The following is a 71174-nucleotide window of genomic DNA, read 5'->3' as shown; positions in this document are numbered from 1 at the left end:
TCAGCAGGCTGGATAACTGAGTGAATCCCTTTCCACACTGAGAGCAGGTGAATGGCATCTCTCCGGTGTGAACTCGGTTCAGCACACTGGCTAAATCACTGGCTTTTAAAGCAGACCAAGGCAGGCCAGCAGCACAGTTCAATTCCCGTACCAACCTCCTGAACAGGCGCCGGAATGTGGCGAGTAGGGGCTTTTCACAGTAACTACAGTGACAATAGGTGATTTTCATTTCAGTGTAGATGATGTTCTAAACCTCTGTGTGCAGAGAGCAGCTGAATGGTCTCTCCCCAGTGTGAACTCGCTGGTATCTCAGCAGTTGGGATGAATGACTGAATCCCTTACCACACAGAGGGCAGGTCAATGGCTTCTCACCTGTGTGAACCCACTGATGTCTCAGCAGGATGGATGGCTAAGTGAATCCCCTCCCACACACACTGCAGGTGAACGGCCTCTCCCCGGAGTGAACTCTCTGGTGTGTCAGCAGGTTGGTTAATTGAGAGAATCTCTTCCCTCACAGAGCAGGTGAACGGTCTCTCCCCAGAGTGAACTCGCTGGTGTGTCAGCAGTTGGGGTGAATGACTGAATCCCTAACCACACTCAGAACAGATAGAACATAGATACAGGCAATTTAGCATGGCCAATCCACCTAACCCACACATCTTTGGACTGTGGGAGGAAACCGGAGCACCCGAAGGAAACCCACGCACACACGGGGAGGACGTGCAGACTCCGCACAGACAGTGACCCAAGCCGGAATCGAACCTGGGACCCTGGAGCTGTGAAGCATTTATGCTAACCACCATGCTACCGTGCTGCCCAAATGAATGTTCTCTCCCCAGTGTGAACACGTCGATGTGTTTCCAGCACCGATGGGGAGCAGAATCCCTTCCCACAGTCCCCACATTTCCACGGTTTCTTCATGGTGGCTCTCCAGGTTCGATGATCAGCTGAGTTATCCACACTGAACGTGAGTACGGTTTCTCCCCCTGTGAATGGTGATGTGTTTTCAGGCTGTGTAACTGGTTAAAGCTCTTTCCACAGTCAGTGAACTGGAACACTCTCACTCAGATGCCTGGGTCTTGGTAGATTTTTCAGCTCAGACTGATGTTTAAAGCCTTTTGAAGAAGACAGAACAGTAAAATTATTTTTCCTTCTTGATTGAAAGGCCGATGATAATCATGTCCTGATGAATCAAGTGACTGTCAGATCTTCATCTGAGATTTAATTTGAGATTTCTGTCTGCAAATCCTCACTTTCTGATGTCCTGTAAAATGAGTTTACAAAAGTCATCACTGTCAGCACAGTATAGAAATTAAGAACAGACAATTCTAGTTTCTCTGGAATATTCAGTCCTCTTTCATTCCTCAAAAACTGCAAATCTCCATCCCACACACTCACCCTCCATTCTCACACTGCTGTATCTAATATTCACCCTCACAATTCTCCTGAAAGTCTTTCTGCAGCTATGATAGCATAGTGGTTAGCACAGTTGCTTCACAGCTCCAGGGTCCCAGGTTTGATTCCTGGCTTGGGTCACTGTCTATGCGGAGTCTGCACATTCTTCCCGTGTCTGCGTAGGTTTCCTCCAGGTGCTCCGGTTTCCTACCACAGTCCAAAGAAGTGCAGGTTAGGTGGATTGGCCATGTTAAATTGGCCTTAGTGTTCAAAAAGGTTGGGTGGGGTTACTGGGTTACAGGGAGGGTGGAGGTGCGGGCTTGGGTAGGGTGCTCTTTCCAAGGACTGGTGCAGACTCATGGGCTGAATGCCTCCTTCTGCACTGTAAATTCTATGATTCTATGATATGTCATATTACTGGACTAAAATTTTGGGTAATGTACAGAACTGTATGATTTTATTAGATATTTAGAGATGTTTGTGTGGTGGTGGTGGGGGGGGGGGGTGTGTGGCGGTGGTGGGGGAGGTGGAGGGGGGGGGGGGGGGGAGGGGGGTTCAAGACTGCATGGGGTTGCTTCAAGGAAGAACTTTATTTTGGAGGAAGAGCTCTCGAACCTCCTGCCTCTGAAGTTGGTGGTAGCAGAGATGATTAAGAATTTTAAAATGAAATTAAATGGGTACATGAAGGAAATAAACTTTCAGGGGAACAGGGACTGGTTGTTTAGCTGTACAGAGTCGGAATGGACAAGCTATTAAATTGATTTGTTCTGTGCCATAATGGCTCTATGTCTGGAAATATGTACATAGCTTTAGTATTATATTACAAGACTAGAAATATTAGTTAATATACCTTATTACAGAACCAAAAATAATACATCTAATCTGTACCATATAACAACACTGGGCATATCTCGCCCATATTAACTTACTGTCCCCTTAAATGTCAGCCATCTCCAGGGGAATCCAGCCCCTTATCTGTGAACATTAGGAAAGAGACCATCCTTTTAGCCAGACAAATAAATGTGGGGCTGATTTAGCACAGGGCTGGCTTTGAAAGCAGACTGAGGCAGGCCAGCTGCACGGTTCAATTCCTGTACCAGCCTCCCCGAACAGGTGCTGGAATGTGGCGACATTACAGTAACTTCATTTGAAGCCTACTTGTGACAATAAGCGATTTCCATTTCATTTTTTCATGTGTCAAGCTGAGGGACCAAAGGATTCAATGTCTTTAAGAGAGAGAGAGAGACCTGGGCCAAGCTTTCCAGAGTCTGCACCCTCCTTGGATTCACTTCCATTCCCTTCAGTTGAGGTCAGAATGAGACAATAAATGGAAAGGGAAGAAAAGAAAGTGTTTTACTCACAGAGGTTGAAAACAGGAGGAAGGTTTAGTCTGTGTGAAGCTCAATTATCACTCACACAAAGCCCGCGCTCTGATTGGCTGGAGAACCAGAGTACCTCCCGTTCTCAAACTTTTTTTATTGGTCAACATCTCAGCAGGGAGGTCAGGGGCGGGCTCTTTCCCGCATGTGCTCATCTCCCCCCCCCCTCCCCACCCATGGACATGCGCAGTCCCGGGCCGCCCGCCCGCGCGGCGGATAGAGCGGTTTCCCAGCGGGGGGAGCCTGGGAGCTACGGACGCCATTACTCATCCGGGGACCAGTCACGAAACCATGGGATTGGGATGAAAAGTTGGGTGGGGAGCGCACTCACCCCACCCTGACACAAAGTACATGTCGGCAGTCACTGGATTTGATTGTGACCCCCCCCCCTTAGCAATTTTTTTTTAAACTTCAGGTGGAAGCATTTAGGCACTGGGTGACATTGGGGAGAGCAGTAGGTGAGAGTGAAACTGACCCCAGAGTCAGCACCTTCAGGGAAGGAGAATTGGGGGAAAAGCAGGAGGAATGCAAGAGGGAGGATTGCGAGTGCGAGTGCACACCAATGCGAAGGCAAATGTACACCGAACGTGAGGGCACACTGAGCACGAAGCCATACCGGGCACGAGCGCACATCGAGCGCAAAGCCATACTGAGGGCGAGTACACACTGATTGTGGCAGACCAACATCATGCCGAGTGCGAGGGACACCGAATGTGAGGGCCCTGTTCACTATGTATTTGTTTATTCTGTAATTGGTTTCCCCATGTCACTGTGATGCTCCAGTTATCCATTTGTACAACTACACTGTCGTGTATTGTAGTGTATTGAAGCCTGTAGAATGGCACGGTGCTGTCTCTTGGTGATTTACGGTTATTGTGGTATGCGGACTGTTCATGGACCAAGTTTCGTCTGTTTCTTTGCAATGGTGAAATGACAGTGATTTTGCGGTATTTTACCTATTTACTGTTTTATGTTGGTGTTTTGTATTTTGTTTTTATGTATACGGAAGAATTATTGAACAATTCAAGATGTAAAACTTGTCTGCAGGTTGTGTTTCTCTGAGTTTCTGTTGCTTTGGCTGTAACTCTGTTTCCAGACCTGGTGTTTTGTATGGTGACTGCCTTTTTCTAACTTTGCAGCCAGAACTTATCCACGGTTGTACATTCCTGCTACCGGTTTGATGAAGGGCAGCAGTAGCCTGCTGGAAGGGGTGGATTTTGGTTGGCATGCTGCCGGGCTGAAGGTGGAGGAGAGCTCAATCTTGCAGTCTTTGAACTAGACGTGGTCGGGAGACCAGGTTTTGGTACTGTGGGAGAGGCAAGGCAGGGGCCCAATTGACTGTGTAATTCAGAGGTCTTATCAGGGTATCTCATAACCTACTGGTGATTCCTGTGTTTGTTTGTTTTTTATATTTTATTACAAACATGGATCAACGCAGGTTACAGCAAATAAACACCCCGGGAAACATACTTCCCAGCAATCAACTATACAATGTGTACAGATTTCCCCCCATTTTCACCCCCCCCCCCCCCCCACCCCACGACAAACAGCCCCTCACACATAGTCACAAACATCCCCCACCTTTCCTCAAAGCCCGCTGAAGAGCCCCTTAACTCATACTTTATATTTTCTAACCACAGGAAGTCATACGGGTCACACAACCAAGCCGCCATCCCCAATGGCCATGCCGACCACCACTTCAGCAAAATTTGCTGCCGTGCAATCAGAGAGGAACGCCACAACATCGACTTTCCACATCTGCATGAAACCCAAAATATTGCCACCAAAGGGTCCCGGTCCACCTCCTCCTCCACAATCTTGGCTAAGACCGCGAACTCTCCTGCCCAGAATCTTCCCAATTTTTTGCAATACAAAACATGTACACCTAATTCGCTGGCCCCCACCCACACCTCTCACACTGATCTGCTACCCCCTGGAAGAAGCCACTCATTCTCGCCTGAGTCATATGCACCCTGTGCACCACCTTAAACTGTTCAGGCACAACCTTGCACAAGAGGGGGTCCCGTTTATCCTACGCAGTGCCTCATTCCATTCTCCCCAATTGATCTCCCCTCCCAACTCTGCTTCCCATTTCTCCTTGATCTTCACCACCCACTCGCCTCTCTGCTCCCCCAGCCACTTGTATATATCCCAAATTCTTCCCTCCCTTCCGCATCCTGAAGCAACAGCCGCACCAGCAGGGTGACCTGTGTTTGTGGCTGCTCCTTGTTTGGGGGCAATGCAGGGTGCTGATGTTTTTCTTTTGAACTGATGTTAGTCTCTGTGTACTGGTGAGGAATTGTATGTTTGCTATCGTCTTATTGTTTTTTTCCCCAGCAGCTGTGTGCTTACCAAATGTGGCCCCTGAAACAGGGGAGTTTGTGTGTGTTCAGCAAACGCGATAGTTTCACTTAGGTAAAAAAATCAACCAAAATTGGGAACTATTCAAATTTTGATCAAAACGTAATTGCGAAAAACAATGTATTTAACAATTGAAATGAGTTCTTATTAATTACTGATAATGTCCGCCGGATGTTGCGTTGTAAGTTTCACAGGAGCCACAGTGAGAAGGTTGGTGGGTTTGTAAATTGGAAGTGACACATGAGCAGCTTGTTGGGCTGTTTCGTCTCACTGTCGATTTCATGTTCCAGCAAACGGCAATCGGTGTTGTGATTGGCTGAAGATGTCACTTATGTTCATTCTAAACATGGAAGTTTGTATATTTCTAATGAAAACTCGGACATGAATATAAAAGGTGAATGATATAGTGTCAGGCGGTATAACTTTTGTGTGTCAGTTTCCCTGGTGGTCTAGTGGTTAGGATTCGGCGCTTTCACCGCCGTGGCCCGGGTTCGATTCCCGGTCAGGGAATGATAAATTATTGTTGTCCACAAAACTGTTCAACGAAGCTGTATCGCAGTTTCACAGAAAGGAGCTCTGCTAGAATGAGTTAATTGACAGTTGTAGTTTCGCGTGAGAGCTGGCAAAGTTACAAATGCACAGTTCAACAATAAACACAGAGGCAGGAAGAAATGGGCCGTGATTACCTGCAAACGAAGAGAGATTATGAAGCAGCAGAAATCTGGCCGGTGTTGAGCCAGCTTTTATTGCTCACACAAACAAAATTATCTCCCAGACTGGTTCCAAATCTTGGGTGTGATGACAAGAAAACTTCTAACTGAAATTATTCAGTCCATTGAGGTCGCAGGAGCTGAATAAAACAGAAGAAGCTCAAAGGCAGTGCCACTCTCTGAGGAATTGTGGAAATGTTGCTGGGAGGTTAAGTGAGCTGAATATAAGCTACCTGCATGTTTCTGAGCCTGTGCTCGGTGTATTGGGAGGTTTTCTCCTGGTTGGAGTGTCCCCGGGATGGGCAGTAACCAGCAGATTGAAGCTGCAGTCTCCACGTTCTGCTGGCAGCGAGTGAATGGAGAGTTTGGGTAAAATCCAGCTGCTTACCCCTCTCTCACCCACTGTGGAGCCGGGCAAGAATTAATCTCATTCAAACCTCCTGGAAGTGTAAATTTCACAAGGCTGTGAGATGACGTATTGTGCTAATGTTTAACAACAAATTGGAACGAGGAAGCTTTGCCTCATAGTTACAGATGAGTACGTTTTAATGTTCTGCACAGTATGAAACAGGGGAGTTTGTGTGTGTTCAGCAAACGCGATAGTTTCACTTAGGTAAAAAATCAACCAAAATTGGGAACTATTCAAATTTTGATCAAAAAGTAATTGCGAAAAACAATGTATTTAACAAATGAAATGAGTTCTTACTAATTACTGATAATGTCCGCCGGATGTTGCGTTGTAAGTTTCACAGGAGCCACAGTGAGAAGGTTGGTGGGTTTTGTAAATTGGAAGTGACACATGAGCAGCTTGTTGGGCTGTTTCGTCTCACTGTCGATTTCATGTTGCAGCAAACAGCAATCGATGTTGTGATTGGCTGAAGTTGTCACTTATGTTCATTCTAAACATGGAAGTTTGTATATTTCTAATGAAAACTCGGACATGAATATAAAAGGTGAATGATATAGTGTCAGGCGGTATAACTTTTGTGTGTCAGTTTCCCTGGTGGTCTAGTGGTTAGGATTCGGCGCTTTTACCGCCGTGGCCCGGGTTCGATTCCCGGTCAGGGAATGATAAATTATTGTTTTTTTAAAAATAATTTTTATTGAAAGAGTTTTTCCATACAGACATTTACCCCTACTAATTTTTAAATTATTTACAACACAATCCCTCTAGGCAAATATCCCTCCCTCGCCCGCCCTCTCGCGTGCACCATTCCTCCCCCCACCCCCCCCCCCCAAGCAACAACTTAACAAACAAGGCAGCCTACAGTTTCAGACATGAGCAGCGAGCAGACTTGCCCGCGTTACAGTCGTGCATGTCCCCCCACGACCATTGTTCCCCCCCCCCTCCCCTCCCCCCCCCCCTCCCCTCCCCCCCCCTCCCCTCTCCCCCCCCTCCCCCCCCCCCCTCCCCGGGTTGCTGCTGCCACGACCCCGAACGCCTATCTCTGATCTAAAAAGTCAAGGAAAGGTTGCCACCGCCTGGAGAATCCCTGTACCGACCCTCTCAGGGCAAATTTGATCCTTTCTGGCTGAATATAGCTAGCCATATCGTTAATCCAAGTTTCAACGCTTGGAGGCCTCGCGTCCTTCCATTGAATTAATATCCTTCGTCAAGCCACTAGGGACGCAAAGGCCAGTATTCCGGCCTCCCTAGCCTCCTGTACCCCCGGTTCTACCCCGACCCCAAAGATCGCAAGCCCCCATCCTGGTTTGACCCTGGACCCCACCACCTTCGACACCGTCCTTGCCACCCCCTTCCAGAACCCTTCCAGCACCGGACATGCCCAGAACATATGCACATGGTTCGCTGGGCTTCCCAGACATCTGACACACCTGTCCTCACCCCCAAAGAACCGGCTCATCCTTGTCCCCGTCATGTGAGCTCTATGCAGCACCTTAAATTGAATGAGGCTCAGCCTCGCACACGAGGAGGAAGAATTGACCTTCTCCAGTGCATCCGCCCACGTCCCGTCTTCTATCTGCTCTCCCAGCTCCCCTTCCCACTTGGCTTTCAGCTCCTCCCCTGATGCTTCTTCCGCCTCCTGCATTATCTTGTAGATGTCCGATATCCTCCCCCCTCCGACCCAGACCCCCGAGAGCACCCTATCACTCGCCCCCTTACTGGGGAGCAGGGGGAACCCCTCCACCTGCCGCCTAGCAAATGCCTTCACTTGTAAATATCTGAACATGTTTCCCGGGGGAGCTCAAACTTCTCCTCCAGCCCTCCCAGGCTCGCAAACCTCCCCTCTATAAACAGGTCCTTCAGCTGCCGTATGCCCACCCTGTACCAGCTCTGAAATCCCCCGTCGATGTTCCCCGGGATGAATCTATGGTTCCCTCTTATTGGCGCCACCAACAGACCTCCCATTTCCCCCCTGTGTTGCCTCCACTGCCCCCATATCTTGAGGGTGGCCGCCACCACCGGGCTCGTGGTGTACCTCGTGGGGGGGAGCGGCCATGGTGCCGTTACTAGGGCCCCCAGGCTTGTGTTGCCACAGGACGCCCTCTCCATTCGTTTCCAAGCTGCCCCCTCCCCTTCCATCATCCACTTGCGCACCATCGACACATTTGCCGCCCAGTAATACCCCGAGAGATTGGGTAGTGCCAGCCCTCCAGTGCCCCTACTCCGCTCCAAAAAGACCCTCCTCACCCTTGGGGTGCCGTGCGCCCACACGTAGCTCATGATGCTACTCGTCACCTTTTTGAAGAAGGCCCTAGGGAGGAAGATGGGCAAGCACTGAAATAAAAACAAGAACCTTGGGAGGACCGTCATTTTGATTGACTGCACCCTCCCCGCCAGCGACAGCGGTACCATGTCCCACCTCTTAAATTCCTCCTCCATCTGTTCCACCAGCCTGGAAAAGTTCAACTTGTGGAGGGTCCCCCAGTTCCTTGCCACCTGCACCCCTAAGTACCTAAAGCTCTTTCCTGCTCGCTTGAAGGGGAGTCTCCCAATTCCCTCTCCCTGGTCCCCCGGGTGTATCACAAAAACCTCGCTTTTGCCCAAATTTAGTTTGTACCCCGAAAAGTCCCCAAACTCTGCTAATAGTTCCATTATCTCCGGCATTCCCCCTTCTGGGTCTGCCACGTACAGCAGTAGATCATCCGCATACAGCGATACCCGATAGAACATAGAACAGTACAGCACAGAACAGGCCCTTCGGCCCTCGATGTTGTGCCGAGCAATGATCACCCTACTTAAACCCACGTAACCCGTATACCCGTAACCCAACAATCCCCCCATTAACCTTACACTACGGGCAATTTAGCATGGCCAATCCACCTAACCTGCACATCTTTGGACTGTGGGAGGAAACCAGAGCAAACCCACGCACACACGGGGAGGACGTGCAGACTCCACACAGACAGTGACCCAGCCGGGAATCGAACCTGGGACCACTGGAGCTGTGAAGCATTGATGCTAACCACCATGCTACCGATGTTCCTCCCCTCCCCTAGTCAGTCCTCTCCACCCCCCTGAACCCCTCAGTGCCATCGCCAACAGTTCAATCGCCAGTGCGAAAAGTAAGGGGGATAGGGGACATCCCTGCCTGGTCCCTCGGTGGAGCCCGAAATACTCCGACCTCCTCCCGTTTGTCACTACACTCGCCGTCGGGGCCGAGTAGAGCAACTTCACCCACTTAATAAACCCTTCCCCAAACCCAAACCGTTCCAACGTCTCCCACAGGTACTCCCACTCCACCCTATCGAATGCCTTCTCCGCGTCCAGCGCTACCACTATCTCAGCCTCCCCCTCCACTGCCGGCATCATAATTACATTCAGCAATCTCCGCACGTTCGTGTTGAGCTGCCGCCCCTTCACGAACCCCGTCTGGTCCTCATGGATTACCCCTGGCACACAATCCTCTATTCTAGCTGCCAGGATCTTTGCCAGCAACTTGGCATCCACGTTCAGAAGCGAGATAGGCCTGTAGGACCCGCACTGCACGGGGTCTTTATCCCGCTTCAATATCAGGGAGATCAGAGCCTGCGACATTGTCGGGGGCAGAACCCCCCCCTCTCGCGCCTCATTAAAGGCTCGTACCAGTACCGGTCCCACCAAGTCCACATTTTTCTTATAGAATTCCACCGGGAACCCATCTGGCCCCGGCGCCTTCCCCGCCTGCATCTGACCTATTCCCTTGACTAGCTCCTCTAGCCCTATTGGCGCCCCCAGCCCTTCTACCAGCCCCTCCTGGACCCTTGGGAACCACAATTTGTTTAGGAAGTCCTCCATTCCCCCTCTCCTCGTCGGCGGCTCAGACCGATACAACTCCTTGTAAAAATCCCTGAAGACCCCGTTCACTTCTTGCCCCTTCTGCACTACCTTCCCGCCCCTCTCCTTCACTCCCCCAATCTCCCTAGCCGCATCTCGTTTGCGAAGCTGGTGTGCCAGCATCCTGCTCGCCTTTTCCCCATACGCATAGACCGCGCCCTGCGCCCTTCTCCACTGCGTCTCTGCCTTCCTGGTGGTCAGCAGGTCGAACTTGGCCTGCAGGCTGCGCCGTTCTCCCAGCAGCCCCTCCTCTGGTGCCTCCGCATATCTCCTATCCACTTCCAATAGCTCTCCCACCAGCCTCTCCCCCTCCTGCCTCTCCTTTCTTTCTCTGTGTGCCCTTATGGAGATCAGCTCTCCCCTGATCACTGCCTTCAGGGCCTCCCAGACCATCCCCACCTGCACCTCACCCGTGTCATTCAAGTCCAGATAGCTCTCAATGCTCTTCCGGACCCTTTTACACACCTCGTCGTCCGCTAACAGCCCCACATCCAGCCGCCACAGCGGGCGCTGGTCCCGCGCCTCCCCCATTTCCACATCCACCCAATGTGGTGCATGATCAGAGATCGCAATGGCCGAGTACTCAGCTTCCCGTACCCTCGGGATCAGCCCCCTGCTCAACACGAAGAAATCGATTCTGGAGTACACTCTATGGACGTGGGAGAAAAAGGAATACTCCCTCGCCCTCGGCCTACCAAACCTCCATGGGTCTACTCCTCCCATCTGCTCCATGTACCCCCTCAGCACTTCTGCCGCTGCCGGCCTCCTATTGGTCCTTGAGCTCGATCTGTCTAGCCCGGGGTCCAGCACTGTGTTAAAGTCCCCCCCCATGATCAAGCCCCCTGCCTCCAGTCCCGGAATGAGGCCCAATAGGCGCCTCATAAAACCCGCGTCATCCCAGTTCGGGGCATATACGTGACCATCACCACTTTCTCCCCCTGCAGCTTACCCTTCACCATCACATACCTACCCTCCTTATCCGCCACTACCTCCTCCGCCACGAACGACACCCTCTTTCCCACCAGAATCGCCACCCCCCGGTTCTTTGCGTCCAATCCAGAGTGGAACACCTGTCCCACCCACCCCCTTCTCAGGCGAACCTGGTCCACTACCTTCAAATGGGTCTCCTGTAACATTGCTACATCAGCCTTCAGTCCCTTCAGGTGTGAGAATACCCTTGATCTCTTGACCGGCCCATTCAGCCCCTCACGTTCCAAGTGATCAGCCGGGTCGCGGGACGAACCGCCCCCTTCCCCTGCCGATTAGCCATGTCCTGTTCCCTGCTCGCCCCGGGTCGACCCGCCCCTTCTGACCCGCTCCCCATGGCGATGGCCCCCTCCCCCCCCCCCCCCAGTCCTCCACTTCCCCTTCCCGGTCTTTCCAGCAGCAACCCGGTGTCCCTCCCTAACCCCCCTCCCCCCCCCCCCCCCCCCCCCCCAGGCTAGGACCCCTCCGAGCCGCGATGTACCCTCCATCGTACTCCCGTAAGTCAGCTGGTTTACGCTGACCCGGCAGCTCCTGCCACACTCCGACTCCTCCCGGCTCGGGGGGGGGGGCCTCCCCCCCCTTGCCACTCCTCCCTGGCCCCGCTCCAACGCGGGAAACGTCGCCATTGCTAGCCACGCCCCGCGCTCCTCCCCTCCCCCCTCCTCTGCCCCGCGCGCGGGAAAACAGAGGAAAGCCCGCGCTTTCGCCCTGCCACACCCCACCCCGCCATCTTCAGTTCGATAAATTATTGTTGTCCACAAAACTGTTCAACGAAGCTGTATCGCAGTTTCACAGAAAGGAGCTCTGCTAGAATGAGTTAATTGACAGTTGTAGTTTCGCGTGAGAGCTGGCAAAGTTACAAATGCACAGTTCAACAATAAACACAGAGGCAGGAAGAAATGGGCCATGATTACCTGCAAACGAAGAGAGATTCTGAAGCAGCAGAAATCTGGCCGGTGTTGAGCCAGCTTTTATTGCCCACACAAACAAAATTATCTCCCAGACTGGTTCCAAACCTTGGGTGTGATGACAAGAAAACTTCTAACTGAAATTATTCAGTCCATTGAGGTCACAGGAGCTGAATAAAACAGAAGAAGCTCAAAGGCAGTGCCACTCTCTGAGGAATTGTGGAAATGTTGCTGGGAGGTTAAGTGAGCTGAATATAAGCTACTTGCATGTTTCTGAGCCTGTGCTCGGTGTATTGGGAGGTTTTCTCCTGGTTGGAGTGTCCCCGGGATGGGCAGTAACCAGCAGATTGAAGCTGCAGTCTCCACGTTCTGCTGGCAGCGAGTGAATGGAGAGTTTGGGTAAAATCCGGCTGCTTGCCCCTCTCTCACCCACTGTGGAGCCGGGCAAGAATTAATCTCCTTCAAACCTCCTGGAAGTGTAAATTTCACAAGGCTGTGAGATGACGTATTTTGCTAATGTTTAACAACAAATTGGAACGAGGAAGCTTTGCCTCATAGTTACAGATGAGTACGTTTTAATGTTCTGCACAGTATGAAACAGGGGAGTTTGTGTGTGTTCAGCAAACGCGATAGTTTCACTTAGGTAAAAAATCAACCAAAATTGGGAACTATTCAAATTTTGATCAAAACGTAATTGCGAAAAACAATGTATTTAACAAATGAAATGAGTTCTTATTAATTATTGATAATGTCCGCCGGATGTTGCGTTGTAAGTTTCACAGGAGCCACAGTGTGAAGGTTGGTGGGTTTTGTAAATTGGAAGTGACACATGAGCAGCTTGTTGGGCTGTTTCGTCTCACTGTCGATTTCATGTTCCAGCAAACGGCAATCGGTGTTGTGATTGGCTGAAGATGTCACTTATGTTCATTCTAAACATGGAAGTTTGTATATTTCTAATGAAAACTCGGACATGAATATAAAAGGTGAATGATATAGTGTCAGGCGGTATAACTTTTGTGTGTCAGTTTCCCTGGTGGTCTAGTGGTTAGGATTCGGCGCTTTTACCGCCGTGGCCCGGGTTCGATTCCCGGTCAGGGAATGATAAATTATTGTTTTTTTAAAAATAATTTTTATTGAAAGAGTTTTTCCATACAGACATTTACCCCTACTAATTTTTAAATTATTTACAACACAATCCCTCTAGGCAAATATCCCTCCCTCGCCCGCCCTCTCGCGTGCACCATTCCTCCCCCCACCCCCCCCCCCAAGCAACAACTTAACAAACAAGGCAGCCTACAGTTTCAGACATGAGCAGCGAGCAGACTTGCCCGCGTTACAGTCGTGCATGTCCCCCCACGACCATTGTTCCCCCCCCCCTCCCCTCCCCCCCCCCCTCCCCTCCCCCCCCCCTCCCCTCCCCCCCCCCTCCCCCCCCCCCCTCCCCGGGTTGCTGCTGCCACGACCCCGAACGCCTATCTCTGATCTAAAAAGTCAAGGAAAGGTTGCCACCGCCTGGAGAATCCCTGTACCGACCCTCTCAGGGCAAATTTGATCCTTTCTGGCTGAATATAGCTAGCCATATCGTTAATCCAAGTTTCAACGCTTGGAGGCCTCGCGTCCTTCCATTGAATTAATATCCTTCGTCAAGCCACTAGGGACGCAAAGGCCAGTATTCCGGCCTCCCTAGCCTCCTGTACCCCCGGTTCTACCCCGACCCCAAAGATCGCAAGCCCCCATCCTGGTTTGACCCTGGACCCCACCACCTTCGACACCGTCCTTGCCACCCCCTTCCAGAACCCTTCCAGCACCGGACATGCCCAGAACATATGCACATGGTTCGCTGGGCTTCCCAGACATCTGACACACCTGTCCTCACCCCCAAAGAACCGGCTCATCCTTGTCCCCGTCATGTGAGCTCTATGCAGCACCTTAAATTGAATGAGGCTCAGCCTCGCACACGAGGAGGAAGAATTGACCTTCTCCAGTGCATCCGCCCACGTCCCGTCTTCTATCTGCTCTCCCAGCTCCCCTTCCCACTTGGCTTTCAGCTCCTCCCCTGATGCTTCTTCCGCCTCCTGCATTATCTTGTAGATGTCCGATATCCTCCCCCCTCCGACCCAGACCCCCGAGAGCACCCTATCACTCGCCCCCTTACTGGGGAGCAGGGGGAACCCCTCCACCTGCCGCCTAGCAAATGCCTTCACTTGTAAATATCTGAACATGTTTCCCGGGGGAGCTCAAACTTCTCCTCCAGCCCTCCCAGGCTCGCAAACCTCCCCTCTATAAACAGGTCCTTCAGCTGCCGTATGCCCACCCTGTACCAGCTCTGAAATCCCCCGTCGATGTTCCCCGGGATGAATCTATGGTTCCCTCTTATTGGCGCCACCAACAGACCTCCCATTTCCCCCCTGTGTTGCCTCCACTGCCCCCATATCTTGAGGGTGGCCGCCACCACCGGGCTCGTGGTGTACCTCGTGGGGGGGAGCGGCCATGGTGCCGTTACTAGGGCCCCCAGGCTTGTGTTGCCACAGGACGCCCTCTCCATTCGTTTCCAAGCTGCCCCCTCCCCTTCCATCATCCACTTGCGCACCATCGACACATTTGCCGCCCAGTAATACCCCGAGAGATTGGGTAGTGCCAGCCCTCCAGTGCCCCTACTCCGCTCCAAAAAGACCCTCCTCACCCTTGGGGTGCCGTGCGCCCACACGTAGCTCATGATGCTACTCGTCACCTTTTTGAAGAAGGCCCTAGGGAGGAAGATGGGCAAGCACTGAAATAAAAACAAGAACCTTGGGAGGACCGTCATTTTGATTGACTGCACCCTCCCCGCCAGCGACAGCGGTACCATGTCCCACCTCTTAAATTCCTCCTCCATCTGTTCCACCAGCCTGGAAAAGTTCAACTTGTGGAGGGTCCCCCAGTTCCTTGCCACCTGCACCCCTAAGTACCTAAAGCTCTTTCCTGCTCGCTTGAAGGGGAGTCTCCCAATTCCCTCTCCCTGGTCCCCCGGGTGTATCACAAAAACCTCGCTTTTGCCCAAATTTAGTTTGTACCCCGAAAAGTCCCCAAACTCTGCTAATAGTTCCATTATCTCCGGCATTCCCCCTTCTGGGTCTGCCACGTACAGCAGTAGATCATCCGCATACAGCGATACCCGATAGAACATAGAACAGTACAGCACAGAACAGGCCCTTCGGCCCTCGATGTTGTGCCGAGCAATGATCACCCTACTTAAACCCACGTAACCCGTATACCCGTAACCCAACAATCCCCCCATTAACCTTACACTACGGGCAATTTAGCATGGCCAATCCACCTAACCTGCACATCTTTGGACTGTGGGAGGAAACCAGAGCAAACCCACGCACACACGGGGAGGACGTGCAGACTCCACACAGACAGTGACCCAGCCGGGAATCGAACCTGGGACCACTGGAGCTGTGAAGCATTGATGCTAACCACCATGCTACCGATGTTCCTCCCCTCCCCTAGTCAGTCCTCTCCACCCCCCTGAACCCCTCAGTGCCATCGCCAACAGTTCAATCGCCAGTGCGAAAAGTAAGGGGGATAGGGGACATCCCTGCCTGGTCCCTCGGTGGAGCCCGAAATACTCCGACCTCCTCCCGTTTGTCACTACACTCGCCGTCGGGGCCGAGTAGAGCAACTTCACCCACTTAATAAACCCTTCCCCAAACCCAAACCGTTCCAACGTCTCCCACAGGTACTCCCACTCCACCCTATCGAATGCCTTCTCCGCGTCCAGCGCTACCACTATCTCAGCCTCCCCCTCCACTGCCGGCATCATAATTACATTCAGCAATCTCCGCACGTTCGTGTTGAGCTGCCGCCCCTTCACGAACCCCGTCTGGTCCTCATGGATTACCCCTGGCACACAATCCTCTATTCTAGCTGCCAGGATCTTTGCCAGCAACTTGGCATCCACGTTCAGAAGCGAGATAGGCCTGTAGGACCCGCACTGCACGGGGTCTTTATCCCGCTTCAATATCAGGGAGATCAGAGCCTGCGACATTGTCGGGGGCAGAACCCCCCCCTCTCGCGCCTCATTAAAGGCTCGTACCAGTACCGGTCCCACCAAGTCCACATTTTTCTTATAGAATTCCACCGGGAACCCATCTGGCCCCGGCGCCTTCCCCGCCTGCATCTGACCTATTCCCTTGACTAGCTCCTCTAGCCCTATTGGCGCCCCCAGCCCTTCTACCAGCCCCTCCTGGACCCTTGGGAACCACAATTTGTTTAGGAAGTCCTCCATTCCCCCTCTCCTCGTCGGCGGCTCAGACCGATACAACTCCTTGTAAAAATCCCTGAAGACCCCGTTCACTTCTTGCCCCTTCTGCACTACCTTCCCGCCCCTCTCCTTCACTCCCCCAATCTCCCTAGCCGCATCTCGTTTGCGAAGCTGGTGTGCCAGCATCCTGCTCGCCTTTTCCCCATACGCATAGACCGCGCCCTGCGCCCTTCTCCACTGCGTCTCTGCCTTCCTGGTGGTCAGCAGGTCGAACTTGGCCTGCAGGCTGCGCCGTTCTCCCAGCAGCCCCTCCTCTGGTGCCTCCGCATATCTCCTATCCACTTCCAATAGCTCCCCCACCAGCCTCTCCCCCTCCTGCCTCTCCTTTCTTTCTCTGTGTGCCCTTATGGAGATCAGCTCTCCCCTGATCACTGCCTTCAGGGCCTCCCAGACCATCCCCACCTGCACCTCACCCGTGTCATTCAAGTCCAGATAGCTCTCAATGCTCTTCCGGACCCTTTTACACACCTCGTCGTCCGCTAACAGCCCCACATCCAGCCGCCACAGCGGGCGCTGGTCCCGCGCCTCCCCCATTTCCACATCCACCCAATGTGGTGCATGATCAGAGATCGCAATGGCCGAGTACTCAGCTTCCCGTACCCTCGGGATCAGCCCCCTGCTCAACACGAAGAAATCGATTCTGGAGTACACTCTATGGACGTGGGAGAAAAAGGAATACTCCCTCGCCCTCGGCCTACCAAACCTCCATGGGTCTACTCCTCCCATCTGCTCCATGTACCCCCTCAGCACTTCTGCCGCTGCCGGCCTCCTATTGGTCCTTGAGCTCGATCTGTCTAGCCCGGGGTCCAGCACTGTGTTAAAGTCCCCCCCCATGATCAAGCCCCCTGCCTCCAGTCCCGGAATGAGGCCCAATAGGCGCCTCATAAAACCCGCGTCATCCCAGTTCGGGGCATATACGTTGACCATCACCACTTTCTCCCCCTGCAGCTTACCCTTCACCATCACATACCTACCCTCCTCCGCCACGAACGACACCCTCTTTCCCACCAGAATCGCCACCCCCCGGTTCTTTGCGTCCAATCCAGAGTGGAACACCTGTCCCACCCACCCCCTTCTCAGGCGAACCTGGTCCACTACCTTCAAATGGGTCTCCTGTAACATTGCTACATCAGCCTTCAGTCCCTTCAGGTGTGAGAATACCCTTGATCTCTTGACCGGCCCATTCAGCCCCTCACGTTCCAAGTGATCAGCCGGGTCGCGGGACGAACCGCCCCCTTCCCCTGCCGATTAGCCATGTCCTGTTCCCTGCTCGCCCCGGGTCGACCCGCCCCTTCTGACCCGCTCCCCATGGCGATGGCCCCCTCCCCCCACCCCTCCAGTCCTCCACTTCCCGTTCCTGGTCTTTCCAGCAGCAACCCGGTGTCCCTCCCTAACCCCCCCCCCCCCCCCCCCCCCCCCCCCCCCAGGCTAGGACCCCTCCGAGCCGCGATGTACCCTCCATCGTACTCCCGTAAGTCAGCTGGTTTACGCTGACCCGGCAGCTCCTGCCACACTCCGACTCCTCCCGGCTCGGGGGGGGGGGGCCTCCCCCCCCTTGCCACTCCTCCCTGGCCCCGCTCCAACGCGGGAAACGTCGCCATTGCTAGCCACGCCCCGCGCTCCTCCCCTCCCCCCTCCTCTGCCCCGCGCGCGGGAAAACAGAGGAAAGCCCGCGCTTTCGCCCTGCCACACCCCACCCCGCCATCTTCAGTTCGATAAATTATTGTTGTCCACAAAACTGTTCAACGAAGCTGTATCGCAGTTTCACAGAAAGGAGCTCTGCTAGAATGAGTTAATTGACAGTTGTAGTTTCGCGTGAGAGCTGGCAAAGTTACAAATGCACAGTTCAACAATAAACACAGAGGCAGGAAGAAATGGGCCATGATTACCTGCAAACGAAGAGAGATTATGAAGCAGCAGAAATCTGGCCGGTGTTGAGCCAGCTTTTATTGCTCACACAAACAAAATTATCTCCCAGACTGGTTCCAAACCTTGGGTGTGATGACAAGAAAACTTCTAACTGAAATTATTCAGTCCATTGAGGTCACAGGAGCTGAATAAAACAGAAGAAGCTCAAAGGCAGTGCCACTCTCTGAGGAATTGTGGAAATGTTGCTGGGAGGTTAAGTGAGCTGAATATAAGCTACTTGCATGTTTCTGAGCCTGTGCTCGGTGTATTGGGAGGTTTTCTCCTGGTTGGAGTGTCCCCGGGATGGGCAGTAACCAGCAGATTGAAGCTGCAGTCTCCACGTTCTGCTGGCAGCGAGTGAATGGAGAGTTTGGGTAAAATCCGGCTGCTTGCCCCTCTCTCACCCACTGTGGAGCCGGGCAAGAATTAATCTCCTTCAAACCTCCTGGAAGTGTAAATTTCACAAGGCTGTGAGATGACGTATTTTGCTAATGTTTAACAACAAATTGGAACGAGGAAGCTTTGCCTCATAGTTACAGATGAGTACGTTTTAATGTTCTGCACAGTATGAAACAGGGGAGTTTGTGTGTGTTCAGCAAACGCGATAGTTTCACTTAGGTAAAAAATCAACCAAAATTGGGAACTATTCAAATTTTGATCAAAACGTAATTGCGAAAAACAATGTATTTAACAAATGAAATGAGTTCTTATTAATTACTGATAATGTCCGCCGGATGTTGCGTTGTAAGTTTCACAGGAGCCACAGTGTGAAGGTTGGTGGGTTTTGTAAATTGGAAGTGACACATGAGCAGCTTGTTGGGCTGTTTCGTCTCACTGTCGATTTCATGTTCCAGCAAACGGCAATCGGTGTTGTGATTGGCTGAAGATGTCACTTATGTTCATTCTAAACATGGAAGTTTGTATATTTCTAATGAAAACTCGGACATGAATATAAAAGGTGAATGATATAGTGTCAGGCGGTATAACTTTTGTGTGTCAGTTTCCCTGGTGGTCTAGTGGTTAGGATTCGGCGCTTTCACCGCCGTGGCCCGGGTTCGATTCCCGGTCAGGGAATGATAAATTATTGTTGTCCACAAAACTGTTCAACGAAGCTGTATCGCAGTTTCACAGAAAGGAGCTCTGCTAGAATGAGTTAATTGACAGTTGTAGTTTTGCGTGAGAGCTGGCAAAGTTACAAATGCACAGGTCAACAATAAACACAGAGGCAGGAAGAAATGGGCCGTGATTACCTGCAAACGAAGAGAGATTATGAAGCAGCAGAAATCTGGCCGGTGTTGAGCCAGCTTTTATTGCTCACACAAACAAAATTATCTCCCAGACTGGTTCCAAACCTTGGGTGTGATGACAAGAAAACTTCTAACTGAAATTATTCAGTCCATTGAGGTCACAGGAGCTGAATAAAACAGAAGAAGCTCAAAGGCAGTGCCACTCTCTGAGGAATTGTGGAAATGTTGCTGGGAGGTTAAGTGAGCTGAATATAAGCTACCTGCATGTTTCTGAGCCTGTGCTCGGTGTATTGGGAGGTTTGCTCCTGGTTGGAGTGTCCCCGGGATGGGCAGTAACCAGCAGATTGAAGCTGCAGTCTCCACGTTCTGCTGGCAGCGAGTGAATGGAGAGTTTGGGTAAAATCCAGCTGCTTGCCCCTCTCTCACCCACTGTGGAGCCGGGCAAGAATTAATCTCATTCAAACCTCCTGGAAGTGTAAATTTCACAAGGCTGTGAGATGACGTATTGTGCTAATGTTTAACAACAAATTGGAACGAGGAAGCTTTGCCTCATAGTTACAGATGAGTACGTTTTAATGTTCTGCACAGTATGAAACAGGGGAGTTTGTGTGTGTTCAGCAAACGCGATAGTTTCACTTAGGTAAAAAATCAACCAAAATTGGGAACTATTCAAATTTTGATCAAAACGTAATTGCGAAAAACAATGTATTTAACAATTGAAATGAGTTCTTATTAATTACTGATGAATGTCCGCCGGATGTTGCGTTGTAAGTTTCACAGGAGCCACAGTGAGAAGGTTGGTGGGTTTTGTAAATTGGAAGTGACACATGAGCAGCTTGTTGGGCTGTTTCGTCTCACTGTCGATTTCATGTTCCAGCAAACGGCAATCGGTGTTGTGATTGGCTGAAGATGTCACTTATGTTCATTCTAAACATGGAAGTTTGTATATTTCTAATGAAAACTCGGACATGAATATAAAAGGTGAATGATATAGTGTCAGGCGGTATAAATTTTCTGTGTCAGTTTCCCTGGTGGTCTAGTGGTTAGGATTCGGCGCTTTCACCGCCGTGGCCCGGGTTCAATTCCCGGTCAGGGAATGATAAATTATTGTTGTCCACAAAACTGTTCAACGAAGCTGTATCGCAGTTTCACAGAAAGGAGCTCTGCTAGAATGAGTTAATTGACAGTTGTAGTTTCGCGTGAGAGCTGGCAAAGTTACAAATGCACAGTTCAACAATAAACACAGAGGCAGGAAGAAATGGGCCGTGATTACCTGCAAACGAAGAGAGATTATGAAGCAGCAGAAATCTGGCCGGTGTTGAGCCAGCTTTTATTGCTCACACAAACAAAATTATCTCCCAGACTGGTTCCAAACCTTGGGTGTGATGACAAGAAAACTTCTAACTGAAATTATTCAGTCCATTGAGGTCACAGGAGCTGAATAAAACAGAAGAAGCTCAAAGGCAGTGCCACTCTCTGAGGAATTGTGGAAATGTTGCTGGGAGGTTAAGTGAGCTGAATATAAGCTACCTGCATGTTTCTGAGCCTGTGCTCGGTGTATTGGGAGGTTTGCTCCTGGTTGGAGTGTCCCCGGGATGGGCAGTAACCAGCAGATTGAAGCTGCAGTCTCCACGTTCTGCTGGCAGCGAGTGAATGGAGAGTTTGGGTAAAATCCAGCTGCTTGCCCCTCTCTCACCCACTGTGGAGCCGGGCAAGAATTAATCTCATTCAAACCTCCTGGAAGTGTAAATTTCACAAGGCTGTGAGATGACGTATTGTGCTAATGTTTAACAACAAATTGGAACGAGGAAGCTTTGCCTCATAGTTACAGATGAGTACGTTTTAATGTTCTGCACAGTATGAAACAGGGGAGTTTGTGTGTGTTCAGCAAACGCGATAGTTTCACTTAGGTAAAAAATCAACCAAAATTGGGAACTATTCAAATTTTGATCAAAACGTAATTGCGAAAAACAATGTATTTAACAATTGAAATTAGTTCTTACTAATTACTGATAATGTCCGCCGGATGTTGCGTTGTAAGTTTCACAGGAGCCACAGTGAGAAGGTTGGTGGGTTTTGTAAGTTGGAAGTGACACATGAGCAGCTTGTTGGGCTGTTTCGTCTCACTGTCGATTTCATGTTCCAGCAAACGGCAATCGGTGTTGTGATTGGCTGAAGATGTCACTTATGTTCATTCTAAACATGGAAGTTTGTATATTTCTAATGAAATCTCGGACATGAATATAAAAGGTGAATGATATAGTGTCAGGCGGTATAAATTTTCTGTGTCAGTTTCCCTGGTGGTCTAGTGGTTAGGATTCGGCGCTTTCACCGCCGTGGTCCGGGTTCGATTCCCGGTCAGGGAATGATAAATTATTGTTGTCCACAAAACTGTTCAACGAAGCTGTATCGCAGTTTCACAGAAAGGAGCTCTGCTAGAATGAGTTAATTGACAGTTGTAGTTTCGCGTGAGAGCTGGCCAAGTTACAAATGCACAGGTCAACAATAAACACAGAGGCAGGAAGAAATGGGCCGTGATTGGCTGCAAACGAAGAGAGATTATGAAGCAGCAGAAATCTGGCCGGTGTTGAGCCAGCTTTTATTGCTCACACAAACAAAATTATCTCCCAGACTGGTTCCAAACCTTGGGTGTGATGACAAGAAAACTTCTAACTGAAATTATTCAGTCCATTGAGGTCACAGGAGCTGAATAAAACAGAAGAAGCTCAAAGGTAGTGCCACTCTCTGAGAAATTGTGGAAATGTTGCTGGGAGGTTAAGTGAGCTGAATATAAGCTACCTGCATGTTTCTGAGCCTGTGCTCGGTGTATTGGGAGGTTTTCTCCTGGTTGGAGTGTCCCCGGGATGGGCAGTAACCAGCAGATTGAAGCTGCAGTCTCCACGTTCTGCTGGCAGCGAGTGAATGGAGAGTTTGGGTAAAATCCGGCTGCTTGCCCCTCTCTCACCCACTGTGGAGCCGGGCAAGAATTAATCTCATTCAAACCTCCTGGAAGTGTAAATTTCACAAGGCTGTGAGATGACGTATTTTGCTAATGTTTAACAACAAATTGGAACGAGGAAGCTTTGCCTCATAGTTACAGATGAGTACGTTTTAATGTTCTGCACAGTATGAAACAGGGGAGTTTGTGTGTGTTCAGCAAACGCGATAGTTTCACTTAGGTAAAAAATCAACCAAAATTGGGAACTGTTCAAATTTTGATCAAAACGTAATTGCGAAAAACAATGTATTTAACAAATGAAATGAGTTCTTATTAATTACTGATAATGTTCGCCGGATGTTGCGTTGTAAGTTTCACAGGAGCCACAGTGTGAAGGTTGGTGGGTTTTGTAAATTGGAAGTGACACATGAGCAGCTTGTTGGGCTGTTTCGTCTCACTGTCGATTTCATGTTCCAGCAAACGGCAATCGGTGTTGTGATTGGCTGAAGATGTCACTTATGTTCATTCTAAACATGGAAGTTTGTATATTTCTAATGAAAACTCGGACATGAATATAAAAGGTGAATGATATAGTGTCAGGCGGTATAACTTTTGTGTGTCAGTTTCCCTGGTGGTCTAGTGGTTAGGATTCGGCGCTTTCACCGCCGTGGCCTGGGTTCGATTCCCGGTCAGGGAATGATAAATTATTGTTGTCCACAAAACTGTTCAACGAAGCTGTATCGCAGTTTCACAGAAAGGAGCTCTGCTAGAATGAGTTAATTGACAGTTGTAGTTTCGCGTGAGAGCTGGCAAAGTTACAAATGCACAGGTCAACAATAAACACAGAGGCAGGAAGAAATGGGCCGTGATTGGCTGCAAACGAAGAGAGATTATGAAGCAGCAGAAATCTGGCCGGTGTTGAGCCAGCTTTTATTGCTCACACAAACAAAATTATCTCCCAGACTGGTTCCAAACCTTGGGTGTGATGACAAGAAAACTTCTAACTGAAATTATTCAGTCCATTGAGGTCACAGGAGCTGAATAAAACAGAAGAAGCTCAAAGGTAGTGCCACTCTCTGAGAAATTGTGGAAATGTTGCTGGGAGGTTAAGTGAGCTGAATATAAGCTACCTGCATGTTTCTGAGCCCGTGCTCGGTGTATTGGGAGGTTTTCTCCTGGTTGGAGTGTCCCCGGGATGGGCAGTAACCAGCAGATTGAAGCTGCAGTCTCCACGTTCTGCTGGCAGCGAGTGAATGGAGAGTTTGGGTAAAATCCGGCTGCTTGCCCCTCTCTCACCCACTGTGGAGCCGGGCAAGAATTAATCTCATTCAAACCTCCTGGAAGTGTAAATTTCACAAGGCTGTGAGATGACGTATTTTGCTAATGTTTAACAACAAATTGGAACGAGGAAGCTTTGCCTCATAGTTACAGATGAGTACGTTTTAATGTTCTGCACAGTATGAAACAGGGGAGTTTGTGTGTGTTCAGCAAACGCGATAGTTTCACTTAGGTAAAAAATCAACCAAAATTGGGAACTATTCAAATTTTGATCAAAACGTAATTGCGAAAAACAATGTATTTAACAAATGAAATGAGTTCTTATTAATTACTGATAATGTTCGCCGGATGTTGCGTTGTAAGTTTCACAGGAGCCACAGTGTGTAGGTTGGTGGGTTTTGTAAATTGGAAGTGACACATGAGCAGCTTGTTGGGCTGTTTCGTCTCACTGTCGATTTCATGTTGCAGCAAACGACAATCGGTGTTGTGATTGGCTGAAGATGTCACTTGTGTTCATTCTAATTGTATATTTCTAATGAAAACTCGGACATGAACATAAAAGGTGAATGATATAGTGTCAGATGGTTTTTACTTTTGCTTGTCAGTTTCCCTGGTGGTCTAGTGGTTAGGATTCGGTGCTTTCACTGCCACGGCCCGGTTTCCCGGCCAGGGAATGATGAATTATTGTTGTCCACCAAACTGTTCAACGAAGCTGTATCACAGTTTCACAGAAAAGAGCTCTGCTAGAATCAGTTAAGTGACATTTGTAGTTTCACGTGTGAGCTGATTTTATGTCAGCCGGGTTAAAATTCTACTTGTCAGTTTCCCTGGTGGTCTGGTGGTTTATATTCGGCGCTCTCACCGCTGCGGCCCGGGTTCGATTCTTGGTCAGGAAATTATGATTTATTGTTGTCCACCGAACCGTTCAAGTGACTGTCAGACTCAGATGCAACATTTACTTTCAGATTACTGTCTGTAAATCCTCACTTTCTAATATACTGTAAAAGATTATAAATATCATACTGTCAAATAAAATAGAAATTCAGAAGGCATTTCTAGTTTTGATGGAATATTTTTCTTCCCTCATTCCCCATAAGCTATAAATTTCCATCCCACACACTCTCCCTCCATTCTCACTCTGCTGTATCTAATATTCACCCATGATTAGACATATGGGGCAGTAGGGGAGAACTTTATTTCAGCAGTGAGTGCTGATGACTTGGAACTCACGACCTAGTGGTGCAAGTTGCGATGATAAGATTATTTGAAACTGAACGTAGAAGGGCACCTGAAGGAAATAAACTTGCAGAGGTATGGTGATATCAAGGGGAAATGGAACAGCCTGAATTGTTCTGCAGAGTCGGCATGGACTCAAGTGACTGAATGGACTCCTTCTGTGCTGTAATAAAATAGAGAATTTATTCACAGAACTATATCAGAAGACAAGAAATAATAATAAATGGCTTAACCCCTTTAATGTGAACATTAGGAAAGAGACCATTCTTTTAGCCAAATAAATGTGTCAAGCTGAGGGAGCAAAGGATGTCAATGTCTTTAAGGGAGAGAGAGACATGGGCCAAGCTTTCAAGAGTCTGCACCCTCCCTGGCTTCACTTCCTTTCCCTTCAGTTGCTGTAAGTCCCCAATGCCCCCCCAGAATGAGAAAGGAAATGGAAAGGGGGAAACACTGAGCTCCCAGATGAGGAGGAAATTTTGGTCTGAAACTCATTGTCCAAGCTTCGAATTGTGACGTCACAATAGAGCCCTGCCTGAATCAACCAATAACAAATCACTCTGCTCCACGGTGACGTCTGCGGGTTCCAGTGCGCAGTCCTGTCCCCATTGTTCCCCCTCCCACGACACCTCCTCCAGACAAGGTTTCCAGGCAACCGGCTGACGGCTCCCGCCAGAGCAAGAAGCCGCTCAGTGATCTCCCCCCAGGTCCGGTACTGCGCATGTTCAAAGGACGGAGTAGGTGCGCATGTGCAGGGAGTCCCCGCCCCCTTGACCCACATGTCGAGGTATTGACCAATGGTAAACTGGGAGGACCGGAAGGACTCTTCTCCGCCAGCCAATCAGAGTTCCATCATTGTATGCCTGCGGAGTTTGGAAATTGCGCTTGTTGACCTGCTCATTCCTGCCCAGGAAAGCTGCTGCTCCTCACTCTGAATGAGCTTGAGCATCACACCTCCTGTCTCCAACATCTGTGAGTAAAACGCTTTCTTTTCTCATTCTCACCTTCAGTTGATCACTTGCAGCAACTGAAGGGAAAGGAAGTGGATCCAGGGAGGGTGCAGACTCTGCAAACCTTGGCCCAGGTCTCTCTCTCTTAAAGACATTGACATCCTTTGCTCCCCCAGCTTGACAATTTCTTGTCTGGCTAAAAGGATGGTCTCTTTCCCAATGCTCACAGCTCTGATTCTCCGCCCCTCCGAATCCACTCCCTGAAGACGACATATGGGGTAGTGTTTGGAGACTAAGCATTGGGGAATGAGAGAGGGAAAAATGTTCCATAGAAACGAGAGTTGTCCATTCTGAAATTCTATCCTGCACTTTTGTAAACTCATTTTGTAAACTCTTTTTATAGGATATTAGAAGAGGAGGAATTACAGACCGAAAACTCGAAAATTCTCGATGTGACGGAGTCACTCTATTCCTTGGGACCTGAATATCATTGGCCTTTGAATCTAGAAGGAGAAATGTTTATCTGTTCTGTCGGCTTCAAACTATTTTAATCATCAGTGTGACTGGAAAAGCACCGAGACACACACACCCGAGTGAGAGTGTTCCAGAACACTGACTGTGCAAAGAGCTTTAACCAGTTACCAGCCTGAAAAAAACATCACACGATTAACAGCGGAGAGAGACCGTACACGTGTTCTGTGTGTGGACAAGGCTTCAACTGATTGTCCGACCTGGAGAGACAGAAGGAGACCCAAAACATGGAGAACCCGTGGAAATGTGGGGACTGTGGGAAGGGATTCAGAGCCCCATCTGTGCTGGAAGCTCATCGACGCATTCACACTGGGGAGAGGCCATTCACCTGCTCTGTGTGTGGGAAGGGATTTGCTGTGTTATCCAACCTGCGGGCACACCAGCGAATTCACACCGGCGAGAAGCCATTCACATGCTCTCAATGTGGGAAGGGATTCAGTGATTCATCCAACTTGCGGAATCATCAGCTAATTCACACTGGGGAGCGACTGTTCACCTGCTCTCAGTGTGGGAAGAGATTCACTCAGGTATCCCAGCTGAAGAGCCATCAACGGGTTCACACTGGCGAGAAGCCATTCACCTGCTCTCAGTGTGGGAAGGGATTCACTGAGTTATCCAGCCTGAAGAAACATCAGCAAGTTCACACTGGGGAGAGGCCGTTCACCTGCTCTCAGTGTGGGAAGGGATTCACTGAGTTATCCAGCCTGAAGAAACATCAGCGAGTTCACACTGGGGAGAGGCCGTTCACCTGCTCTCAGTGTGGGAAGGGATTCCGTGTTTCATCCGTACTAGTGAAACACCACCGGATTCACAGCGGAGAGAGGCCATTCACTTGCTCTGCTTGTGGGAAGGGATTTACTGAGCTATCCATATTGAAGAAACACCAGCGAGTTCACACTGGGGAGAGGCCATACACCTGCTCTCAGTGTGGGAAGAGATTCACTCGGTCAGACACCCTGCAGTCACATCAGCGAGTTCAAACTGGGGAGAGGTTGTTCACCTGCTCTCAGTGTGGGAAAGGATTTATTCACTCATCCAGCCTGTGGACACACCAATGACTTCACACTGGATAGAGGCCACTCGTGCTCTCAGCCTGGGAAGGAAATATGTGATTCATTGCACCTGCTGAGACACCAACAAGTTCACAATTGATTACAGGAGTTGGATTCTGTTATTGTTTCTGCTCTCAATTACACCCAGGACTGCATTTTGTTCATTCTGACAGTTGATCAATGGGGACGATCAGACGGTTTCTTTCTTCTGGACTGGTTGGTCTCACGACGTTGCCTCCAGTCTCATTGAGACTTGTTGCAATTGCCTGGTTCTAAATGTCACGAGAATCACAGAGTGAAAGAGTGTTTGTAAGTTTGAAGATATTTAGTTCCCATTTCTATTTGGAACCTCCAAAGCATGCCACCTTGCCATGGAGATGGGCTGTGGTGGTTATATGTTTTTTTTCTGTTTGATTTATTTGGGCGTTCCTCAGAAGAAAACTATGAGGGTATGAGGGGCAAGTTGTTTGAAGTGGATAGGGACACTGATGGGAAACAGGGAATAGCTAATATTAAAGGAAATATTACATATTTACCAGGTGGTCAGTTAGCTCAGTTGGCTGGTTCATGATGCGGAGCGACGCCAACAGCATAGGTTCAATTCCCATACAGAGAGGTTATCCATGAAGACCCTGCCTTCTCAACATTGCCACTCACCTGAAGTGTGGTGACCCTCAAGTTAAGTCATCACCAGTAAGCTCTCTCTCTCAAAGGGGAGAGCAGCCTATGGTCCTTTGGGACTTTGGCGACTTTCATTTTACAGAATACAACAGATATAGATTCCTTTAAGGAACAGAAATCAAAGTTCAAGATCCCATTAGATCAAAGGAAACGGCTCTTGAAGTGACCAAAATAGAAATAGGCCTGAGGATTGGGAACTTGTTTGGAATTCAGCAAAGGAGAACCAAGAAACTGATTTTTTAAAAAAGAACATGAGAGCAAACTGACGAGAAACATAAAAACCGACTGGAAAAGCTCTGATAGGAATGTGAAAAGGAAAAGATCAGTAAAGACCAATGTGGGTCCATGCCAGACAGAGACAGGAGAGTTTATAATGGGGAATAAGGAAATGACAGAGAAACTAAACAATGTGTGTCTGTCTTCACGGAGGAAGATACAGAAATTGTCCTAGAAACGCACAGTAGCATTGTGGATAGGACAATCGCTTCACAGCTCCAGGGTCCCAGGTTCGATTCCGGCTTGGGTCACTGTCTGTGCGGAGTCTGCACATCCTCGCCGTGTGTGCGTGGGTTTCCTCCGGGTGCTCCGGTTTCCTCCCAAAGTCCAAAGATGTGCAGGTTAGGTGGATTGGCCATGATAAATTGCCCTTAGTGCCCAGAATTGCCCTTACTGTTGGGTGGGGTTGCTGTGTTGTGGGGATATGGTGGAGGTGTAGGCTTGGGTAGGGTGTTCTTTTCAAGAGCCGGTGCAGACCCGATGAGCCGAATGGCCTCCTTCTGCACTGTAAATTCTATGAAACACCAGAGAACCAAGGGACCAGTGAGCACGAGGAACTGAAAGAGATTCGTATTAGTGAAAAAGTAGTACTGGAGAAATTAATATGGTTGAAAGTTAACAAATCCCCAAAAGCTGATGCGCTACATCCCAGAGTGTTGAAAGAGGTGGCTGTAGAGATAGTGGATACATTGGTGATCATCTTTCAGTATTCTGTAGATTCTGGAATGGTTCCTGTAGATTGGAAGGTGGTAAATGTAACCCCACTATTTAAGGAGAGAGAGAGAAAACAGGGAACCACAGACCCATTAGCCTGATATCAGTAGGAGGAAAATTGCTACAATCTATTATAAAGGATGTGATAACATACAAATTAGGAACAGGAGTAGGCCACTCGGCCCCTCGAGCCTGCTCCACCATTCAATATGTTCACGGTTGATCTGATTGTAACCTCAAATCCACATTCTCGCCGACTACCCAACAACCTTTCACCCCCTTGCTTCCCAAAAATCTATCAGCTCTGCCTTCAAAATATTCAAAGACTTTGTTTCCACTGCCCTTTGAGGAAGAGAGTTCCAAAGACTCCCAACCCTCTGAGAGAAAAAAGTTCTCCTCTGCCTTAAATGGACAAGTTATTATTTTTCAAGTGACTCCAATTTCTAGATTCTCCCACAAGTGGAATCATCCTTTCCACATCCACCCTGTCGAGGCCCCTCAGGACCTTATACGGTTCAATCAAGTCACTTAAACTCCATCGGACACAAGCCCTGCCTGTCCAATCATTCCTCATAAGACCAGCCTCCAATTCCAGGTATGAGTCCAGTAAACCTTCTCTGAACTGCTTCCAACACATTGACTTCAATCCTTAAATGAGAATAATACTGTACATAGTGCTCCAGATGTGGCCTCACCAATGTCCTGTATAACTGAAGCATAACCTCCCTACTTTTGTATTCAATTCCCCTCACAATAAACAATAACATTCTATTAGCTTTCCTAATTACTTGCTGTACCTGTAAACTCGCCTTTTGTGATTCATGCTCTTGGACACCCAGATCCCTCTGAGTCTCAGAGCTCTGCAATCTCTCACCGTTTAGATAATAAGCATGTTTTATTCTTTCTACCCAGATGGATAATTACACCTTTTCCCACATGATTCTCCATTTGACAGATTTTTTCCCCACTCACTTAACCTACCTATATCACTTTAGTCTCCTTATGTCCTCTTCACAATTTACTTTCCTTCCTATCTTTGTATAATTGGAACATAGGAGCAGGACTTAGCCATTCAGCCCGTCAAGCCTGCTCCACCATTCAATACAATCATGGCTGATCATCCACTTCAATGCTTTTCCCCCACACTATCCCCATATCCCTTTGTGTTATTGGTATTTAGAAATCTGTGAGTCTACTTTAAACACACTCAATGACTGAGCTCCCACAGCCCTCTGGGGTAGAGAATTCCAAAGATTCACAATCCTCTGAGTAAAGAAATATCTCCTCGGAGACCGGCCCTAAGTGGCTTCTCCCTTATTTTGAAATTGTGTCCCCTGGTTCCAGACTCCCCAACCAAGGGAAACATCTCATCTGCATCTGTTGCCAATTATTTTTGGCTATCCTCAACAGACACAGAATACAAAGCAGCTGATAAATGTGAAGAACAGATGATGAATGCTGCAGCATCGATAGCAACCTGTCTTCCCATCAAGTGAAGAATTCTGCTGTCAGAGCCAGGCAACTACATATCACTGAATTGTTGAAGCTTTTCTTGTGTAATCTTGGAGGCCGCCCCGGTCTTTGGAAATCGAGAAGTTGGTAAATTTATGCTTGTGACTGTGACATGTGAGAAGACTAAAATGGACTATACTCACTACACTCACATGTATGTTTGATTGTTGAAACATGTAAAATGATATTACAGAGTATAAGTTGCATGTAATCATAAGAAATGTTTCAAACGAAAAATGTTTTTAGAAAAACAAAGCCACCTGCGTAAATAGCTGATTCATTTTTTTTAAAAGGGCGGGGGGGGGGGGGGGGGATGATGATTGGAAGATTTTAGGAAAATTCGATTATAAGTGTATTAGGCAATGTAAAGGTTAAAAGCGTGGGGTTAGAGTGTGATTCACTGCAGTGGTCCTTTTTTTTATTTTACAGAAGGATCCTGTTTTGCAGGACCTGGGTGTTTTTAGTAGCCAGAAGGTGAAATTGACAATGGAATGTGTTTTTCAGTCTGGGCTAATGGACTGTGGTTTGACTGGGAAAGTACTTGTGGAATTAATGTTCTTTGCAGCCGGCAGAGATCATTTGTTTTCCAGCTTGGGGAGATGAGGTCATTGCTGGGTGGAACCAAGGAAGGCAGAAAGACATTTTCAAAATGTTTAGAGAGCAGTTTTTGCAGAAAGATTTGGAGAGAGGAGTTGAATTCTGGGTCCACAATTCTCACACAGTAAGATAGATTGAGAGCTGTATCTTTCTTTTCCTGTTGTTTAATGGGAGATTGAGTAGTGATGTTTAAATGGGTGATTGTAAGCTGTTGTTTTTGGGGCTGAAGTTAAAATGTTTAATATTGTAGCCACAATAAAGTTTTATTTTAAAAATAACCAAGCTCTATTTCTTCATGCGATCACTCCTGGAGCGAATCATTCTTTCCGCAGTCTGACAAATAAACTGAAACATTGGGGGTTTGGTCCAGTATCCCAGCCTCTGGTCTGGAATCGGAATAGTGACCGATGTATCAATTGGTTGGAGGCCCATTTCCCAGTCAGTCCTCCAGCACTTTCCCGTCTCTCTATTGGTGCCCAGGCCCCGTTATTCTCAGCTAAATACAGCCTCAGCTTCATCGTCTGGCTGTCATTGACATGAGCAATAGAGACAGAAAGATGCCCGAGGAGCAAGTGGAAAGTCAAAACTTGTGGCTCTAAATCAACGCTTCAACAATTGTCAGTCAAATATGTTATTTATACTGCTTTTTAAATTATTAGATTTAGGCATCGGAGGCAAAGGATAGAGGGTTTTATGGTATAACTTTTCCTTTCTAGCTAATGTGCGCCATGGCTCAGTCGGCAGCTCTCTCACCACTGAATCTGAAGGTTAAGACCCAGTCAGGGACCTGTGGACAAAAACCAGTTCCAACATTCCTCATCCCAGCACTGAGGGAGTGCTGCCCTGTCAGAACAGCCTTCTTTCAAAGATGTTAAACTGAGGCCCTGTCTGTCCCTCTCAGGTGGGTGTAAAAGTTCCCACAGCCACTATTTTGAAGAAGAGCAGGGGAGTTATCCCGGTTGTCCTGGTCAATATTTATCCGTCAATCAGCAGCACTAAAAACAGATCATCTGCTCATTATCACATTGCTGTGTGTGGGATCTTGCTGTGTGTAAATTGGCTGCTGCGTTTCCTACATTACAACAATGACTGCACTTCAAAAGTACTTCATTGGCTGTAAAGCACTTTGGGATGTCCTGTGGTTGTGAAAGGTGCTACAGAAATGCAAGTACTTGAAGGTTTATGTTATCTGATCTTGTTTTCTGGAACTTAATTATTTTCAGCCACCCCAACTTACCATTTAATAAATTAACCAATTAAGACAAAGGCTGAATTCTCTGGATAATTTAAAAATAAGTTTATGAAATGAAAAAGGTTTACTGAACAACTTTAAGACATTGATCACCCACATGAAGTTGGAAAAGTCAGTCTGTAGAAGCGTAACCCTCTTTGGCTCCTTCTTTGACAGTAATTCTTGTGGAATTCAGCCTCGGGAGTCTGGCTCCTTCTTGGACAGTAATTTCCTTGGAACTCAGCCTCGGGAATATTCAGTACTTGGCCAGCAAGGAAGACCTTCGGAACCTCTACTTTTATCCCCAAAGTGACCATTACCTCACGTCAGAGTTGGGCCTGTTGTAACATGACAATTGGTCAATTTGGTCACTGGATTAATTTAATTGGATCCCCAATTACTGGCACCACCATCTCTCATTATCTTAGACAGGAATAAAATAGAACTGTTTCATACTATCCCTTTATCTGATTCTATACAATCTTTTATTCAAACAGTAAACTTGAGGCTAATCAGAGCTTGAAGGTCTCTCTTGCCAGTACATTTATCCTCATTGCACATTCTTTACATACACAGCAATTAAGCTTTTACATTTTTACAGCAAATGAGAATCAGGGCACGATCTAATGGCCACGATGCGCAAGGCGCAAATCCAACTGCAGCAGTTAGATCACAGGGGAGTTCAAAATCGGCCTCCCATGATTTAATTGACTCCCCAGTTGGTCACATGGATGCCAATTAGTATTGGCCCACACAGACATGGGCCAGGCGTCACGGTACCTGAGGGGTTCCCGCGCCATTGGAGGCCCCTGAGTGGTTAAGGCAGGGTGGTCCCCCAGCCCAGCCCCTGGAACATGTGCACCTTGGCACTGGCACCGCAAACCTGGGTATTTCACACTCTGCCCATTCATTTTTTAAAAAATAATTTTTATTAAAGTTTTCACAAAATATCAACAACAGAATGGAAAAAGAACCCCATAGAATTAAATACAAAACAAAACACCACAGTACCCCCCTCCCCTGTACATAAATAATAAATTAACACCCGTCAAAACACAAAGCAAACATAGCAAATATGTACACCCCCTCAGATCCCCCAGTATAGAACAACAAAACTAAAATAGAACCCCCTCCGCGGTTACTGCTGCTGATGACCATTGTCTACCGTTCTGCCAGGAAGTCTAGGAACGGTTGCCACCACCTAAAAAACCCTTGCACCGACCCCCTCAAAGCAAATTTCACCCTTTCCAATTTAATAAACCCCGCCATGTCGTTGATCCAGGCCTCCACGCTTGGGGGCCTCGCATCCTTCCACTGAAGAATCATCCTCCTCCGGGCTACCAGGGACACAAAGGCCAGAATACCGGCCTCTTTTGCCTCCTGCACTCCCGGCTCCTCCATAATCCCAAATATTGCGAACCCCCAGCCTGGATTGACTCTGGATCCTACCACCCTCGACACCGTCCTCGCTACGCCCATCCAAAATTCCTCCAGCGCTGGGCATGCCCAGAACATATGGGTATGATTTGCTGGGCTCCCTGAGCACCTAATACACCTGTCCTCACTCCCAAAAAACCGGCTCATCCTGGTCCCGGTCATGTGTGCCCTATGCAGTACCTTAAACTGTATGAGGCTAAGCCTCGTGCACAAAGATCAAGAGTTCACCCTCCTGAGGGTATCTTCCCACGTCCCCTCCTCAATCTCCTCCCCCAACTCACTCTGCTTTCATGAAGATCACTCATAGAGACTGAGTCTTGATTTTGTGCAACAACCGTGTCTTTCTCTCCATTTCAAATCCCCAGTGAAAATCCAAACACAGCATATTGTGAAATTATTAGATTTAAAAACAAAATAAGTTGTTGGGATTCACTGCCTGACAAAGGTGCAGGAAGTAAATTCAACAGCAACTTTCACAAGGGAACTGGACAGATTCTGGAGGAAAAGAAGCTTGCCGGGCGATGGGACTAATTAGATAGTTCATTCAAAGAACTAGCATGGGAATGATGGACAGAGTGGCCTCTTTCTGTGCTCTCTGACTCATTTGCATTTGAAGAAAATGGGAAATACCTGGAACCCACTTCCTACAAGGGGGGTAGAAGCAGAGATGATGGAATGTTTCCCAAAGGAAATTGGATTGACTTTTGAGGGAAATAAGCTGACAGGGATTCGGGGAAAGAACAGGGCAATGGTTTGATATACAGAGATCCACAAGTTGTGAATCTTTGGAATTCTCTATCCCAGAGGGCTGTGGGAGCTCAGTCATTGAGTGTGTTTAAAGCAGAGGCTGACAGATTTCTAAATACCAATAACACAAAGGGATATGGGGATAGTGTGGGGGAAAAGGCATTGAAGTGGATGATCAGCCATGATTGTATTGAATGGTGGAGCAGGCTCGACGGGCTGATTGGCCAACTCCTGCTCCTATGTTCCACGAGTACAATGATAAGCAGGAAAGTCAATTGTGAAGAGGACATAAGGAGGTTAAAAAGGTATATTTTAAATGAGTGGAATAAGGTCTGTCAAATGGAGAACATGGGAAAATGTGCGATTGTCCATGTTGGCCAGAAGAATAAAAAAGCTTATTATCTAAACGGTGAGAGATTGCAGAGCTCTGAGACTCAGAGGGATCTGAGTGTCCAAGAGCATGAATCACAAAAGGCGAGTACACAGGTACAGCAAGTAATTAGGAAAGCTAATAGAATGTTATTGTTTATTGTGGGGGAATTGAATACAAAAGTAGGGAGGTTATGCTTCAGTTATACAGGACATTAGTGAGACCACATCTGGAGCACTGTGTACAGTATTGCTCTCATTTAAGGGATGATGTCAATGTGTTGGAAGCAGTTCAGAGAAGGTTTACTGGACTCATACCTGGAATTGGAGGCTGGTCTTATGAGGAATGATTGGACAGGCTGGGCTTGTGTCCGATGGAGTTTAGGTGACTTGATTGAACCGTATAAGATCCTGAGGGGCCTTGACAGGGTGGATGTGGAAAGGATGTTTCCTCTTGTGGGAGAATCTAGAAATTGGAGTCACTTTAAAAGTAATAACGTGCCCATTTAAGGCAGAGGGTTGGGAGTCTTTGGAACTCTCTTCCTCAAAGGGCAGTGGAAGTTGAGACTTTGAATATTTTGAAGGCAGGCTGGATAGATTCTTGAAAAGCAAGAGGGTGAAAGTTAAAAGTAGGCGGGAATAAGACCATACTGAGACCAGACGTAATAGGAACAGGAGTGGGCCATTCGGTCCTTCCAGCCTGTTCCATCTTTCAATAGGATCACAGCTGATCTGACATTTCACACGTTCACTTTCCTGCCCTTTCCCCATAATCACTGGTTCCCTCACTGATCAAGAATCTATCTCAGCCTTAAATATACACAAGGACTCTGTCCCCTCAATTCTCACTGTTCCAAAGACTCTGAGAAGAAATTCCTCCTCATCTCAGTCTTAAATTGACATCTCTTTATTCTGAGATGATGCCCTCTGGTCCTAGATTCTCCCATGAAGGGAAACATCCTCTCAGCATTTACCCTGTGAAGCTCCTTAAGAATCCTGTCTGTTTCAATGAGATCACCTCTCATTGTTCTAAATTCCAATGAGTAGAGTCCCAACCTGTTTAACCTTTGCCCCGAAGACAATCCCTCCATAGATATTACATAGAATTTACAGTGCAGAAGGAGGCCATTCGGCCCATCGAGTCTGCACCGGCTCCTGGAAAGAGCACCCTACCCAAGGTTAACACCTCCACCCTATCCCCATAACCCAGTAACCCCACCCAACACTAAGGGCAATTTTGGACACTAAGGGCAATTTATCATGGCCAATCCACCTAACTGCACATCTTTGGACTGTGGGAGGAAACCGGAGCACCCGGAGGAAACCCACGCACATACGGGGAGGATGTGCAGACTCCGCACAGACAGTGACCCAAGCCAGAATCGAACCTGGGACCCTGGAGCTGTGAAGCGATTGTGCTATCCACAAGGCTACCGCGCTGCCCCATACCTGGGATCATCACAGTGAACCTTCTCTAAACCTCCTCCAATGAAATAATATATTTCCTTACATAAGGGGATCAAAACTGCTCTCAGTTCTCCAGATGTGGTGTCACCAGCACCTTGTACAGCTGCAGCAAGACTTCCCGATTCTTATACTCCAACCCCCTTGGAATCAGGGCCAACATTCCATTAGCTTCCTGATTACCTGCTGCATCTGTCTGCTAGCTTCCTGTGTTTCCTGCACAAGTTCCCCCGAGTCCCTTTGCGTTGCAGCTTTCTTCCATTTAAATAATACTGTTCTTTTGTTCTCCCTTCCAAAATGAACTTCACATTTCCCACATTATGCTCCATGTGGCAACTTTTTGTCCACTTGCTTAACCTCTCAATATCTCTTTACAAACTGTTTGTATCCCCCTCGCAACTTGCCGTTCCACCTATTTTTGTGTTGTCTGCAAATTTGGGCTTCCTTCCTCCAAGTCATTAATATAAATTCTACACAGTTGCGATCCCAGCACTGATCCCTGTGGAACCCCACTGGTTACAGGTCACCAAACTCAAAAAGAACCCCTTGGGCAGGATTCTCCAAACCCCCCCCCCCCCCTGCAGGGTCGGAGAATTGCCCGGATCCGGCCTCAATCCCGGCCCCGCCGTGGCCCGAATTCTCCACCACCCGGGAATCGGCGGGGATCGCGCTGCGCCGGTCAACAGGCCTCCCGCGGCGATTCCCGGCCCGCGATGGGCCGAAGTCCCACCGCTGGCAAGACTTTCCCACTGGCGTGGATTAAACCATGTCTGGTGCTGGCGGGATTGGCGGCCGCCGGGTTCCTGGGGGGGGGGGGGGGGGGGGGGGATCTGGCCCCGGAGGGTGCCCCCAAGGTGGACTGGCCCGTGATCGGGGCCCACCGATCGGCGGGCGGGCCTGTACCGTGGGGGCACTCTTTTTCTTCCGCCTCCGCCACGGTCTCCACCATGGCAGAGGCAGAAGAGACCCCCCCCCCCCCCCCCCGCGTATGCGCCGGGTAACGTCAGCAGCCGCTGACGCTCCGGCACATGCGCGGACTTCCACCGGCTGGCGGGGCGACAAAGGCCGTTCGCGCTGGCCAGCCAAGCGGAAACGACTCAGGGGCGGGCCTAGCCCCTAAAGGTGCAGAGAATTCCGCACCTTTTGGGAGGCCCGACACCGGAGAGGTTCACACCACTCCGGAACGCCGGGACCCCCTGCCCCGCTGGGTAGGGGAGAATCCCGGCCCTTATCCCCACTCGCTGTTTCCTGCTCATTAGCCAATTCTCTATCCGTGTCAATATACTACTTTCAACTCCATGGGTTCTTATCTCATGTTAATGTTTTGTGAGGTACCTTGTCAAAGGCCTTCTGGAAGTTTAAATACCACACATCTACTGGTCCCCCTCTACCCACTCTGGTTGAGACTTCCTTGAAACACTCTGATAAATTAGTCAGACACGGTTTCCCTTTCATGAAGCTATGCTGACTCTGCTTGATTAGATTATGATTTTCTGAATGTGCTCCTATTACTTCCTAATAATTAATTCCAACATTTTTTTCAACAATAAATGTTAGGCCAATCGTCCTATAGTGTCTCGTTTTTTGCCTCCCTCTCATTCTGAATCAGTGGGTTGCCACATTGGTAGTTTTCCAATCCTCTGGTACTTCTCCAGAATCCAAGGATTTTTGGAAAATCACAATCAATGCATCCACTATCTCTGCAGCCATTTCTTTTAGGATCCTAGGATGCAGCCATTCAGGGGACTTATCTGATCCCCATTAGTTTGTCCAATACAACTCCTGCAGCGATGGTATTTAATTGCTCCATTCGTATTCTTTAGTATTAATGGGATATTCAAAGTATCTTCCACCATAAAGACTGATGCAAAATATCTGTTTAACTCCTCTGCCATTTCCTTGTTCCCCACAACTGACACAGCGGCATGGAGGCACATGGTGGTTACCACTGTTGTTTCACAGCTCCAGGGACTTGGGTTCAATTCCCAGCTTGGGTCACTGTCTGTGCGGAGTCTCCACGTTCTCCCCAAAACTGCGTCGGTTTCCTCCGGGTGCTCAGGTTTCCTCCCAAATTCCCAAAAGACTTCTCCCTCTGTGTACATGAACAGGTACCGGAGTGTGGCGACTAGGGGACTTTCACAAAAGCTTCATTGCAGTGTTAATGTAAGCCTACTTCTGACAATTATAAAGATTATTATAATAATAAAGAATATTATTACTATCTCGCAAGATTTATTTTCTCAGGGATCTCTGTGGAATTGAGGTTTCAAACAGATCAGCCTTGAACTTATTGAATGGTGGAACAGGCTCGAGGGGCCGAGTGGCCTACTCCTGATCCGTATGTTATCACATCCTTTATAATAGATTGTAGCATTTTCCCTCCTACTGATGTCAGGCTAATGGGTCTGTGGTTCCCCGTTTTCTCTCTCCCTCCTTAAATAGTGGGGTTACATTTACCACCTTCCAATCTGCAGGAACCATTCCAGAATCTATAGAATTGGGAAAGATGATCACCGATGTATCCACTATCTCTACAGCCACCTCTTTCAACACGCTGGGATGTAGAGCAGCAGCTTTTGGGGATTTATTAACTTTCAATCCTATTAATTTCTCCAGAACTACTTTTTCACTAATACTAATCTCTTTCAGTTCCTCGTGCTCACTAGTCCCTTGGTAGTCTCATGTTTGGGGGAAATTTCTGTATCTTCCTCCGTGAAGACAGACACACATTGTTTAGTTTCTCTGCCATTTCCTTATTCCCCATTATAAACTCTCCTGTCTCTGCCTGGAATGGACCCACATTGGTCTTTGCTGATCTTTTCCTTTTCACATTCCTATAGGAGCGTTTCCAGTTCTCCCCAGTTTGCTCTCATATTCTGTTTTCTCTTTATCAGTTTCTTGGTCCTCCTTTGCTGAATTCGAAAACAAGTTCCCAATCCTCAGGCTCACTACTATTTGGGCCACTTTATAAGTCTCCTCCATTGATCTAATGAAATCTTTAACTTTTCTTGTCAGCCACGATAGCTTCACTTTTGCTGTTTAACTTTTGCTTCTTAAAGAAATCCATATTTTATGTAAATAAAATGCTAGCGGTTGCCTGTCTGTCTATCATCATACAAAGAACAACAAATAACAAAGGACAGTACAGCACAGGAACAGGCCCTTCGGCCCACCAAGCCTGCTCGGATCATGATGTCTGTCTAAACTAAAACCTTCTGTGCTTCCAGGGTCTGTATCGGTCTATTCCCATCCTATTCATTGATTCGTCAAGATGTCTCTTAAACATCATTATCGTACCTGCTTCCACCACCTCCTCCGGCAGCGAGTTCCAGGCACTCACCACCCTCTTGTGTAAAACACCTCCCTCACACATCTCCTCTAAACTTTGCCCCTCGCACCTTAAACCTATGTCACCTGGAAATTGGCTTTTCCAACCTGGGAAAAAGCTTCTGACTATCCACTCTGTCCGTGCCACTCATAATTTTGTAAACTTTTATCAGATCGTCCCTCAACTTCTGTCGCTCGAGTGAAAACAATCCAAGTTTATCCAACCTCTCCTCATAGCTAATACCCTCCAGGTCAGGCAACATCCTGGTAAACCTCCTCTGTAATCTCAACAAACCCCCACATCCTTTTGGGAATGTGGTGACCAGAATTGTCGGCAATATTCCACGTGTGGCCTAACTAAGGTTCTGTACAGCTGCAGCATGACTTGCCAATTTTTATACTCAATGCCCCGACCAATGAAGACAAGCATGCCGTCTGCCTTCTTAGCTACCTTATCCACCTGCGTTGCCACTTTCAGTGATATGTTTATTGTAATTTCCCAATCTACCACAGACAACTTGCCCCTCACACCATGACAGTTTCCTTCGGCGAGAAACACTCAGATAAATTAGACAAAAGAACCCTGTAACCACCATAGCCCATCTTCATGGCAATGTGGCTGCTTTGGGGAAAAAATTTCTTCCAACGTGCAAACACCTTTTCATTCTGTGCTCCTCGTCAAACTTGGAACCAGGTAATCGCAACGAGCCTCAAAAATGGTCAGCCCACCGGAGGCAGAGGTGTTAGACCGGCCAGTCCAGCAGAAAGAAACCCTCCAATCATCACCATTCACCAGATGTCAGAATGAACAAAATGCAGTCCTGGATGTCAGTGAGAGCAGAAACAATAACAACGGAGCCAACATCTGGAATTTATTGTGAACTTTGTTGGAGTCACAACAGGTGTGATGAATCACAAAACCCCGCCCCACATTGAGAGCAGATGAATGGTCTCTCCCCAGAATTAACTTGCCTACGGAGTGTCTCTGTAGTTGGGACGGATCATTGAATGTCTCCCCAGCTCAGAGCAGGTGAATGGCTTCTTCCAGGTGTGAACTCGCTAGTGTTCCTGCAGGGTGTCAGGATATCTGAATCCCTTCTCTCACTAAGAGCAGGTTAATGGCTTCTCCCCAGTGTGAACTCGCTGGTGTATCCGCAGGTTCGATGAAGTAGTGAATCCCTTCTCACACTGAGAGCAGGTGAACGGCCTCTCCCCAGTGTGAACTCGCTGGTGTGTCTGCAGGTTGGATAACTGAGTGAATCGCTTCTCACACTGAGAGCAGGTGTATGGCCTTTCCCTAGTGTGAACTCGCTGGTGTATCCGCAGGCTCGATGAAGTAGTGAATCCCTTCTCACACAGAGCAAGTGAACAGCCTTCTCACACTGAGAGCAGGTGAACAGCCTCTCCCCAGTGTGAAGTCGCTGGTGTATCCGCAGGCTCCTGAAAGAAGTGAATCTCTTCTCACACTGAGAGCAAGTGAATGGCGTCTCCCCAGTGTGAAGTCGCTCGTGTATCCGCAGGCTCGATGAAGTAGTGAATCCCTTCTCACACTGAGAGCAGGTGAACGGCCTCTCCCCAGTGTGAAGTCGCTGGTGTCTCTGCAGGTTGGATAACAGAGTGAATCCCTCCTCACACTGAGAGCAGGTGAACGGCCTCTCCCCAGTGTGAACTCAGTGGTGTTTCTTCAGGCTGGATAACTCAGTGAATCCCTTCTCACACTGAGAGCAGGTGAATGGCCTCTCCCCAGTGTGACTGCGTCGATGAATTTCCAGCTCTGACGGGACTCTGAATCCCTTCCCACAGTCCCCACATTTCCACGGTTTCTCCATGTTTTGGGTCTCCTCATGTCTCTCCAGGTTGGACAATCAGTTGAAGCCTTGTCCACACACAGAACACATGTACGGTCTCTCCTCGCTGTGAATGGTGTGATGTTTTCCAGGCTGTGTAATTGTTTAAAGCTCTTTCCACAGTCAGTGCTCTGGAACACTGTCACTCGGGTGTGTGTGTCTCGGTGCTTTTCCAGTCACACTGATGTTTTGAAGCAGACAGAAAAGACAATAATTTCTCTTTCTCGATTCAAACTCTGGTGATATTCAGTTCCAAGGAATTGAGAGACTCAGTCAGATTGAGACGTGATGTTTGAGATTTCTGTCTGTAATTCCTCCACTTCTAATATCCTGTAAAAACAATTTACAAAAGACATCACTGTCAGTACAGGATAGAAATTCAGAACAGACCATTTTAGTTTCTCTGAAACATTCTTTCCTCTCTCATTCCCCAAAAGGTGTAAATCTCCATCCCACACACTCTCCCTCCATTCTCACTCTGCTGTATCAGTCCAAAGATGTGCAGGTTGGGTGGATTGGCCATGTTAAATTGCCCTTAGTGTCCAAAATTCTATGATTAACCTCGGACAAAAGTTCGGCACAAAATCGTGGGCGAAGGGCCTGTTCTGTGCTGTATTTCTCTATCTATCTATCTAATATTCGCCCTCCCAATTCTCCTGAAGGTGCTGATTCAGGCTGATTGACAGATCCATGCTCACTGCTTCCTGTCCTGGGCACAGAGACCATAACAAATACGAGCTGCAGTCGGCCATTCGGCCCATCGAGCCTGCTTCTCTATTCTGTGAGATCATTGGCCAATCTATGTCAGCGAGATTCGCCGTGTTGTTGACCAGAGGCTGAGTGAGCTGACTCAATATCTGTGAGCTCATGAGGCCGAGCTGTAAAACACCATGAAGAGGCTCAATGATCCGGAGGAGAGAATCCTGGACGTTGGGCAAGATGCCTCCTCGGCAGAGGCAAGAATTCAATCCTTGGAAAACTGGCTGAGTGATGTGGTGGACTCCTGGAAGACTTGGAGAACCGAGGGTCAGAGAAAGAACATCCAAGTAGTCGACCTGCCAGAAGGTGTGGAGGGTGAGGCTCCCGTTAGGTGCTTCGAGGATCGGCTACCCCGTTTTCTCCAGCTGGATGTGAAGCCTGGATTTCAAATTAGAAAGGGCATCGGATCCTGTCTTTGAGGCCGAGGGATAGTTTTCATCCCAGGCCTGTAATTATTCCCTTCCACAACTTGAAAGATCACCAGAGGGTCCTGGAGATGGGTAAGGTGAGGTGGGACCTGGCTCCATGAGGGAGTGAGGATTTCCTTTTTCCAGGACTTTTCGGCAGCCACACAAACGAAGCATCGAGGCTTCGATGAAGTTCGAAGGGAACTCAAGGCTGCGGGAGTGAATTATGACGCTTTATCCTGCGACCCTGAATATTGAATCTGACAACTCCGTCAAGTCTTTCAATAATCCAACTACTGCCTCGGCCTTAACTAAATCCATGAAGGGCAAGGATTTGGAGGGATGGTTAGCAGCTCGGACTAACTCAGGCTCTAATCCGGACTCTTTCCCTATCATGGTGTTGTTGTCTGAATTTGTTATCTTTTACCCTGTTGAAGGGAGTTGTTATTCTGTGGGTGCCGATTGAATGTCTTCTTCTCCTCGAGTATTCCAGGGACTCGTATTATCTTATCTCAGTTATGGTAGATGTTCCGTGTGCTTATTATCCGTCAAATTTCTTCTATTATCTGAACGTTAATCATGGCAGAACCGAGTGGCGCCATTGCCGAAGGGGGGGTGGTGGTGGATGCAGGTCTTCACGGGTGCGGTTTAAGATGTGGGAGGGACATTCGATCCCCATTCCCTTGTTGGCCCTTCTTTTCTTCTCCTCATTTTGGAGAAGGTATCCTGAGGGTAACGACAGTCTGGCCGTGGGGTTAACCCTCCGGGTCCTCAGTCTTATTGAGGAATGTCCCCATGGATCTATTGTGGTGGTGATTCTTTTGTATTTTTGTTATTATGGGAGGGTTTATGTTTTGTGGACTTTATCCTACTCTGGTACAGACGGGGCTTTTATCCGTGAAAGGAGCAGTTTGGGGAAACTTTGGTGCCTCTGGTGTAAAGAGAGTTGGAGGAGGGGGTAATGGCCCACGCCCGATTGTGGTGTGAAAATCTGTTCCTGTTCTCTCTGTCGCCTAACTAATGGCGGCAGTTAATCTGCAAATTTACTCAGGGAATGTACGGGGATCCATCACCCTATCAGAAGGAAAAAGATCCTCTCCTTTCTGAAGGAGAAAGCCGACATGGCTTTATTACAGGAAATTCATCTGGATGATGAGGAACACTTTAAATTGAGGCAGGATTGGGAGGATCAAGTAGCAGGGGTGTGACAATCCTTATTAATCAAAATATCCCTTTTGAGGTTGAAACCTGCACCAAGGCCAAAGGAGGTGGATATGTGATCATTAGAGGTTCGGTGCATGGAGATGTTGTTTCAATAATGAATCTTTATGGATCCCCGAATTACTCCCTGGAGTTCATTACAAAGACTTTTGCGAATTTTGCAGAGTTAGCTTCAACTAACTCTTTTGTGGTTGGTGACTTCAACTGTCCCTTAAATCCTCTGGCTGATCAGCTCCCGGTTACCAGGAACCCCCCCCCCCCGCACTGCAAGCGTGGGGGTTGGCCTCGGCTTGTGATTCGATGACTGTAGGAATTTCAGAGATATTGTATTCTGGTTATTTGGTGCCATAAGGGTTAAAAGCCTGAGTTAGTGTGTGTGACTGCTGCAGTCATGTTTCTAAAATAAATCCTGGTTTGAAAGACAACTAGGTTCTGGAGACAGAGGTGCAATTAAAGCATCGTAAAAAGCGTGGGCTAATGGAAAGTTGTTTGGATGAAGGGGATTCCCCGTGGAGTTAATTAGATTTCAGCTTGGTAAGATGGTGTCAGTACTGGGAGGAGCCACGTTTTCAGGCTTTTTGCAGCAAAGCAGTGTTTTAGTTGAGGATTAGGTCAAGATATGAGCAGAGGTCAAGCATCTCAGTTCAGTTGAAAAGATGTGTCTATAGCCAGATTAACAGTTCCTTTCCAAGCAGTTCAGAAGAGTGTCATCAGAAGGCGAGCTTCCCAAGTTACTTCATGGTTCTGACAGGATTGAGATCTTGACTTTAAAGCGGTGACACAAGATCTCTCTTTCTCAAAGAACATCTGTGCAAAGCAGGTATTGCTGTGGGCTAACTGTGTTTAACGGTGGATTGAGAGCTGCGATGGTGTTTTTGTTGTTTGAGTGGGAATAAAGGTAGCAGTTAAGGGTTACTATATTCACTGTATTGATTAGCAAGGTTTAAGGGCTAATTGTCAGCTGTTTTCTGGTGTGATGTCAAATATATTTTAATATTGTGTCAGTAATAAAGATTGTTTCCATATAGCATGGCCCTATTTTTTGTGAAATCACTCCTGGAGTGAGGTATCCTTTCCTCACAGTCTGACAAAACACAAATAAAATATTGGGGTTTGTGTCCAGTCTCCGAGCCACTGTTGGGGTCTGGTCCGGGATCAGTGAGGAGGTCGGTTATGTGGATGTTTAGAGAACTTTGTACCCGAGGAGCAGAGATTTTACCTTCTTTCCAGCCCCACATCAATGTCAGACTAGAATCAACAGCTTTTTTGTGCCGAGGACGATCCTACACCTGGTGTCCACTTGCACCACAGGGAGCATCGTAATCACAGACCTTCCCCTGTTTGTCTGGAGCTTTTGCTCGAGGGCTCACCCCCAGGTCAAGAAGGTGGAGGTTTGGAGCCTCCCTGAGTTTGTTTATTCTGCGCTTTCAGGAAGAGTTTGAGTTCTTCCTTTAAGTTAACTCGACTCCTGGTATTTCCTGCTCCATTTTGTGGGAGACGTGTGAAAGTTTATGCTCAGGGGATGATCATTTCTTACACTGCTAATAAAAGGCGCAGGATGCTGGAGAACCAGCGGCGTCTGGAGGTTGTTTGACGAAGATGAGGAGAATTATAAGAAGCCCCCTAGTAATGTATTACTGAAGGAGGTTAACGCAGCAAGAGCGGCTTTGGACTCCCTATTTACTCAGCGGGTCGAAAAAAGTTGAACGTTTGTGAGGTAGGAGTTGTACGAGTTTGGGAGTAAGCCGAGCAAATACGTGGCCTGTTTGACAAAGAAAAAGGCCGACTTTAGAGTGAATCCCTCTATGCAGCTTGGGGATGGAAAAGGGTCATGAAGACGGAGGAGATAAACAGAGATTCGGGGAATTCTATGCAGGATTCCACAAGTCTGAGCAATCTAGTGATGTGTTGGTGGGTGTGGAGCATTCTTTCTCTTCCCTGAAGCTTCTGGAGGCCTCAGAAAATCTTAATGAGACAGCTGGTTTGTGATGCAGAACAAGGCCAGCAGCGTGGGTTCAATTCCCGTAACGGCTGAGAATTCTGAATTCTCCCTCAGTGAACCCGAACAGGCACTGAAATGTGGCGACCTGGGGCTTTTCACAGTAACTTCATTGCAGTGTTAATGTAAGCCTACTGTTGACAATAAAAGATTATTATGTTATTTCTAGGGAAGAGGTGCCAAAGGCCATGAAGGAGCTGCAGCCGGGTAAAGCCCCGGGACCGGATGGCTGTGGGTGTGAGTTTTATCGGGGGTTTGAGGATTTGTTGTTGGACCCGTTGGTGGGTCTGTATTGTCACTCTTTTGACTCTGGGATGCTGCCACCGACTCTTTGTGAGGCTAATATCTCTTTGATTCTGAAGGTGGGCAAGGACCCAGAGGAGTGGGCCTCTCATCACCCAATCTCTCTTTTGAATGTTGACTTGAAACTGCGATCTTATATTTTGGCGATAAGGCTGGAGGACATCTTCTGACAATCGTGTTGGAGGACCAGACTGGGTTTATACGGGAAGATTTTCCAGTAACAATGTTGGAAGGTTGCTGAATGTGATTCAGGCCTTTCAGAAATATCGATTGGATGTGCTGCTGATCTCCTTCGATGCAGAGAAAGCTTTTGCTCGAGTTGAGTGGAATTATCTGGTGTATTCGCTGCGAGGCTTCGGGTTGGGTGAGGATTATATTGAGTGGATTCAATTGTTACATCACAGACCGGCAGCGGCGGTGATCACCAATGGTTTAAGGGTGTTGAATTTTGAGCTTCAGAGAGGGACGAGGCAGGGCTGCCCTCTGTCCCCCTTGCTGTTTGCGTTGGCCACTGAGCCTTGCCAGAGGATATTAGATCGGATCCTCTGATATTAGGACTGGGGGGTGGGGTGAGGCAGCCCAAGATCACTCTCTGTGTGCAGATGACGGGCTGCTGATGATGTCGATCCCCAGTGTTTTAGTCCCGGCCGTTATTGGAGTCGTGGATAGATTTATCGGCTTCTCTGGTTACGAGATCAGTTTTACTGAATCTGAGGCTATGTCAGTGGGGATGGATTGAGGGGTAAGCCCCCTCCCTCTTGCCAACTTCCCTTTCAGATGGCCCCCCCATGCCATTTAAAAATCTGGGAATGTCAATGGCCCCTCTTTCAGACAGCTATACGGGGCCAACTGAAATGAAAAATGAAATGAAATTAAAATTGCTTATTGTAACAAGTAGGCTTCAAATGAAGTTACTGTGAAAAGCCCCTAGTCGCCACATTCCAGCGCCTGTTCAGGGAGGCTTGTACGGGAATTGAACCATGCTGCTGGCCTGCCTTGGTCTGCTTTAAAAGCCAGCTATTTAGCCCAGTGTGCTAAACCAGCCCCAGAGCTTTCCACAGCTGATGGTGACTATTAGGTGGGACCTTGCCCGGTGGTCGGCTCTTCCGATTTCATGGCGAGGGAGGATCGTCTTCATTGAACTGAATGTGTTGCCCAGACTGTTGTACCCTCTGCAGATGCTGCCTATACTGCTATCGACCAGAGTCGTTAGGGAAATTAATCAAATCAGGGCAGGACCTACTAAGTTAATGGGAGGGAGTTGGGGAGAGTTACAGAACAAAGAGATCCAGGGGTTCAGGTTCATAGCTCCTTGTAGGTGGAGTCGCAGGTGGACAGGGTGGTGGAGAAGGCAGTCAGTATGCTCAGTTTATTGGTTAGATTATTGAATACAGGAGTTGGGATGTCTTATTGAAGTTGGACAAGACATTGGTAAGACCGCACATGGAATACTGTGTTCAGTTCTGGTCACACTATTATGGGAAGGATATTGTTAAACTAGAAAGAGTGCAGAAGAGATTTACCAGGATGCTGCCAGGACTTGATGGTCTGAGTTATAAGGGAAGGCTGGATAGGCTGGGACTTTTTTCACTGGAGTGTAGGAGGCTTAGCGGTGATCTTATAGAAGTCTATAAAATAATGAGGAGCATAGATAAGGTATATAGTTGACATCTTTTCCCAAAGGTAGAGGAGTCTAGAACTAGGGGGCATAGGTTTACGGTGAGAGGAAAGAGATACAAAAGAGACCAGAGGGGAAATTTCTTCACACAGAGGGTGGTGAACATCTGGAACGGCTGCCAGAGGCAGTGGTAGAGGCGGGTACAATTTTGTCCTTTAAAAAGCAGTTAGACAGTTACATGGGCAGGGTGGGTATAGAGGGATATGGGCTAAATGCTGGCAAGTGGGACTAGCTTAGTGATAGAAACTGGGCGGCATGGACAGGCTGGGCTGAAGGGCCTGGTTCCAAGCTGTAAACATCTATAACTCCACCTGGAACAAAAAGAAACCTTGCCTCAAGTTTGTTAAGCTCCAATCACCAGGAGCTAAGGGAGGGTATGGTCTCCCGAAAATCAGGCTTCATCAATTGGCCTCTCATTTTAGGTTCATAAGGGACTGGGTTAGGATGGGACCAACATTCATCTGGCTCAATACAGAAGCAGACCAGTCAGTTCTCCCTCGATCTAAAACTGGCAGAGGCTGATTATGGAATGCATCTCCATGCAATTTTTAATGTCTGTAATTCATTCTGAGTCTGATGCATTGGGTCAAGTATGGGACTCCTATCTCAAATACATAGGCTCCAATTTGACTGACTTGCTCCTCCTGGGCTTTCCATGAGTGAATTCAATTTAACTTGGGCCGGGAGTAGGGTACAGTGGTTAGTATGACTACCTCAGCGCCAGGAACCAAGGTTCAATTCCAGCCTTGGGCAGCTGTCTGTATGGAGTTTGTGTCTTTGTTTGTTTCCTCCCACTGTCCAAAGATGTGCTGCGAAAATGGATTGGTCATGCTAATTTTCCCCTTCGTGTCCAAGATGTGTAGGTTAGGTGGGTTGACCATGATCAATGCACCGTGTTACGAGGATAGGATGGGAGTGGGCCTCTGTGAAATGCTCTTTCTGAGGCTCAGTGCAGGCTTGAGGGGCGAATGGCCTTCTGCACTATAGGAGTTCTATGTCATCTATGTTGTGTTATTCATTTTAATTTGATTATGCTGTTAGTCTGTTTGTGATATTTCTGGGTTTACAAACTGAATTGTTGTATAATCTTACCCTCTTTCCCCACTCGCTACTTTAACCTGTTAAATGGTTCTTCAATTGATCTGGCATTTCATCTCGAGGTTCTGGTCCGCAATGTGTTGCTTCGATTTATGTTGGCAATATCTCTTGTTCCGCTCTGTGCCCATTTGGCATGATTTTTTTCTGTTACTCTGTTGCATTAATTATTTTAAAATTATTTAAAACATAACAATGTGTTAAAAATCTGTCCAACTCATCCGTGAATATATTCAATGACCCCCACACCCCACTGGTCCCTGTGGACGAGAAATCCAGAGACTAATAATCACTGGAGGGATTAATAAAATCCATAGGGGCAGCACGGTAGCATTGTGGATAGCACAATGGCTTCACAGCTCCCAGGTTCGATTCCGGCTTGGGTCACTGTCTGTGCGGAGTCTGCACATCCTCCCCATGTGTGCGTGGGTTTCCTCCGGGTGCTCCGGTTTCCTCCCACAGTCCAAAGATGTGCAGGTTAGGTGGATTACCATGATAAATTGTCCTTAGTGTCCAAAATTGCCCTTGTTGGGTGGGGTTACTGGGTTATTGGGATAGGGGGAGGTGTTGACCTTGGGTAGGGTGCTCTTTCCAAGAGTCGGTGCAGACGCGATGGGCCGAATGGCCTCCTTCTGCACTGTACATTCTATGATTCTATGATAATAACCCTCCAAGGGAAGAGATGATTGGATTGTACTTTAATACAGAACCATAAATAATTTATCTAATCTGTACCATATAACAGAACAAGACATGTCTCTGTCTGGTATTAATTTACTGTCCCCGTAAATGTCAGCCATCTCCTTGGGAAACCAGCCCTTTAATTGTGAATATTGGGAAAGAGACCATCCTTTAGCCAGACAACTAAATGTGTCAAGCTGAGGGAGCAAAGGATGCCAATGTCTTTAAGAGAGAGAGAGACCTGGGCCAAGCTTTGCAGAGTTTGCCCCCTCCCTGGATTCACCTCCTTTCCCTTCAGTTGCTGCAAGTGACCAATTGAAGGTGAGAATGAGAAAAGAAATGGAAAGGGGGAGAAAAGAAAATGTTTTACTCACTGATGTTGGAGACAGGAGGAAGTTTCATCCAACTTCCGCTTTGTGACAAAACAATGGCGCCCTGCCTCAATCAACCAATAGGAATCACCGTGTTCCGCTGTGTCGTCTACGGGTGGCAGTGCGCAGGCCCGTCGCGCGCGGACTCGGGAGGCCCGACCCGACCCATTGTTCTCCCTCCCTTTGTTCGCCCTCTGCCTGCACGTGTACCTCCTCGAGATCAGGTTTCATACGGCTCCGGTCAGAGCGAGGAACCGCTCAGTGATCTCCCCCTCCCCCGCGGCCCGGGACTGCGCATGTGCGAATGAGAACCCGCCCACTGACTTTCCTGCTGAGGTGTTGACCAATTGGACGATTTGGAGGACCGGAAGGTCTCTGGTCCTCCAGCCAATCAGAGCGCGGGGTTCGTGTGAGGGCCGATTGAGCTTCACTGAGACGGAATCTTCCTCCTCTCTCCAACATCTGTGAGTAAAACACTTTCTTTTCTCCCCCTTTCCATTTCTTTTCTCATTCTCACCTTCAATTGGTCACTTGCAGCAACTGAAGGGAAAGGAAGTGAATCCAGGGAGGGTGCAGACTCTGGAAAGCTTGGCCCAGGTCTCTCTCTCTCTCTGTTAAAGACATTGACATCCTTTGCTCCCTCAGTTTGACACATTTATTTGTCGAGACTCTCTGAAGCTCAAATACGACAAATATAAACCATCCAGGAGTCGTGCTGCTGCCCAGCCTGTAATATAACAGAGGGCCGGTTTAGCTCAGCTGGTTAGTGAAGCAGAGCGAGGCCAGCAGCGTTGGTTTAATTCCGTAACGGCTGAAATTATTCATGAAGGCCCCACCTTCTCAAACCTGTCCCTCGCCTGAGGTGTAGTGATCCTTGGGTTAAACTACCACCAGGCAGCTCTCCCCCTCAAAGGGGAAAGCAGCCTCTGGTCATGTGGGACTATGGTGACTTTAACTTTAATATAATAACTGAATCTACTTGATATAATCCTCATCCAGCCCAAAGCCCCTCAGTGTATAAACCAGATAATTCCACTCAACTCGAGCAAATGCTTTCAGTACACTGCTTTTACCAGACTCCAAAACGACCCTCTTCTGGACTGACCTTATTAACACTACACCTCTGTAGGCTTCACCCGTTGCCGGTGTTTATGTAGTTACATTGTGTACCTTGTGTTGCCGTATTATGTATTTTCTTTTATTTCCTTTTCTTTTCATGTACTTAATGATCCATTGAGCTGCTTGCAGAAAAATACTCTTCACTGTACCTCGGTACACGTGACAATAAATAAATCCAATCCAAGAGATCACCAGTCCATCCAGTGCATATTTCTGAAAAGCTTGAATCACATTCAGTAACCTTTTAAAGTTGTGACTGGAAAATCTTCCCCGATAAAGCCAGTCTGGTCCTCCCGCACAATTGTCGGAAGGATGTCCTCCAGCCTTCTCACCAAAACTTTAGATAGCAGTTTGAAGTGAAGATTCAAAAGAGGGATTGACCAAAAAGAGGTCCACTCCTCTGTGTCCTTGCCCGCCTTCAGAATCAAAGATATATAAGCCTCACAAAGAGTTGCTGGCAGCATCTCCGAGTCAAAAGAGTGACAATACATAACCACCAATGGATCTGACAACAAATCCTCAAATACGCTATAATAATAATCTTTATTAGTGTCACAAGTCGGCTGACATTAACACTGCAGTGAAGTTACTGTGAAAATCCCCTATCGCCACACTCCGGTGCCTGTTCGGGTACCATGAGGGAGAATTCAGAACGTCCAAATTACCTAACAGCACGTCTTTCGGGACTTGTGGGACGAATCCGGAGCACCCGGAGGAAACCTACGCAGACACGGGGAGAACGTGCAGACTTTGCATAGACAGAGACCCAAGCTGGGAATCGAATGCGGATCCCTGACGCTGTGAAGCAACAGTGCTAACCACTGTGCTACATGCCAAGGATTTGCTCGGTTTATTCCCAAACTTGTACAACCTCTTCCTGACCTGCTGAGTCAATAGGGAGTCCAAAGCCACTCTTGCCGTGTTAACCTCCTTCAGCGATCGCTTCCTCGGGGCCTTTTTATAATTCTCCTCGGCCTTTGCCAGACAAACCTCCAGACGTCTTTGGTGCTCCAGCATCCTGTACCTTTTATTAGCAGTGTAAGAAATGATCACCCACTCCGCCCACACACACACACACACACACACACACACACACATTGGCATGAGCTATAGACATCTGGAGGGGGAAATGGAGGGAGAAATACCAGGGGCCAAGTTAAAGAAAAGGAAGAATTCAAATTCTTCCTCAAAATGTGTCGGAAATGACGTAACTCTTATCAGGGAAGCATCAAATCACCACTCCTGACCTTGGGGTGAGCCCTCGAGCAGGAACTCCAGAGAAATTAGGAGATGGTCCACAATTACAATGTTTCCAGTGGTGCAAGAGGACAACAGGTGTAGGTCCTCGGCTGAAAAAAGTTGTTGATTCTATTATGACTTTGATGTGGGGCTGGAAAGACAGTAAAATCTATACCCTTTCGGTGCAAATCTCTCCACATAACCCAACTCCTTACAAGCCGGGGCCAACGTCCTACCTTGCAGCATGGGGGGGGGGGGGGGGGGGGGGTTGGTTCCTGGTAACCAGGGGCTTATCAACCAGGGGCTTATCTACCAGAGAATTTAAGTGGCCGTTGAAGTCTATAAAATCCACAAAAACCTTCGTAATGAACGAAGTATTTCGGGGATCCATAAACATTCATTATTGAAACAACATCTATAGAACATAGAACACTACAGCGCAGTACGGGCCCTTCGGCCCTCGATGTTGCGCCGACCTGTGAAACCATCTGAAGCCTATCTGACCTACACTATTCCATTTTCATCCATATGTCTATCCAGTGACCACTTAAATACCCTTAAAGTTGGCGAGTCTACTACTATTGCAGGCAGGGCGTTCCACACCCCTACTACTCTCTGAGTAAAGAAACTGCCTCTGACATCTGTCCTATATCTCTCACCCCTCAATTTAAAGCTATGTCCCCTCGTGTTGGTCATCACCATCCGAGGAAAAAGACTCTCACTGTCCACCCTATCTAACCCTCTGACTATCTTATATGTCTCTATTAAGTCACCTCTCAGCCTTCTCCTCTCTAACGAAAACAACCTCAATTCCCTGAGCCTTTCCTCGTAAGACCTTCCCTCCATACCAGGCAACATCCTAGTAAATCTCCTCTGAACCCTTTCCAAAGCTTCCACATCCTTCCTATAATGTGGTGACCAGAACTGCACGCAGTACTCCAGGTGTGGCCGCACCAGAGTTATGTACAGCTGCAGCATGACCCTGTGGTTCCGAAACTCAATCCCCCTGCTTATAAAGGCTAGCACACCATATGCCTTCTTAACAGCCCTATTAACCTGGGTGGCAACTTTCAGGGATTTATGTACCTGGATGCCGAGATCTCTCTGTTCATCTACACTACCAAGAATCTTGCCATTAGCCCAGTACTCTGCATTCCTGTTACTCCTTCCAAAGTGAACCACCTCACACTTTTCCGCATTAAACTCCATCTGCCACCTCTCAGCCCAGCTCTGCAGCTTATCTATGTCCCTCTGTATCCTATAACATCCTTCAGCACTATCCACAACTCCACCGACCTTCGTGTCATCTGCAAATTTACTAACCCATCCTTCTACACCCTCTTCCAGGTCATTTATAAAAATTACAAACAGCAGTGGCCCCAAAACAGATCCTTGCGGTACACCACTAGTAACTGAACTCCAGGATGAACATTTGCCATCAACCACCACCCTCTGTCTTCTTTCAGCTAGCCAATTACTGATCCAAACCGCTAAATCACCTTCAATTCCATACTTCCTTATTTTCTGCATTAGCCTACCGTGGGGAACCTTATCAAACGCCTTACTGAAATCCATATACACCACATCAACAGCTTTACCCTGATCCACCTGTTTGGTCACCTTCTCAAAAAACTCAATAAGGTTTGTGAGACATGACCTGCCCTTCACAAAACCGTGTTGAGTATCGCTAATCAACTTGTTCTTTTCAAGATGATTATAAACCCTATCTCTTATAACCTTTTCCAACATTTTACCCACAACCGAAGTAAGGCTCACAGGTCTATAATTACCAGGGTTGTCTCTACTCCCCTTCTTGAACAAGGGGACAACATTTGCTATCCTCCAGTCTTCCGGCACTATTCCTGTCGACAAAGACGACATAAAGATCAAGGACAAAGGCTCAGCAATCTCCTCCCTGGCTTCCCAGAGAATCCTAGGATAAATCCCATCTGGCCCAGGGGACTTGTCTATTTTGACATTTTCTAAAATTGCTAACACCTCCTCCTTGTGAACCTCAATTCCATCTAGCCTGGTCGACTGAACCTGAGTGTTCTCCTCGACAACATTGTCTTTCTCCAGTGTAAACACTGACGAAAAATATCCATTTAATGCTTCCCCTATCTCCTCTGATTCCACACACAACTTTCCACTACTATCCTTGATTGGCCCTAATCTTACTCGAGTCATTCTTTTGTTCCTGATATACCTATAGAAAGCCTTAGGGTTTTCCTTGATCCTATCCGCCAACGACTTTTCGTGTCCTCTCCTCGCTCTTCTTAATTCTCCCTTTAGGTCCTTCCTGGCTAACTTGTAACTCTCAAGTGCCCTAACTGAGCCTTCATGTCTCATCCTAACATAAGCCTTCTTCTTCCTCTTGACAAGTGCTTCAACTTCCTTAGTAAACCACGGCTCCCTTGCTCGACAACTTCCTCCCTGCCTGACAGGTACATACTTATCAAGGACACGCAGTAGCTGTTCCTTGAAAAAGCTCCACATTTCGATTGTACCCATCCCCTGCAGTTTCCTTCCCCATCCTATACCTCCTAAATCTTGCCGAATAGCATCATAATTGCCTTTCCCCCAGCTATAATTCTTGCCTTGCGGTATATACCTATCCCTGCCCATTGCTGAAGTAAACATAACCGAGTTGTGATCACTATCACCAAAGTGCTCACCTACATCTAAATCTAACACCTAGCCGGGTTCATTACCCAGTACCAAATCCAATGTGGCCTCGCCCCTTGTTGGCCTGTCTGCATACTGTGTCAGAAAACCCTCCTGCACACACTGCACAAAAACTGACCCATCTATAGTACTCGAACTATAGTATTTCCAGTCAATATTTGGAAAGTTAAAGTCCCCCATAACAACTACCCTGTTACTCTCGCTCCTGTCAAGAATCATCTTTGCAATCCTTTCCTCTACATCTCTGGGACTATTCGGAGGTCTATAGACAACTCCCAACAGGGTGACCTCACCTCTACTGTTCCTAACCTCGGCCCATACTGCCTCAGTAGACGAGTCCTCAAGCGTCCTTTCTACCGCCGTAATACTTTCCTTGATTAACAATGCCACACCCCCCCCCTCTTTTACCATCTTCTCTGTTCTTACAGAAACATCTAAATCCTGGAACCTGCAACAACCATTCCTGTCCCTGCTCTACCCATGTCTCCGAAATCGCCACAACATCGAGATCCCAGGTACCAACCCATGCTGCAAGCTCACCCACCTTATTCCGGATGCTCCTGGCGTTGAAGTAGACACACTTCAAACCAGCGACCTGCTTACCGGTGCCCTCTTTCGAACTTTTAACCCTATCCCTGACCTCACTACTCTCAACATCCTGTACACTGGGTCTACAATTTAGGTTCCCATCCCCCTGCTGAATTAGTTTAAACCCCCCCGAAGAGCACTAGCAAATCTCCCTCCCAGGATATTGGTACCCCTCTGGTTCAGGTGAAGACCATCCTGTTTGTAGAGGTCCCACCTACCCCAGAATGAGCCCCAATTATCCAGGAAACCAAAACCCTCCCTCCTGCACCATCCCTGTAGCCACGTGTTCAACTCCTCTCTCTCCTTATTTCTCACTTCGCTAGCACGTGGCACGGGTAACAACCCAGAGATAACAACTCTGTTTGTTCTAGCTCTCAGCTTCCACCCTAGCTCCCTGAATTTCTGTCTCAAATCCCCATCTCTCTTCCTACCTATGTCGTTGGTACCTATGTGGACCACGACTTGGGGCTGCTCCCCCTCCCCCTTAAGGATCCCAAAAACACGATCAGAGACATCACGAACCCTGGCACCTGGGAGGCAACACACCAACCGTGAGTCTCTTTCGTTCCCACAGAACCTCCTGTCTGTTCCTCTAACTATGGAGTCCCCAATGACAAGTGCTCTGTTCCTCTTCTCCCTTCCCTTCTGAGCAACAGGGACAGACTCTGTGCCAGAGACCTGCGCCCTATTGCTTACCCCTGGTAAGTCGTCCCCCGCAACAGTATCCAAAACGGTATACTTGTTATAGAGGGGAACGACCACAGGGGATCCCTGCACTGCCTGCCGGTTCCCTCTGCCTCCCCTGACGGTAACCCATCTACTTTCTTCTTTTACCTGAGGTGTGACTACCTCCCTATAACTCCTCTCAATAACCTCCTCCGCCTCCCGAATGATCCGAAGTTCATCCAGCTCCAGCTCCAGGTCCCTAATGCGGCTCTCGAGGAGCTGGAGTTGGGTGCACTTCCCGCAGATGTAGTCAGAAGGGACACGAGAGGTGACCCTTTCCTCCCACATTCTGCAGGAGGAACATTCAACTGCCCTAGCCTCCATTCCCACTGAACTAACTTCCCAACTACTGAAAAATAAAAAAATAAAAAACTTGTTAGTTTAGCAATCCAACGGACAGAGCTTTTTTTTTTGGTTAGAGGAGGAGGATGGGTGGGAGACACTACGTAAGTAGTGTTTCGGGTAAAGCTGTCACTCGAGAACAGCCCCTTCACAAACCACCTTCAGCTTACGCTGACCGCACTGCACGTATGCAAATCTCCCCGGAACAGCCAATCAGAAGCTCTGCTCTGCTGCCCTCTGCTGGATGCTCACCTTCCGTCGAACTCCTCGGGTCACTGATGCAGGTGCACCTTCAACTTACGCTGACCGCACTGCACGTATGCAAATCTCCCCGGAACAGCCAATCAGAAGCTCTGCTCTGCTGCCCTCTGCTGGATGCTCACCTTCCGTCGAACTCCTCGGGTCACTGATGCAGGTGCACCTTCAACTTACGCTGACCGCACTGCACGTATGCAAATCTCCCCGGAACAGCCAATCAGAAGCTCTGCTCTGCTGCCCTCTGCTGGATGCTCACCTTCCGTCGAACTCCTCGGGTCACTGATGCAGGTGCACCTTCAACTTACGCTGACCGCACTGCACGTATGCAAATCTCCCCGGAACAGCCAATCAGAAGCTCTGCTCTGCTGCCCTCTGCTGGATGCTCACCTTCCGTCGAACTCCTCGGGTCACTGATGCAGGTGCACCTTCAACTTACGCTGACCGCACTGCACGTATGCAAATCTCCCCGGAACAGCCAATCAGAAGCTCTGCTCTGCTGCCCTCTGCTGGATGCTCACCTTCCGTCGAACTCCTCGGGTCACTGATGCAGGTGCACCTTCAACTTACGCTGACCGCACTGCACGTATGCAAATCTCCCCGGAACAGCCAATCAGAAGCTCTGCTCTGCTGCCCTCTGCTGGATGCTCACCTTCCGTCGAACTCCTCGGGTCACTGATGCAGGTGCACCTTCAACTTACGCTGACCGCACTGCACGTTTGCAAATCTCCCCGGAACAGCCAATCAGAAGCTCTGCTCTGCTGCCCTCTGCTCTCCATGCACCGAACCTCTAATGATCACATATCCACCTCCTTTGTCCTTGGTGCAGGTTTCAACCTTAAAAGTGATATATATATTTTTTTAAATAATTTTTATTGGAATGTTTTTACACAAAATATAAAAATATAACAACAAACAATAATATGCAACAAACTACCCCATAACAACCGTAACACCCCCCAAACCGTATCAACGCATGTATCCCATCCCCCCCCCCCCAACCCCAACAAGAGAACTTAACCATAAATTAAAATTAAATAAATCAAATTTAAATAAAATGAACAAACATAGTCATCGTCTCCCCTCCACCCCCCTGGGTTGCTGCTGCAACTGTACCAGTACCCCATCGTTGAGCCAGAAAGTCGAGGAAAGGTTGCCACCGCCTGAAGAACCCTTGTACCGATCCTCTTAGGGCGAATTTGACCTTCTCTAGTCTAATAAAGCCCGCCATGTCATTGATCCAGGTCTCCACACTCGGGGGGCCTCGCATCCTTCCATTGTAGCAAAATCCTTCGCCGGGCTACTAGGGACGCAAAGGCCAGCATACCGGCCTCTTTCGCCTCCTGCACTCCCGGCTCCACCCCAACCCCAAAACTCGCGAGTCCCCATCCTGGCTTGACCCTGGGTCCCACCACCCTTGACACCGTCCTCGCCACCCCCTTCCAGAACTCCTCCAGTGCCGGGCATGCCCAGAACATATGGGCATGGTTCGCTGGACTCCCCGAGCACCTGACACACCTGTCTTCACCCCCAAAGAACCTACTCATCCTCGTCCCAGTCATGTGGGCCCTGTTCAGCACCTTGAATTGAATGAGGCTAAGCCGCGCACACGAGGAGGAAGAGTTAACCCTCTCCAGGGCACCAGCCCATGTCCCGTCTTCGATCTGTTCCCCCAGTTCCCCCTCCCACTTAGTTTTCAGCTCCTCTACTGACGCCTCTTCCACCTGCTGCATAACCTTGTAGATATCGGAAATCTTCCCCTCTCCGACCCAGACCCCTGAAAGCACCCTGTCCCTCACCCCCCTCGCAGGAAGCGCAGGGAATCCCTCCACCTGCCGTCTAGCAAATGCCTTTACCTGCAGATATCTGAACATGTTTCCCGGGGGGAGCCCAAATTTCTCCTCCAACTCCCCCAGGCTCGCAAACCTCCCATCAATAAACAGGTCCCTCAGCTGTCTGATGCCCGCTCTGTACCAACCCTGAAATCCCCCATCCATGTTCCCCGGGACGAACCTATGGTTCCCCCTTAACGGAGCCTCCATCGAGCCCCCCACTTCTCCCCTGTGTCGCCTCCACTGTCCCCAAATCTTGAGGGTAGCCGCCACCACCGGTCTCGTGGTATACCTTATGGGAGGGAGCGGCCACGGACCGTTACCAGGGCCCCCAGGCTTGTATTTCCACAGGACGCCGTCTCCATCCGTTTCCATGCTGCCCCCTCCCCCTCCATCACCCACGTGCGCACCATCGACACGTTGACCGCCCAGTAGTACCCCGAGAGATTGGGCAACGCCAGCCCCCCCCTATCTCTACCCCGCTCCAAGAAGACCCTCTTCACCCTCGGGGTGCCATGCGCCCAAACAAAGCCCATGATGCTGCTGGTCACCCTTTTAAAAAAGGCCCTCGGGATAAAGATGGGCAAGCACTGGAAGAGGAACAAGAACCTCGGGAGAACCGTCATTTTGACGGACTGCACTCTACCCGCCAGCGATAGCGGCACCATGTCCCACCTTTTAAATTCCTCCTCCATCTGCTCCACTAGTCTGGTGAGGTTAAGCTTATGGAGAGTCCCCCAACTCCTGGTCACCTGCACCCCCAGGTACCTGAAACTCTTCACTGCCCTCCTAAAAGGGAGCCTCCCAATTCCCTCCTCTTGATCTCCCGGGTGCACCACAAATACCTTGCTCTTTCCTAAATTTAGCTTATAGCCCGAGAAGCCCCCAAATTCCGCTAACAGCTCCATCACCCCCGGCATTCCCCCTTCTGGGTCCGCCACATACAGCAGCAGGTCGTCCGCATACAGCGATACCCGATGTTCCTCCCCACCCTGCACCAGACCCCTCCATTTCCCTGACGCCCTCAACGCCATAGCCAGAGGTTCAATTTCCAGTGCAAAGAGCAAGGGGGACAGGGGGCACCCCTGCCTGGTCCCACAGTAGAGCCTAAAGTACTCCGATCTCCTTCCATTCGTAACTACACTCGCCATCGGAGCCACGTAGAGCAGCCTCACCCATTTGATGAATCTCTCCCCAAATCCAAACCGCTCCTGCACCTCCCACAGGTACCCCCACTCAACTCTATCAAACGCTTTCTCTGCGTCCAGCGCCACCACTATCTCCGTCTCCCCCTCCATTGCCGACATCATGATAACATTTAGCAGTCTCCGCACATTCGTGTTGGGCTGCCGCCCCTTGACAAATCCTGTCTGATCTTCGTATATCACCTCTTGCACACAATCCTCTATTCTGGTGGCCAGGATCTTCGCCAGCAACGTAGCGTCTACATTGAGGAGCGAGATAGGCCTGTATGATCCACACTGCAAGGGGTCCTTATCCCGCTTTAGGATCAAAGAGATCAGTGCCCGCGACATCGTCGGGGGCAAAGCCCCCCCCCCCTCCCATGCCTCATTGAAGGCTCGCACCAGCAGGGGACCCACCAGGTCTGCATATTTTTTGTAAAATTCCACCGGGAACCCGTCCGGCCCCGGGGCCTTACCTGACTGCATTTGTCCAATCCCCCTGACTAGCTCCTCCAGCTCTATCGGCGCCCCCAGCCCCTCTACCAGCCCCTCTTGAACCCTTGGGAACCATAGCCTGTTCATGAAGCTCTCCATCCCCCCTCTCCCCATCGGAGGTTCTGACCGGTACAGTTCCTCGTAAAAGTCCCTAAAGACCCGGTTTACTTCTGTCCCCTTCTGCACTACATTCCCACCCCTATCCGTCACTCCACCAATTTCCCTAGCCGCATCTCGCTTACGGAGCTGATGCGCCAACATCCTGCTCGCCTTCTCCCCATACTCATACCGCGCCCTGCGCCCTCCTCCACTGTGTCTCCGCCTTTCTGGTGGTCAACAAGTCAAATTTGGCCTGCAAACTACGCCATTCCACCAGCAACCCTTCCTCCGGTGCCCCCGCATATCTCCTGTCCACATCCAGGAGCTCCCCCACCAGTCGCTCCCTCTCCTTCCTCTCCCTCCTTTCCCTGTGGGCCCGGATGGAGATCAGCTCCCCCCGGATCACTGCTTTCAGAGCCTCCCAGACCGTCCCCACGCGGACCTCCCCCGTATCATTGGTATCCAGATACCCCTCAATGCTTCTCCGAACCCTCCTACACACCTCCTCATCAGACAGCATCCCCACATCCAGGCGCCAGAGCGGGCGCTGGTCCCGCGCCTCCCCCATCTCCAGATCAACCCAGTGCGGAGCATGGTCCGAAATCGCTATGGCCGAATACTCGGCATCCTGCACCCTCGGAATCAATCCCCTGCTCAGGACAAAAAAGTATATTCGGGAATAGACCCTATGGACATGAGAGAAAAAGGAATACTCCCGCGCACTTGGTCTCCCAAACTTCCAGGGATCCACCCCTCCCATCTGGTCCATGTATCCCCTCAGTACTTTGGCTGAGGCCGGTCTCCTACTTGTCCTTGAACTGGACCAGTCCAGTGTGGGATCCAGCACTGTGTTAAAATCTCCCCCCATGATCAGGCCCCCTGCCTCCAGGTCCGGGATGCGGCCCAACAAGCGCCTCATGAAGCCGGCATCATCCCAATTCGGGGCATACAAATTATCATAGAATTTACAGTGCAGAAGGAGGCCATTCGGCCCATCAAGTCTGCACCGACTCTTGGAAAGAGCACCCTACCCAAGGTCAACACCTCCACCCTATCCCCATAACCCAGTAACCCCACCCAACACTAAGGGCAATTTTGGACACTAAGGGCAATTTATCATGGCCAATCTATCTAACCACATCTTTGGACTGTGGGAGGAAACCGGGGCACCCGGAGGAAACCCACGCACACACGGGGAGGATGTGCAAACTCCGCACAGACAGTGACCCAAGCCGGAATCAAACCTGGGACCCTGGAGCCGTGAAGCGATTGTGCTATCCACAATCGCTTCACAAGCGATTGTGCTATTCACCAGCACCACCTTCTCTCCCTGCAGCCTACTCTTCACCATGATATATCTGCCCTCCTTGTCCGACACCACCTCAGCCGCCTCGAACGCCACCCTCTTCCCCACCAGAATCGCCACCCCCCGGTTCTTCGCGTCCAATCCTGAGTGATAAACCTGCCCCACCCACCCCTTCCTCAGACGAACCTGGTCCGCCACCTTCAAGTGGGTTTCCTGGAGCATAGCCACGTCCGCCTTCAACCCCCTCAGATGAGAAAATACCCTGGTTCTCTTAACCAGCCCATTCAGCCCCCTCACGTTCCAGGTAATCAGCCGGATCAGAGGGCAACTCGCCCCCCCTCCCCCGCCTACTAGCCATAGCTTATCAAATGTTCGCCCCAGGCCAGCACACCCCGCCCGACCCGTTCCCCATGGCGATAATGCCTCTCCTCTTCACCCCCGGCCTCCACCGGCTCCTTCCTAGTCATTCCAGCAGCAACCTGGTATCCCCCCACCCCCCCCAAGGCTAGGACCCCTCCTAGCCGCGATGCCCCCTCCATAGTACTTCCGTGAGTCAGCTGGCTTCTGCTGACCCCGGCAGCTCCCGCCAAAACCCATCCCCTCCCGGCATGGGGTCATCCACCTCTTGCCACACCTCCTTGGCACCGCTTCAGCGCGGGAAAGAAGACCAGTAGAGGCCCCGCCCCCACCACCAGCTCCACCCCCCCTGCCCCGCAGCGCGGGAAACCAGAGGAAAGCCCGCGCTTTCACACTGCCACACCCCACCCTTCTGACGCAGTTCCCCAAAATCCAGTTTCACCCCAACCCCCAGCCCCGTACAGAAGAGAACAAATAAAACACAAACTCCCAACACTCCCCACCTAACCCACAACCATACCCAACAGACAAACCCACCCGTAAACAGAGCAAAAAGAAAACCAGCATACATAACACACATGTCGAAGTTAAAAAAGTTGAAAAAACAGCAACAGCGAAAACAGCAATGGCCATAGTGTGTCCCCAGATCCTAGTTCGAGTCCAGCTTCTCCGCCTGTACAAAGGGCCACGCCTCCTCCGGGGACTCGAAGTAATGGTGCCGGTCCTTGTATGTCAACCACAGGCGCGCAGGCTGCAACATTCCAAATCTGACCTGCTTGGCATGCAGCACCGCCTTCGTCCGGTTGAACCCGGCCCGCCGCTTTGCCACCTCCGCACTCCAGTCCTGGTAGATTCGCACTACCGAATTCTCCCATTTGCTGCTCCTCTCTTTCTTGGCCCAGCGCAGCACACACTCCCAGTCACTAAATCGATGGAACCGCACCAGCACCGCCCTCGGGGGCTCATTTGCCTTGGGCCTCCTGGCCATCACTCTGTGAGCTCCCTCAAGCTCCAGGGGCAAATGGAAGGACCCCGCTCCCATCAACGAGCTCAGCATCGTGGTCACATACACCGGGAGATCCGACCCCTCCAGCCCCTCCGCCAGGCCTAGGATCCTCAAATTCTTTCGCCTCGTGCCAACTTCCAGCTCCTCCAAGCGGTCTTGCCACTTTTTATGAAGTGCCTCGTGCAACTCCACTTTCCCCAAGAGGACCACGGCCTCCTCCTGAAATGAAAATTGCTTATTGTCACGAGTAGGCTTCAATGAAGTTACTGTGAAAAGCCCCTAGTCGCCACATTCCGGCGCCTATCCGGGGAGGCTGGTACGGGAATCGAACCGTGCTGCTGGCCTGCTTGGTCTGCTTTAAAAGCCAGCGATTTAGCCCAGTGAGCTAAACCAGCCCCTCCTCCCTTTCAATGGCCTGCTGCTGCAACTCCCGAATAGACACCTCCTGGGCCGCCTGGGTCCCAAGCAGCTTGTTGGTAGTCGCATTCATGGAGTCCAGCAACTCAGCCTTCAGCTCCGCAAAGCAGCGCAGGAGAGAGGCCTGCTGCTCCTGCGCCCACTTCCACCAGTCCTCGGGTGTTCCGCTGGCCGCCATTTTGTTATTCTTCCCCCGTTTTTTGGGGGGAGCTGCTGCAGCTTCTTCCTTCGCCCCACTCCGGGTGACCACCATAAATTGTGGGGAAAGCTCCACCAGACACCTTCCCCCACCGGGATGCGTTAAATCAGCGCCGTTTGGGGCCCTCAAATTGGCCCAAAAGTCCCTAAATAGCGGGAGCTGCCGAACGTGCGGCTTAGCTCCGCATAGCCGCAACCGGAAGTCAAAAGTGATATTTTTTTTAATAAGGATTGCCATACCCCTGATATTTGATGAAAAGGTGGCACAAAAACCCGCCTCACCCAATCCCACCTCAATTTAAAGTGTTCCTCATCATCCAAATGGGTTTCCTGTAATAAAGCTATGTGAAATTTCTCCTTTAGAAAGGAGAGGATCTTTTTCCTTCTGATAGGGTGATGGATGCCCCATACATTCCCTGGGAAAATTTGCAGATTAACTGCTGCCATTAGTTCGACGACAGAGAGAACAGGAACAGATTTTAACGCCACAATCAGGCGTGCGCCATTACCCCCTCCTCCAACTCACTTTACACCAGAGGTACCAAAGTTTCCCCAAACTGCTCCTTTCACGAATAAAAGCCCCGTCTGTACCAGAGTAGGTCAACAACACATAAACCCTCCCATAATAACAACAATACAAAAGAATCACCACCACAATAGATCCAAGGGGACATTCCTCAATAAGACTGAGGACCCGGAGGATTAACCCCACGGCCAGACTGTCGTTACCCTCAGGATACCTTCTCCAAAATGAGGAGAAGGAAAGAAGGGCCAACAAGGGAATGGGGATCGAATGTCCCTCCCACATCTTAAACCGACCCGTGAAGACCTGCATCCACCACCACCCCCCCTTCGGCAATGGCACCACTCGGTTCTGCCATGATTAACGATCAGATAATAGAAGAAAGATGACGGATAACAAGCACACGGCACATCTCCCATAACTGAGAAAAGATTATGTGAGTTCCTGTAGCACTCGAGGAAAAGAAGACATTCAATCGGCGCCCACAGGATAACAACTCCCTTCAACAGGATAAAAGATAAATTCAGACAACAACACCATGATAGGGAAAGAGTCCGGATTAGAGCCTGGGTTAGTCCGAGCTGCAAACCATTCCTCCAAATACTTGCCCTTTAAGGATTTAGCGAAGACCAAGGCAGTAGTCGGATTATCAAAAGACTTGACGGAGTTGTCAGATACAATTTTCAGGGTTGCAGGATAAAGCGACATAATTCACTCCCGCAGCCATGAGTTCCCTTCAAACTTCATCAAAGCCTCGATGCTTCGTTTGTGTGGCTGCCGAAAAGTCCTGGAAGAAGGAGCCAGGTCCCACCTCACCGTACCCATTTCCAGGACCTACTGGTGATCTTTCAAGTTGTGGAAGTGAAAGATTCCAGGCCTGGGATGAAAACTATCCCTCGGCCTCAAAGACAGGATCCGCTGCCCTTTCTAATTGGAAACACCCAGGCTTCACATCCAGCTTCAAAAAATGTGGCAATGGTCCTCGAAAATCCTAAGGGGAGCCTTACCCTCCACGCCTTCTGGCAGGCCGACGACTTGGATGTTCTTTCTGTGACCCTTGGTTCTCCAAATCCTCCAGGGCCTCCGCCATGCCACTCAGTCAGTTTTCCAAGGATTGAATTGTTGTCTCCACTGAGGAGGCATCTTGTCAACGTTCAGGATCCTCTTCTCCGGATCATCAAGCCTCTTTAACATAGACATGTAGAAGGTAGAAGTAGAGGAGGCTATTTGGCCCTTCTGGCCTGCTCCACCGTTCGTCATGATCATGGTTGATCATCCAGCTCAATAGCCTAATCCTGCTTTCTCCCCATAACCCTTGATCCCATTGACCTCGAGTACCAAATCTAGCCACCTCTTGAATGCATTCAGTGTCTTAGCCTTGTCAAGTGAGTGTCCCTTTAAGAAAGGTTTTCTCTTATCACATGACTTGGAGCACGGCTTCAGTGCTGTCATTTGTGGGTGGAGCTGGGCTGTGGCTGTCCGGTGAGAGGAGGTTTAGTGTTAGGGTTTCAGTTTCAGTTTGTTGCTTTGGACTGCAGAATAAATAAGCAGTGTTTCCCTGTTTTTCTCTGTTATTTTAAAAGCTGTTCCAGCGAACTGAAAGCACATTGGGTGCGGCAAACTGTAACTTTAAAGATAGAGTTACTTTCCGGAAGGAGATTTGAATCTGCTGGTTAAAGGCTGGATCAGAATCTTGGGGAAAGGATCAGTCCCATTCAAGTGAGATGACAGTGTGCCGTGCCACGCCCTTGAAAGGGGTTTTGGTTTATTGGATTTTGTATTGAATTGGAACAGCTATGAAGGGGAATTCATTAGAGTTATATACATAGATTACTGTAGCTGTTGTGGTTTTTTTATGTTTGTAATTGATGGTAAATTCTTGATAAGTGTTTCATATATATTAACTACATTTTTATAATAAACTTTGTTTTGATAAAAGTGCCGAGGAAGTCTGATGAATCACACCTGAAGTGATGGATCTTGTGCTCATCCTAGCCAAATTCAACATAAAAGTTATAGGTCAGGTGAGCTTCATAATACAATTTGGAGTTTCGAAGCCCTGACCCATAACAGCCTCAACTGCTTCCTGCGGGAATGAATTTGACAGGATCACCACTCTTTGGGTGAAGAAATGTCTCCTCATAAAAAAAGAACAAAGAAAAGTACAGCACACGAACAGGCCCTTCGGCCCTCCAAGCCTGAGCCGACCAAGCTGCCCGACTAAACTACAATCTTCTGCACTTCCTGGGTCCGTATCCCAACTCTGTCTAAATGGTCTCCCCCGAATCCTCAGACTGTGACCCCTGGTTCTGGGTATACCCACCATCGGGAACATCTTCCCTGCATCCAACCTCCTAGTCCTGTTAGAATTTTGATTAGTCTCTATGACATCCCCGCTCATTCGTCTGAACTCCAGCGAAAACAATCCTAACCTCGTCAATCTCTCTGCATACGTCAGTGCCGCCATCTCCGGAATCAGCCTGGTAAACCTTCGCTGCACTCCCTCGAGAGAAAGACCATCCTTCCTCAGAAAAGGAGACCAAAACTGCACACAATATTCCAGGTGTGGCCTCACCAAGGCCCTGCATCATAGCAACAATACATCCTTGCTCCTGTACTCAACCTCTCGCAATGAAAGCCAACTTACCATTATCCTTCTTTACCGCCTGCTGCAACTGCATGCTTATCTTCAGCGACTGGTGCACAAGGACACCCAGGTCCCGCTGCACTCTTCCCTCTCCCAATTTACAGTCATTCAGGTAGTAATCTGCCTTCTTGTTTTGGCTTCCAAATTGAATAACCCGACATTTATCCAAATTATACTGCATCTGCCATTGGTTTGCCCACTTGCCCAACCTGTCCAGTTCATGCTGAAGGTTCTCTGCATCTTCGTGACAGTTCACCCTCCCACCCATCTTGGTATCACCGGCAAACTTTGAGATGTTACATTTTATTCTGTCGACCACATCATTAGTGTATATTGTGAATAGCTGGGGATCCAGCACCGATCCCTGTGGCACTCCACTAGTTACTGCCTGCCAATTTGAAAACGATCCGTTGATGCATACCCTTTGTTTCCTTTCTGCCAACCAGTTTTCTATCCATCTCAATACACTTCCATCAATGTGCTTTAATCATGCAAGATAATCTCTTGTGCGAGACTTTGTCAAACGCTTTCTGAAAGTCCAAATGTACCACATTCACTGGCTCCCCCTTCTCAACTCTACTAGTTGATTACTCTTCGTGGCATTTTACAGCTCAGCCTCATGAGCTCACAGATATTGAGTCAGCTCACTCAGTCTCTGGTCAATAACACGGAGAATGTTGGCAGTCGTTATTTTCACCGCCTCCGAGAGAGCCCCGGAGAGCGCGGGGCCGAGAGACCTCCAGAGGGTCAGGCCGCCATGTTGAAAAAGTGTCTCCGAGCCCTCTCCGGCGCCTGTTTGGGTACACTCGGGAGAATTCAGATTATCCAATTTAACTCACAAGTACGTCTTTCGGGACTTGTGGGAGGAAACCGGAGCACCCGGAGGAAACCCACGAAGGCATGGGGAGAAGGTGCAGACTCCGCACGGACAGTGACCCAAGCCAGGATTTGAACCGGGTCCCTGACGCTGTAAAGCAACAGTGCTACCCACTGTGCTACCATGCCTCAGTCATCAAGTATTTTCAGGACCGAGATTGATATGTTTCCAGATATTGAAGATATCAAGGGATATGAGGAATAGTTTGGGAAAATGGTGCATAGGTGGATTGGCCAATGAACTCATTGAATGGTTGAGCAGGCTAGATGAGCTGAATAGCCGACTGCAGCTCCTATTTGTTCTGGTGTATGTGTCCAGGACAGGAAGCAGTGAGCATGGATCTGTCAATCAGCCTGAATCAGCACCTTCAGGAGAATTGGGAGGGTGAATATTAGATACAGCAGAGTGAGAATGGAGGGAGAGTGTATGGGATGGAGATTTACACCTTTTGGGGAATGAGAGAGGAAAGAATGTTCCAGAGAAACTGGAATTGTTTGTTTTGAATTTCTATCCTGTACTGACAGTGATTTCTGTTAAAAATTGTCTCTACAGGATATTAGAAGAGGAGGAATTACAGACAGACATCTCAAACGTCACGTCTCGATCTGACTGAGTCACTTGATTCATCGGGGCCTGAATTTCATCGGCCTTTAAATCTAGAAGGAGAAATGTTTGCCAGATCTGTCTATTTTAAAAGATTTTAAACATCAGTGTGACTGGAAAAGCACAGACACACACCCGAGTGAGAGTGTTCCAGAGCACTGACTGTGGAAAGAGCTTTAACCAGTTACACAGCCTGAAAAAACATCACAACATTCACAGCGGGGAGAGACCGTACACGTGTTCTGTGTGTGGATGAAGCTCCAAATCGTCAGAGCTGGGAAAACACAAAGAGGCCTCAAACATGGAGAAACCGTGGAAATGTGGGGATTGTGGGAAGGGATACAGATCTCCATCAGAGCTGGAAACTCATCGACACAGTCACACTGGGGAGAGGCCATTCACCTGCTCTCAGTGTGAGAAGGGATTCACTCAATTATCCAGCCTGCAGACACACCAGCGAGTTCACACTGGGGAGAAACCATTCACTTGCTCTCAGTGTGAGAAGGGATTCACTCAATTATCTAGCCTGCAGAGACACCAACAAGTTCACACTGGGGAGAGACCGTTCACCTGTTCTCAGTGTGGGAAGGGATTGACTCGGTTATCTGGCCTGCGAATACACCAGCGAGTTCACACTGTGGAGAGACCATTCACCTGCTCTCAGTGTGGGAAGGGATTCACTCAATTATCCAGCCTGCAGAAACACCAGCTAATTCACACTGGGGAGAGACCATTCACCTGCTCTCCGTGTGGGAAGGGATTCACTCAGTTATCCCACCTGCAGAAACACCAGCGAGTTCACACTGGGGAGAGGCCGTTCACCTGCTCTCAGTGTGAGAAGGGATTCACTCAGTTATCCCACCTGCAGAGACACCAACGAGTTCACACTGGGGAGAGGCCGTTCACCTGCTCTCAGTGTGAGAAGGGATTCACTCAGTTATCCCACCTGCTGACACACCAGCGAGTTCACACTGGGGAGAGGCCGTTCACCTGCTCTCAGTGTGGGAAAGGATTCAGAACTTCATCAGACCTGCTGACACACCAGCGAGTTCACACTGGAGAGAGGCCATTCAATTGCTCACACTGTGAGAAAGGATTCACTACTTCATCAAGCCTGATGACACACCAGCGAATTCACACTGGGGAGAGGCCGTTCACCTGCTCTCAGTGTGAGAAGGGATTCACTCAGTTATCCTGCCTGAAGAGACACCATCGAGTTCACACTGGGGAGAGGCCATACACCTGCTCTCAGTGTGAGAAGGGATTCAGTCGGTTATCCAACCTGCAGAGACACCAGCGAGTTCACAGAGGGGAGAAGGCGTTAACCTGCTCATAGTGAGAGAAGGGATTCAGATATCCATACACCCTGCAGGAACACTAGCGAGTTCACACCTGGAAGAAGCCATTCACCTGCTCTGAGCTGGGGAGATATTCAATAATCCGGAGACACTCGTGAGTTAATTCTGGGGAGAGACCATTCATCTGCTCTCAATGTGGGGCGGGGTTTGTGATTTATCACACCTGTTGTGACTCCAACAACTTCACAATAAATTCCAGATGTTGGCTCTGTTGTTATTGTTTCTGCTCTCACTGACATCCAGGACTGCATTTTGTTCATTCTGACATCTGGTGAATGGTGATGATTGGACGGTTTCTTTCTGTTGGACTGGCCGGTCTAACACCTCTGCCTCCGGTGGGCTGACCATTTTTGAGCCTCGTTGCGATTACCTGGTTCCAAGTTTGACGAGGAGCACAGAATGAAAAGGTGTTTGCATGTTGGAAGATATTTAGTTCCCAAAGCAGCCACATTGCCATGAAGATGGGCTATGGTGGTTACAGGGTTCTTTTGTCTAATTTATCTGGGTGTTTCACGCAGAAGGAAACTGTCATGGTTTGAGCGGCAAGTTGTCTGGGGTAGATTGGGAAATTACAATAAACATATCACTGAAAGGGGCAACGCAGTTGGATAAGGTCGCTAAGAAGGCAGACGGCATGCTTGGCTTCATTGGTCGGGCACTGAGTATAAATATTGGCAAGTCATGCTGCAGCTGTACAGAACCTTAGTTAGGCCACAATTGGAATATTGCCGACAATTCTGGTCACCACATTACCAAAAGGATGGGGAGGCTTTGCAGAGAGTACAGAGGAGGTTTACCAGGATGTTGCCTGGCCTGGAGGGGATTAGCTATGAGGAGAGGTTGGATAAACTCGGATTGTTTTCACTCGAGCGACAGAGGCTGTATATAATGACCCTGTGTTCTACTGCATGGCCTTCATTCCCTCTATTACTTCTACAATTCTGATCGGGGCTCCAAACCCCTCAACTAACCCTTCCTCCACCTTCGGAAACTTCAACCCTTCCAAAAACTGCCTCATCCCCTCCACCCTAGCTGGGGGTTCTGACTCATACAGCCAACGAGAAAACTCCTTATACCCCCCCCATTCACCCCCGCTGGGTTCCCCCATTCACCCCCGCTGGGTCCAAGACCATGTCCCCC

General features: G+C 48.9%; 1 protein-coding gene, 1 long non-coding RNA gene and 7 other non-coding genes across 9 annotated transcripts; all 9 read left to right on the top strand.

Annotated features, from left to right (window-relative positions):
* Positions 1–5573: 5573 nt before the first annotated feature.
* On the top strand, positions 5574–5645 carry trnae-uuc. The gene has a single exon. It is a non-coding gene; the product is annotated as a tRNA-Glu (tRNA).
* A 1197-nt stretch (positions 5646–6842) lies between these two features.
* trnak-uuu lies at positions 6843–6914 on the top strand. Its single transcript has one exon. It is a non-coding gene; the product is annotated as a tRNA-Lys (tRNA).
* Positions 6915–13046: 6132 nt separating this feature from the next.
* On the top strand, positions 13047–13118 carry trnak-uuu. The gene has a single exon. It is a non-coding gene; the product is annotated as a tRNA-Lys (tRNA).
* Positions 13119–19235: 6117 nt separating this feature from the next.
* Positions 19236–19307, top strand: trnae-uuc. Its single transcript has one exon. It is a non-coding gene; the product is annotated as a tRNA-Glu (tRNA).
* Positions 19308–20505: 1198 nt separating this feature from the next.
* trnae-uuc lies at positions 20506–20577 on the top strand. The gene has a single exon. It is a non-coding gene; the product is annotated as a tRNA-Glu (tRNA).
* Positions 20578–21774: 1197 nt separating this feature from the next.
* trnae-uuc lies at positions 21775–21846 on the top strand. The gene has a single exon. It is a non-coding gene; the product is annotated as a tRNA-Glu (tRNA).
* Positions 21847–23043: 1197 nt separating this feature from the next.
* trnae-uuc lies at positions 23044–23115 on the top strand. Its single transcript has one exon. It is a non-coding gene; the product is annotated as a tRNA-Glu (tRNA).
* A 2660-nt stretch (positions 23116–25775) lies between these two features.
* LOC119952155 (gastrula zinc finger protein XlCGF26.1-like) lies at positions 25776–70246 on the top strand. The gene is made up of 3 exons (XM_038775749.1): positions 25776–25901; positions 26283–27448; positions 69033–70246. The coding sequence occupies exons 2-3, from the start codon at positions 26638–26640 to the stop codon at positions 70010–70012; spliced, it is 1791 nt and encodes a 596-aa protein (XP_038631677.1). The 5' UTR covers positions 25776–25901; positions 26283–26637; the 3' UTR covers positions 70013–70246.
* On the top strand, positions 50461–68954 carry LOC119952254. Its single transcript, XR_005457793.1, has 2 exons — positions 50461–50642; positions 68626–68954. It is a non-coding gene; the product is annotated as an uncharacterized LOC119952254 (long non-coding RNA).
* Positions 70247–71174: the final 928 nt, after the last annotated feature.

This window comes from Scyliorhinus canicula, chromosome 17 (assembly GCF_902713615.1).
Source record: "Scyliorhinus canicula chromosome 17, sScyCan1.1, whole genome shotgun sequence".
Taxonomy (NCBI): Eukaryota; Metazoa; Chordata; class Chondrichthyes; order Carcharhiniformes; family Scyliorhinidae; genus Scyliorhinus; species Scyliorhinus canicula.
The sequence above is the reverse complement of the archived record's forward strand: the minus strand, read 5'-3'. Positions and strand labels throughout refer to the sequence as shown.

What these genes read in the sequence shown, in the direction of transcription:
- LOC119952155 (XM_038775749.1), top strand. Translation starts at nt 26,638, where the DNA reads ATGGAGAACCCGTGGAAATGTGGGGACTGTGGGAAGGGATTCAGAGCC. An exon ending in AGGATTTATTCACTCATCCA is followed by an intron (nt 27,449 to 69,032) that starts GCCTGTGGACAC and finishes GATCTCCATCAG; the next exon opens with AGCTGGAAACTCATCGACAC.